At 39.6% G+C, this 72089-nt stretch overlaps 1 pseudogene; it reads right to left on the bottom strand.

Moving 5' to 3' along the window:
- Positions 1 to 19194: 19194 nt before the first annotated feature.
- Positions 19195 to 25302, bottom strand: LOC148045923 (uncharacterized; annotated as a pseudogene).
- Positions 25303 to 72089: the final 46787 nt, after the last annotated feature.

Below are 72089 nucleotides of genomic sequence, written 5' to 3'. Positions count from 1 at the left end.
GTTTCTCACACATGAACATATGTACACATACAGTACATATCATATATGAATTTATGTAACATTCATTTTAGCTTTCAGTTCACCTCTCTCTTTCTCACACACATGAACATATGTATCCATACAGTACATGTCATATATGAATTTATGTAACATTCATTTTTGCTAACACACAGTCCATTCAGAAAGTATTCACTTTTGACAATTTTCTTATGTTGCAGCTTGATTCTACAGTTGTTGAAATCTGTTCTTTTCTCATTAATTTACACTCAGTACTCCATAATGGTAAAGTGAAAACAGAAGTTTAGAAATATCTGTAAATGTATTAAAAAGAAGAAAATCCCTGAAATATCACATTGGTATAAGAATTCAGATTCTTCATTCAGAACTTCGTTGAAGCACCTTTTGCAACAACTTACAGTCTCAAATCTTTTGGGGTATAGTGCAACAAGATTTGCACATCTGAAATGGCGAACTTTCTGCCATTCTTCCTTGCTAATCCTCTCAAGCTCAGTCAGGTTGGATGGCGATTGTTGGTGGAAAGCCATTTTGAGGTCTCTCGAGAGATATTTAATATGATTGAAATCAGGGTTCTGACTGAGCCATTCTAGGACATTCACAGTGTTGTCCCTAACCCACTTCTGTGTGTCTTGGCTGCGTGCTTAGTATTGTTGTCATGCTGGAAAGTGAACCTTCATCCCAGTCTGAGATCCTGAGCATTGTGGAGCATATTTTCATTGAGGATATCCCTGTACTTGCTCCATTCAACTTTCTCTCAACCCATATGAGTCTCCCAGTCCCTTCTTTTCAAAAATACCCCCACAGCATGATGTTTCACTATTGGGATGATATTGAGCAGGTGATGACTGTGCCTTCAGATAAAATGTTTAGAATTTTCATCAGACCAGAGAATCTTGTTCCTCACAGTCTGAGAATTCTTAGGGTGCTTTTTTGTAAACTTCAACTGGGCTTTCATATGTTTTGCAAAAAAGAGCTTCTGTCTAGCCACTCTGCCATAAAACCCAGATCAGTGGAGGGCTGCAGTGATTTTTGTCTTTCTGGAACTCTGTCCCATATCCACACAGGGTTTCTGGAGCTCAGTCAGAGTGATTATCAGGTTCTTGGTCACTTATCCTACTAAAGCCCTTCTCCCCTGATTGCTCAGTTTGACCATGTGACCAGCTTTTAGAAGAGTCCTGTTTTTGCCAAACCTCTTACACTTGAGAGTTCTGGAGGCCACTGTGCTCTTAAGAACCTTCGGTGCAACAGAAATTTTATTGCAGCCTTCCCAGAATAATCCTGTCTCTGAATTCTGCGGGCAGTTCCTTTGACCTCATGACTTTTGCTCTGCTACAGTACCTATTGTCAATTGTGAGGCCTTCTATAGAGAGGTGTGTGCTTTTTAAATATATACAATTGATTTAATTTACAATAGATTGATTCCAATCAAGGTGTAGAAACATGTCAGCAACAATCAAGAGAAACAGAAGGCACATGAAGCTAAATTCCAAATATTGTTGCAAGGAGTCTGAATACTTATGCCAATGTGATATTTCAGGGTTTTTTCTTTGTAATAAATGTACAGTCATTTCTAAAATTCTGTTTTTACTTTGTCATTATGAGATACTGAGTGTAGATTAATGAGGAAAAAAAAGAATTTCAACAACTGTAGAAATCAGACTGCAGCATAACAAAATTGACAAAAGTGAGGTTTGAATACTTTCTGAATGCACTGTAGGCAGTCATTTGAGTTTATAAAAATTCAAGATTTAAACTGTCATAAGTTGACAAATATATACCTATGGACTTATCTCCCTCAAATTATATTATCTGAACATAGGATCAATTACAGGATCAATAATTACATTCTTCCAATTATCAGGCACAGGGCAATTTGGCTTTCAAGTTCTCCATATAACAGATATTCCTAGGCATTACATACATTTTGACATAATTGTGTAAGTGATGCATATAATGTCATTTGTGAAATGAAAATGTGATACATATGATGTCATTATGGCTTCAACCAGATACCTATGCTCTATACTATACTATACTGAAATCCAATCAGAAAAATGTACATTTTTATGGTTTTCCAATCAGTAAATTTATTTTTTTAAACTCTAGAGGAAAAATTTTGTTCATTTATGCTGACACGCACAAAAGCAATAATGGGGAACTAAAACATAAAGACCATGATCCTTCATTAATAAAAGATCTGCTGAGTCATCATGAGTTTTGGCCTTATATTTGTAGTAGTCATTAGTAAGGTCTCAAAAGGGCAAGAATACCTTAATGCACCATTAGCACAAGAAGTGTGGTGCATGACATAGTATCTGAAGTACAGTCCTTTATTTATATAACAGTACAGTGACCTTGCTCATTCCATTACCCGCTGTGTAAAGTCACAAATTTGTAGAATACTAATATTTGTTTGTATAAAATCTTCCTTTATTGAACAATATATACAAATAATGAAAAATTATTGAATACATAACATATATAATTGTTGTCTTTCACTTTTCAACATATTAAAATCTGAGACAAAACAACATATTGTTTTTTATTCATAAGAATTATATTCAGTTATGTTTTATCTTTACTTCCTGTTCACATATCCATTTTATTAGATTGTTTCCAATAAGGTATATGATTTTTATTGGTTACAATACAGAACAATATAACCATGTTCATTATGATGATACCAATGATAATTACAAATAAATTTGTAGATATCATCATTAATATTTGTTTGGAAGCACTCTGAAAACACTTAAAACAAAGACATGGGAGGAAGAAGGCGGGGCTTAGCAGTGAGAAGACGGATTTTCAGGCTATTCCTGAAATTCCTCTATTCCGAAAGAAATTGGACGGTCCTTTTTGGACCCAAGCTGTCCCGGAGAGACAGTGAAAGGTTGGAGGAGATCCAGCGACCCCAGAGACGTTCGCAAAGTCCCTGGGGGGTTGGAATTTAACCTCCTTTGCCAGTGACTTCTGGATTAGCTGTAAGCTAACCGAAACTGCAGGTTGCCCCTAAGAATGGCGTGAGTGTTTCCAGCTGGTAAGATGATTTTATTACTCAGAGAGACACGGTCCACATAAAAAACTAAGCTAATTGAAACCAAAGAACAGAAGAATCTAGCAGCGAATTGGATCTCTTTATGGGTTTATGGACGGTGGATACCCTATTTCTTAAATGTTTTAAATGCTACTTACATGGACAAAGGAAAGATTACCTCAACATCTCCTCTGACTCTCTGTAAGTGGGCTGTAAACCAATTTACTATAATTTGGCTTCCTACAACTTGACACTTTTATTGCTTGGCTGGGTTGGTCTAAGATCAGATAAGATTGTACACCTCCCAGCTTGTTTTTACTTGCAAATACCTTAAAGCCTCTAAAGGAAAAATATTAACTGCGTCACAAATATGGCGTCTATGCAAGTTTCAAATGACTCATTTCAAATGATTTTTTTCCGCATTGCAAAAGCTATCTGATACGTATGACAGATTTGAAAAAAAACTGGACTATTTGCTGTTTTTAACATCAAAATATGAAGAAAAAAGTGAGAATGTTGAATGTTTGAATGTTCCTGAAATACAAATGAAAGATGTCAGAAATGAAGATTCTCAATTTGCTGACATTCCGGGCATCTGGTTTAAAGATTCTCAATTTGCTGACACTCCGGGCATCTGGTTTACTTTGGAGGGAGAAAGAGATGCAACGTTTGAAGGGGGGGCAGCCATACAGAAGATTTATTTCAAAAGACAGAGCGCAGGAGGAAAGAGAAGCATTAAAGAATTTATACTTTATGAAACATCATTTGCAAATCTTTTGATACCACCACTGAGAATTAAAGACAAGCTGAAAAGTGCAACAAGCATAGGACAACGTGTAGGACATTATATGAGAGGCATCTTAAGCAAAAAGGTGCGAAGATATTCCTGTTTGGACTTGCTTATAAAGACGTTTGTAGAACTTGATCCACGAAGGGTAATAGGATTAAGGAGGTTTTGTTATTGGAGAGACACAGGCTGATAGATGGAAGAATACAATTCAAAATTAGCTAAACCTAATTATTTTTATTTGTAATAGACATAGTTGAATAATAATTGATAATGATAGTAATGTATATAATGTGGAGTTGATATGATAAATAATAATTGGATATGAGAAGGGAAGGTTAGAAATACTTTTGGACCATATACAAAGGTAATTAATCACAATAATTATCACTATTAAAAAATAAAACAAAACTATATACAGTTAAATGTTAACTAATATGGGGAAAATGTTACGATATACGATATAATTACATAAAGAAAGGAGAATGATAATAAACTATATACATGGAAGATGGAATTTTTGGTATTAAATATTATGGATGTTTAGCTAAAACAGGATATGAGGATTTGATGTTAATAGAGGATTTTACAAACAAGTAAATGAAATGTTAGCATGAGGTTATGGATTAAATCTTTGGCATAGTTAAGGATGAAAGATGTTTAAATAACTGTAATCAACTAAAAGTGGAGGTATAATGATGTCAATATGGTAAACATTTGAGTCAAGATATTTGAACTAATATGAATTAATGGAAGAGATGCACCAAAACATGTTGTAACCAACTGATATACTTTTTTATAATATATACTTGTGTTTTTTTATTTTGTTCCTTCTTCTTTTTTCCCTGCCTTGTTTTTTGTTTTTTGTCTTTTTTGTGTTTTGATTTTTTCTTTTCCCACTGGTGTGGGATGTGTTGTTTATGTAACAAAATAAAAAAATGTATATTAAAAAAAAACAAAGACATGGAAGGTAGCTGGGAAATAAAATGGCAGCTTTACCTCCTCTCCACAAAAGAAATAGTACAGCAAAATGAAAAGAAGCAGATAGATAGTTAATGTTTCATGTTCATAAATGTATTATTGCTGGGTCCTTGACAAGTTATTAAAAATGCCAAAGACAGTCTAAACATCTGACTGACTATGTGATCAGCCACTTTCTCCTTTGCCTCAGAAAGAACAGAGCTTTCTACCTAAAGAGGTAAAAGAATTGAAACAAAAATAACTGAGTGTCTAAAAACAACAGAATAAGGTTACCTGTTAAAGCCTGTTCCAAAGAAACAGCTAGCATAAGCATTAAAATATGCCAGTGCTGCAATATCAAAGATAAAGACCAGCTCACTGAAATAAACCAATGTACAGCACAGCAGCAGTTATAACTGAATGCCAGGAATGCAAAATGCAAAAACAAAACAAAACAAATAGTGCACCACCAAAATGGATGCTCAGGCTGGAAAATAAGATGACCAAACTGAAATCAGATGCAAGTAAGCTAGAAAAAAAGAAGCTGAAGAACAATAAGACAAACAATTATACCTAACCAAGACATACTACTTAGAAACAAGGATGATCAAAAAGCACTGGAAATAATGAAGCCATAAATAATAGCTATAACCAAGAAGATTAGAATATACAAAATTGCAAATTATAGGCAAAATCTTCAATTTCAATCCAATCAGAAAATTTCTACCAAACCATCAATGAAAAGACTTCAGTGAATCAATCAGCACCTGATAAGGACAAAAGAATGCAATTCTGGGTACAGATATTGGTAATTCCAACACTATAACAAGAACACAGTTTGGTTAAAAAGGTGGATATGTATAAAAAAGGTGAAACAACTTGTAATAATAGCAGAAATCATGGAGAAAAGGGCAAGGAAGATCAAGAATTGGACAGCACTAGGGAAGATGAACTGCATGGATTTGCATTGAACATCTAACTGGTCTGCTTGTTGCCAAGAAGTTTAAAAACATACTGCAAGGAAGTGAATTTGCTAACACCTGACAAGACCTATGTGATAATGAAAGATCCAACAAAGGGGACAGGCTAATTACCTGCTTAGCAAAACTTTCAAATTGCTAATTGGTGTGGTAGTCCAAAAGCATCTAGGTTGATAATAATCTCTTTCCACCTGAGCAGAAAGGAACACCTCCCCAAATAGCAGAAGAATAAAGATGAACTCCTAATTGATAGGTTGACTCTGGAAAGCTGCAAAAGAAGTGAATGTAGCATGGATTGTTTACAAGAAGGCATTTGTCTCACTACTACATGATTATATAATCAAGTGCCTAGAAATAACAGAAGTCAACAGAAATATCAGATACCTTGTGGAAGATCAGTGGCACAATGGAAACTATTGTTACTAATCAATGGTGACAAATTGGGAGAGGTTAATATTAACAAGAGAGAAATCTCACTTTTACCACTACTGTTTTGATTTTTCTGTCAACAATACTGAATAACTCAGATTATGATTATCAAATATTTTTAAAAAATCTGCCAGTCTATCCCACTTCCTTTGCATGGACAATTTGAAGCTGTATAGAAAAATATCATCTGAAATAGAATCAATGCCCCACATGTATATACAGCCAAGATGTTGTAATGTAGCTTGGACTGGACAAATGTGCCATGATTAGCATCAAATGGGAAATGATAGTGAAAACTGACAAAATCAAGATGCTCTAAAGAAATAATATCAAGAGTCTGAATGAAGATTAACACCTGAGCAATTCTAGTCATCAGAGGTACAACTGGAATAGTGGACTGGACTCAAACAGAACTAAAAGTTCTGGATAGGAAGACTTGAATAATAGTAACAATGAATCATGCTCTTGATTCTCAGAGTGATCTTGACAGACTCTATCAAGGAAAATGGGTGAGCGTAGAATGTTGGAAGTAATCAAATGGTTGATGAAGAAAAAAGGACATTCAAAGAATATCTGAAGAACGGTGAAGATGCATTGAAGCTACTATATCAGAAACACATGCTGAGTACCAAATCAAACTGGCCTACAAGAAAGAACAAAGGAAGTACAGAAAATAGGCATGGGAAGACAAAACATTACATGGTCAGTACATTAGAAAAAATAGCAGGGAAAACAGATAATAAAAGATTTGATGATGGCTAAGAGAAGGAAAATTGAAGAAAGAGGCAGGGGGACTAATTCTGGTCACACAAGACCAAGCCTTAAGAATAAATGCATACAAAGCGAAATTGAGAAGACAGTAAGAGACAGCAAGTGCCACAACTGCAAAGAAGCTGAAGAAACAGGGGGCCACTTCGTTAGATGCTACAAGAGTATTGTACACATTGATCAAAAACAATGGCATGACAAAGTAGCAATAATTGTGCTTTTGAAGATCTGCAAGAAATATTATTTATCTGTGAGCAAAAACTAGTGGGATCATAAAATAGAAAAAAAATCATACAAAATGGACAAGCGAAATTACTCTGGGACATTAGAATTCACAGAGACAGGCATCTGTTGCATGACATACTAGACTTAACAAATGTCAATAAAGACTTAAAAAGTCTGAATAGTGAACTTGGCAGTACCTGGAGATAGCAGAACAGAAGAGAAAGAACTGGAGAAGATAACTAAATATAAAGAAATAGAACTGTGGCAAAAGAAAACAGAGGTACTACCAATAGTAATAGGCACCTTGGATGCAATCCTAAAACAACTGAAGCACCGCTTGAACACTATTGGCATTGACAAATTCATCAACAGTCAATTGGAAAAGGCAGCTTTACTTGGAGCAGCTTACATCTTGCGATAATATCTGTAACATCATCAAACATCCAAATTTATCCCAGATCCTTGGAAAGGACTTGATATTCAAAAATGCCAAATTCAGCCTGAACATCTGGCTGACTCTGTGATGTAATAATAATTTTGAATCAGCACTAAATACTATGCATAACAATCATAGTTTTTTTCTTAAAACTAAATTTTTGTTGTTAGTATTTATTATTACTCTACTTCAAAACAGTTCTTTATTAATCCTTACTGCTAATGTTGAAAAATTTCTTTGTTTCATACATCTTCCCTTCTTATCGTTTGTTTTGACACTTGCATCAGCTGTTTTTCTACTATATTTGTTGTCTAAGTGATTAAGAAATGATAGGGTGCTTTGGCTCATACACTACTTTTGTGAAAATTTACATCACCTCAAGTTGCTGCCAGTGTTGCATTTATTCATTTTTGTATGTATTGCCTTTCATCCAGCCATGACTGCCAATTTTGAGCTTCATTTTCCTACTTTACTCAGTGCTTTCTTCTTTTCAAAATGAATTTTACATTATTTACATGCCTATATATGAGAGGCAGATAGATAGATAGATAGATAGATAGATAGATAGATAGATAGATAGATAGATGGATGGATGGATGGATGGATGGATGGATGGATGATGGATGGATGGATGGATGGATGGATGGATGGACGGATAGATCGATAGAAAGATAGAAAGATACCTCTCATTACTGTGTATACAGAGGAGTGGGAGAAACATCATATTTGTCATCTTTAAGATTTTAACATCTTTCCTTCATGGAGATGACTGTATCTACTTCACACTTATACATTGGTTTAGCTACAATTCTTTCTATTTATCCCCAAAAAGATACCCATAGAATTATTTCTCAGCATTTATCAGATTGACCATTGGCTTATCTGAAGGGTTCTTTTTTGTTCACTGCGCGAGAGTCTGAGCATGGTTAAATTAGTCTGGTTGCCCTAGGACTGAGGAATCTTTTCCTTGGCCATGCCTCCTGGTGCTCCTCAACGCCAGATTTTTGACCAGTTCTGGAACTAGTGAAGGTTGAAAGTATGGTGAAGCACTGACAGGAAGTGTGATTCAACATGATAGTCCCGAATCCCTGGACCTGAAGACCTAGGGCAGGTTTGGACTGTCCCGCAGTGCACAAAAAAGGACCCTTCAGGTAAGCCATTGGTCATTCTCCTGTGCACTGCTTGGAGAACCCAAGCGTGGGACATACTCAAGTTATATGTCACTAGGGCAGGAAGAAGGTCTGTCCTGGGATTCAGTCATAGAAACAACCCTTTGTAGAACCCACCTGCCGAATGATGCTGAGGCTGAGGCAAACATGTCCATTTTATAGTGTCTGGCAAAGGGCAATGGGGATGACCATGTAGCCATCCTGCAGATTTTGTCTATGGTAGCCTGGGTTGCCCAGGCAGCTGTGGCAGTGGCACTCCTGGTAGAATGAGCGGTGATATGTCGAGGTGCTGTCCTGGACTGGTGTTCATACGCAGCGGCAATGCACGTCCTTAGCCATTTGCCAATAGTGGAGGAAGTTACCTTTCATCCCATTGACCCTGGCTGAAATGACATGAAAAAGGCCTTAGACCTGTGGAAATCTGCTGTCCATTTGATGTATCTCCGCAGGGCCTGTCTGACATCAAGTATGCCAGACGCATTCCCTTGGGTGGCAGGGGCGTGGGCAAAAGTTTGGTGGAATTACCTCTTGCGCCCTATGGAACCAAGTATTAATTTTTGAAATAAAGGCAGGGTCCAGGCAAAGTACAACTCTGTCTGGATGTATGATACAGAGGTCCTCATGGACAGAGAGAGCCACCAGTTCTGATATTCTCCTGCAGACCTTATAGCAACGTGAAAGACTGCTTTAGAGTGAGATGTCAGATGAAAGTTATGCAAATAGGCTTGAAGGGAGCTGATTGAGAGCCTGTAGGACCACTGATAACTGCCAGGTTGGATACCGGTGGACCACTGGAGGGCACAGATTGGAGGCACCCTTGAGGAACCACCCAACCTTTGGTATTTTATTGAGTGGCTGAGCTGAAACCCAGACCAAACTGTGGACAACACAGCGACCTGATGTTGAAGGGTGTTTGGGGCAACATCCTATTGTGGCCCTCCTGTAGAAAGGGGGGGACAGGTGCTGTGACTGGATCAAGCTAGAGGTTGTCACACCACTTGGCGAAGGTGTTCTACATGGAGTCATAAATTCTGATCATAGAAGTTCTCCTGGATGCCTGGATGGTACGTATCACCACTTCCGACAGACCGTCCCTCCTCAGGAAGTCCCCCACAAGTGCCAGATGGCCAACTGGAGTCACTGGGGATCTGGATGGACTATGGCCCCCTGGCTGAGGGAAACCTGGCCCTGAGGGATTCGCCACGGGCTGGACACCCGTCAGCATTCCAGGATCTCTGGGGCCAGTGAGGTGCTACCAGAAATACCTCTGCCCTTTCCACGATGATTTTGCAGATCACTTGTGGCAGAAATGGAAGTGGAGGAAACGAGTATAGAAGTTCTTGAGGCCACCTGCAGCGAATGGCATCCATCCCCTCTGCCCCGGCGAGTGGAAGCGGGAGAAGAATCGTGTTAGCTGTGTGTTCTCGTGGGTGGCAAAGAGGTCGATCACTGGAGCACAAAATCTGCAGGACAAGTGGTAGAACAAGACCGGGTGTAATTGCCACTCTGCATTGTCTATAGTGGTCCTGCTCAACCAGTCCACCTGGGTGTTGTCCACCCCCAAGATGTGTTCAGATCGGATGGATTTGATGTGATGCTCCGCCCATCTACCCAGGGCCTCTGCCTCTGCCATGAGCTTCCTGGACCTCGTGCCATCTGGTGATTTATGTGTGCCTTGGTGGCCACATTGTCTGTCATTAATAGAACATGTTGATGTAGAATGTCCTGTTGAAAATGATGCAGAGAGAGTCTCGCTGCACACAGCTCTAGCTAATTGCTGTTACAAGCCACCTTGGCTGGAGACCACTTGCCCTGAGTTATGCAATGTCCCATGTGAGGATCCCAGCCCGCGAGGCTGGCATCTGTTGTGATGACTATTCTCACAGGATTTTTGAAGAGATGACCTTTTAGTAGTGCTGTTGATTGCCACTACCTGAGGGACCTTTTCAAGGTCAGTGGAAGATGAAATTTCATGCAAGAGTTGCTTCTATTGGATCTCTGATAAGGCAGGAGGAACTACTGCGACTCCCAGTAATGGAGTCATGCCCAGGAACTACCGAGATACACAAAATCATCTTCCCCAACAGTTGCAAGAGGAGCAGCACAGGGACCTGCTTTAACCCCTGAACCTTGTGGACTAGGGAGATTAAGCTGGCTATCCTGTCCTGGAAGAGGAATACCTTGCAGATGGATAAGCCTGGTGGTTGATGAGAGATGACTTTTCTCCAGGTTCACAGAGAGTCCCTGGGACTGGAGGGATCTCATGGTGACCTGAAGGTGCCGCAAGGCCTGTTTCCTGGACAATGACTGGATGACTATGTCATCCAGGTAACACTGGATTCTTACGGGTCTGCACTTGAGGTGCACTGCGACTATTATTAATTATTAAATTAAAAGTTGGAGCTCATAAAAACAGTCTCTAAATGGGCCAGACTGAGGAAAAATCTGGCGTTGAGGAGCACCAGGAGGCGTGGCCAAGGAAAAAGATTCCTCAGTCCTAGGGCAACCAGACTAATTTAACCATGCTTGGACTCTCCAAGCAGTGCACAGGAAAATATGTTATACACATTCTTCTGAAAAGAACTACAATAACTGTGCATTCATTAAAAATGTATACTGCCACATTCTGAACAGGGTTATTCTCTTCTTTTTTCTCTATTGTCATTGACCATACTTTCAATTTCACCTTTAAAAATGGGAAGAGATCAATATTGTTTCAGAAACAATTGACCATAATAATGCAGCATGCATGAGCAACTCTCTTTTGAATACAGCATTTTAATCTGGATTCTTGGCAGACTAAACATTTTAGACTCCAGACTCCTGTGTGGGAAACTTCCCAAAATTATTAGAATAAATCAGTCTTATTCATATAGAAGTTAATATTAAGAGTTTTTCCTTCTATGACATACAGGTTTTTTTTTATTTTGAAGAAACTGCCTTGTGGTAATAAAGAGTATTGTTTATCGAATACAGACAACATGGGCTGAAGATTAACAAATGAAGAATGTGATAATGTGCCAAAATTAAAATTGTAGGGGGGAAAAATCCTCTTTGGGTTGAAAAATAGCTGCTGCTGAGAAAGTTGTTATATTCACAAGAAAGAAAGCTTTTTGTTTTAGCACATACATCTGCAAGACATGTTGAGTTAACTACTAATGTGAGATGAGCATGATAAATGTGTTTGCCAAAACTTAAGACTACTAACAATAAATTTAGCCTAGAAATATTTTTTTTCTTGTAAAGGCCTTTATTTCTTGTACAGCAACAAATGACCAGACTGAATGCAAATGGATAAATTAATTCTTTACTGGCAATGTTTAAGGTTATCCTCAAATTTTTAAGGAGAACTTGGCAGAATGCATAAACATTATACATATAAATTATGGCATTTTAGAGCCCACTTTGAAATCCTGTCTCATATAAAATGGGAGCAATTTATTTAAGAAGCAATGATTAAATTAAAGAGATTTATTTGTTGTCACTGAACTCTGCTATTATAATCTTCAAACAACTGAAGATATTTCTGAAACAGTAGCATGCTCATAATCTAAAATGATCATGATAAACATTGTGATAGATGAGCTGGATTACTGAAGGTGGTAGATTTTGCCATGTCCCTCCAGCATAGCAAATTCTCACTTACGTAGTTTAATAGTATATTTTTAAACTTAAGGGAAATACCACCTGGGTTTTCTGCCTCAGGCTATCTATGAAAAATCAGGTGATGATAGACAGGCAGATAATTTAAAAAGAAACCCAGTTGGGGTATAGGTGCATATTTTCAAGGGGAAAGAGCTAACAAATAACAGAAGTCTGGCCAGGACCAGGTCATTGGCTGCAAATGAAGACTCTTGTTTCATTATTATCTATCAAGTGTGAAAGAAATAATTAAATGTATGAACTCCTTCATTCCACCTATAAACAAGTACCATAAGCAATATCCCTTCTTATATATCCCTTCTTGCCCTGTTAGTGTTGATGGAAATGGTGTTGGTGTTTACTTGGTTAGGTTGTTGTTTACTGTTAGCTTGTTTGTCTGAGTTTCCAGTTCCTTTAATGGAGTATTGTTAACTTTCTTGATTGTTAATCTAGCATTAATCTCTGCTCATATGAGTGTTTATTGCTACTAAGGAGGTGTTTCATTTCAGTTTGGGGCACAAGAATGAGAAGAATCCTTGGTACTAGAAGCATGGGATTCAAATTAGTGTAATAATGTCCAGAATCTTTTCCTCAGTAACCAAATGTTTTGTTATTAAAAGAAAATGGTTGCCAGCTCAAGGATAATTTGTGTGGATCATTATGTTCCATTGGTAACATGAAGAGCAAAGCCAGTGGACTGTGAGAAGTATATAGATAAGCATTGATCAAAGCCTACTATTACAACGCTCCCATTTTGAAACACTTTCATTAATATTGTAGTGTGAAAATGTCAAGTAGCTATCTGCCAGGTGTAAGCTATTATATCTGGGTGATTTAGTGCACTTAGGTGCATCCCTTTGATGCAAGGTGAAATGTAACTAATGTTGATTATAATGTGCTTTAGTAGAAAGAAGGCAGATTTATTTTTAGGTCATCATATCTCTCAAAACATGAACATCACATGCTATAAGTCAGTTTGAAGCTATCATTGACCTTGATAGGATTTTATGCATGTACATAGTTCGGAAGAACAGTTATTTGGCCAAAGATGTTGAAAATGCTGATTAGCTAGCTTTTATTACCTATATATGAGAAATATATAGGTAATATATGCTTATCTATATACTTCTCACAGTCCAGTGGCTTTGCTCTTCATGTTACCTGATTATCTGAAGGAAATGGCAACCTACTTTATAAAAGTTGAACCACATCAGTTTACTGAACAGACCACCTTGTATTTTAGAAAAGAGAAGTCCATGTCTTACAGTTTGTAGATCTACAGAAATATCTACGGAAGCATCATATTATGTAGAAAGAATTCAGATTAAAGAACTGTTGTGTGCTTCTTTCACCTGCAGCAAATCTCATGAAGACCTGAGATCTATTCTGAGATCTATTCTATTCTATTCTATTCAAGAGAAGGAAAATTTAGAGACATTGCAGTCTTAAAATTTAAAGTAGTTCAGTCATGTTAGGATTCATTTGAAATATGCTCTTCCCTATTCAAAATCCCTATTCAAAATAGTCTCCAGACACCAAGAAAAAAATCTCCATGCCATTGGATGACCATGCCCATTGGCTTCATGTAGATATTAACTTGAAATGTATATAAACCACAAAGCAGGGATCATGAGTAGATAGAGATGGAGCAAAGAAAATAACCAATATAATGCAGACTGTCCATCCCCAGCTCTTCAAAGATGTATAAGGTGCTTCTAGAGATCTAGAGGATTGCCATGATCACGAATATTGAAATTGTCTAAAGGATCAGGGAAGGCAAAGAAAGATCTACTATCTCTAGGCCAAGTGTGATCAATGCCATTTTGTTCATATCCAGATCTGAAATCATAGAATCTCCAAATACTTCAGTTTGTTTGTTTGTCATATTTAAGAACCACCATGTCTCTCAAAGAATAATTCTGGGAGATGTAAAGTAAAATATTAAAATCGTAAAAAGGAGTACACACCATTTAAGAGGCAAGGGATGTGAACAATGATTAAAAGATGAGGAGAAGGCTTTCAAGGCACTAACCAATCCCATGGCTATGTGCTCCTCTCCGTGCACCAAGCAATGACACAGAGTCATCTTTACAGAAAGCCAGAAGAGTGGTATATGGCCTAACCTGCAAGGAAAGTGTTTTTCTTCAGTATAGCTCAGTGACGTGCAGTCAGGGGAGGCAGGGGAGGCAGGGCCTCACCATTGTCATGATGAAAAGAAAAAAAATTAAAAGGAAAAAGGCTGAGGTAGTTGCTGCCAGAGTCACAGTGGATGACTCTGCTTAGTGCTTAACTGTTTAAAAAAGCCTCTAAAAAAGTGCCCTCTACAGGAGGAGGCAAGAAAATCACATGCCTCATTTAGTCTATCTTTATGATCACTCGAGCAGAGTTAAGCAAGGGTTAAAAGATGAAAAATTCCTTATGGAGATGAGGCACGTGGTTCTCTCGCCTCCTCCTGTAGAGGGCACTTTTTTAAGAGGCTTTTTTTAAACAGTTAAGCAGTCATCCATTGGCGGCTCTGGCAGCAGCTAACCAGCCTGACCTCAGCAGTTCTTGCCTTTTTCTTTTTACATTTTTACATTTTCATTATGGCAGACAAGAGCAAAGTTGAAATCCTCTGTGACACAGCTGGAAAAGGTCGGAGGGAGGGGGGAGAAATTTAAAATTAATGTAATTTGTAAGTAATTGTATTATTATTATTATTATTATTGATTCAAAAGTTTTATTTTCTTTTAAAACAAACATTTCATCATTCCTCAATCAGTAAGACATCGGAGTACAATTTTTTTGTGTGTCAAAATAGTTCTAGTTTACCACCAAATTCTTGTCTAGCCTAATGTATACCCCTCCCTCCCTCCCTCCCCCCTCCCCCCAACCCACCTCCTCCTTCCCCCCCGACTTCCCAGAACCCGTACACGGTATGGATTTTTAACAAACACAGTCTAAAATCTATTGAGATAAAAGAAATAAAGTGATTAATGACATCTCTACATTGATCTTAGCTTCTTCTTGCTGAGCTAACTTTAAACAATTTAAATAATTTCTGATCTTAAGCATAGGCTAACTGGAATTTCTTGGTCCTGTATTTATTTTGTATATAGTCAATCCATTTTTTTCCAGTCTCGTTTATATCTCTCATTTGAGTGATCTTTAAGATATGCCGATATTTTAGCCATCTCGGCTAAGTTTGTAACTTTCAATGTCCATTCTTGAATTGTAGGCAAGTCTTCCTTCTTCCAGTATTGTGCCACCAACAGTCTTGCTGCCGTTATTAGGTGCAGAATCAAGTTAGTCTCTACCACTGTAAAGTCAGTACATATACTTAGTGAGAATAACTGAGGAGTAAACTTTATCCTTCTTTTAAAGATATTTTGCATAATCCACCATATTTTTATCCAAAATGTCTTAACCTTTTGGCAGGTCCACCATATATGAAAATATGTAGCATCGAGAGAACCACACCTCAAACATTTAGGCTGTACATTTGGATACATAGAAGCCAGCTTTTTAGGATCTAAATGCCATCTATAGAACATCTTATAAAAATTTTCTCTCAGGTTTTGAGCTTGTGTAAATTTCACATTTCTTACCCATATTCTTTTCCATTTATCCAACATTATTGCTTCTTCAATATTTTGAGCCCACTTTATCATACAATCTTTAACTAATTCTGTTTCCGAATCCATCTGTATTAATACATTATATATCCTCTTTATATGCATTAAGCTTTGATCTCTTATTTGTTTAAACAAATTATCTTCAACTTGGATAAAACCAATTTTTTGATCTATTTTCCACCTGGCCTGTAATTGCCCATACTGGAACCTTGTTTGAACTACCTTCTCCTCTTTTAATACCTCTAAAGATTTTAGTTGTAGTACCCCCCTTTCCAAAATGAGAAGCTGTCTGTAGGTAATTCTATCCTGTTTTTGTGCTATGTTCATATTTTCAATTGCATGTCTAGGAATTGCCCACATGGTATCTTGTCATTTAATTTATATTGGTATTTTTTCCAGACCCGCAGTAAAGCATTTCTTAAAATATGACTTTTAAACTTCTTATCCAATTTTTTGTTGAATAACAGATAAGCATGCCAACCATATACCAGATCCTCTGTTGAAGATATTGTAAGTAATTTTATTATTGTAAGTAATTTGTGTGTGTGTGTGTGAGTGTATGTGTGTCTGTGTGTGTGCATTTTACCCGCCTCTGCTGGCGCGCGGGCTGGCACTTTATTTTTTATGTCAGGCATAGCGGCCGCCAGGGCTTTTGGACATAGCGGCAGGGTGGCTTTTGCCTCTAGCGCCGGGGTGGCAGGGCGGCTTTGGTTCCATCCAGCACTGATTCTTTGAAGCTTTCCATAGGTCCTCTCTGCTTTTAAAGTCTTCCGTTGGTCTAAGGAAGTTTTTCCTCTATGGCGGACACAGCGCCTTTAAAGCCCTGCTGCTGTGTCCGCCATAGAGCGGGATGCGTCCCACCTGTATGGCGGACACAGCGGCGGGGCTTCAGCGGGGCTTTTGGAAAGCCCAGGTGCTGGCAGACAACCGCATGTCACTGGTATATCTAAAGTACAACTTCTCAGCAATGGCTGAGAAGGTTTCTTTCTGGACCTTGCCATTTGGGATTCTTTGCTAACAGGGCCACAGCACACCTTCCTGCCTCACTAGATAGATGGGCTAATGTAACAGAATGAGGATGGTTCCACAGGCAACCTGGCCCTGTGACATGTAGGGCTTTAAAGGTCATAGCCAGCATCTTGAATTTGATCCAGAAGCAAACTTGCACTAATGCAGGTTGCACAGCAAGGGTACTCTGTTCAGCATTCCTTAGTTGCCTAATATTGGCTAAATTTTGTACCAGCACATACTTTTAAATGGTGTCTCCATCTGGACTGAATTGCAATTGTTCAAATGGGAGATGATCAGGACATGAATTACCAAGCAGAGAGACTCCTGATCCGTGAAAGGTCATAATTGGCATGCCACACAAAGTTGAGCATCAGCTCTCCTAACCATGACTGCTACCTGCTCTTCTTCTTGGAGAAAACTCTTAATCAGAATTCTCTTGAACTGCCACAAAATTACCACTCAACAACTTTCCCTAAAAAAAAGGAGTGTTATAAAAAAGTTAATCAGAACAATCAGATCTAACAAGGAGAGGCAGCACTATTTCTTTCTTAAGAGATGCTAGAACCACTTCCTCAGTCAAGAAAGAATTATTGCAATCCAATCAAGTTTGCTAACCAGGAGAGTTATGGGTTTAATATACACTTAGCAGCCCCAAAACCCCTATCAACTTCGTCTCAAATAAGAGGTTCAAATTCTACCTCTTCTAAACTCAAACCACAGTAAGTCTCAGAACCTCCTTAGAATCTACTCTCCCAAATTGGAACAAATCTAACCAACATTATCTGATAGCTATCAAACATAATAAAAGTAAAATAGTTTTCCATTTCTATCACTTCCTATTACAGTGCTCTCTGATTTAATGTAAGATTTGAAATGGATCTGGCTAAAGAACCTTCAAGAAGCAGGATTGATTGCAATTTGGTGAAACAGAACACCTTTCTAAGCTCATTTTAAAGTGCTCTTCAGAATTAGGGGAAACTGAAATGGATATATGAGGGCCAAAGAAGATAGTAAATTACATACAATGATTTTGATCTTTGCTATTTTAAATAACATTGCACATAATTTAGCCAGAACCAGAAATGTGGTTGAAAAGAAAGGAGGTTAAATCTTTCATTTCAGTGAAAAATGTATCTCTGAATTTGGCCTAAGAGAGAAGCTGCTATTAGTATCACCTCTTCTAAAAATTCATTATAAATATTTCAATTGCTGACATCTTTTCCCGGTAACTAAGTTTCCATAGAATTTGGGCAAGACACCAATACATACATACATACATACATACATACATACATACATACATACACACACACACACACACACACACACACACACACACATGTGTGCGTATGTACACACACACTATATATATACATACTTACATACATGTTAAAGCCACTTTCCTGGATGAGCGTCCAGGAGTACATCAATAAGATGGGACTCAAAGAGAAATTGCTGAGAGAATTCCTGAGGCAGCAGCAAACATGGAGAGAATACCAAGCACAGCAAATGCCATAGCAACACAATATCTTATACGGGGTGTACCATCAACATCCTGTATAAGATAGCTGAGGTGACAGATTTTAGGAAATCTTACCAGTGTCTGAAAAGGGTTCGATTAAAAGACAGCACTGAGACATTGATTTTAGCAGCATGAGAATAGTCACAAAGTACTGGATTCATAGAAAAGTATATTATACTAGACAGGACTCAAGCTGCAGACTATCCATAGAGACCATCTAACGGATTATAGTAGGATGTAAGATATAAGTAGAAAATCATGCAAGTAGGTGAAAAATTGAAAAATATTTGCTCACTATAAGGGCTAGGCTCATTCACGGCCAGATGGGCCTTCCACAACACACAAGGTTGTGGAAAATAACACAGCTAATACCCTGTGGGACTTCCACCTCCAGAAGGATAGATAGATATTGACAAATCAGCAGATATGACGATAGTGGACAAAGAGCAGAAGACACCAGTGGTGATAGATGTAGCAATGTCAAATTATAGCCATATCAGGAAGAAGAGTATGGGAATATGGAGAAGTACCAGGATCTGAAGGATGAACTAGAGAGGATGTAGTAAGTAAAGCCAAATTATCCCAGTAGGCACACCTTAGGGTGGTGAGCTGAGAGAATGGCTTAAACAGATCTCAGGAATAATATAAGAGTTGTCTTTCCAGAAGAGTGCAGCTCTAGGAACAGCCAATAAACTGCCAATAAACACATCAAATTGCCAGACCTGTGGTAGAGGACCTGAGATGCAAAGGGATGTATCCATTTTTATACATATACACATACATACATCACCATAGGATTTTAACCCCGAAGCATAATTTCTGTAGTAAATTGTTTGCCATATTTACATTATTTATCTGCAGTTACATTTCTTTCAAGATCCAGTTAGGTCTGGTAGTTAAGGCATCACTGGAACTTTACAAACATATAAGCACAACTAGAGTTCTCTCTCTCTCTCTCTCCCTCGCTCTCTCTCTCTCTCCCTCCCCCTCTCCCTCTCCTTGCACAATGTATCTTTATGCTCATAGTCCTGAAAATTCATGTTATATCTGAAGCAATTTAATATATATATTAACAACAGGAAATTTGGATTGGTAAGGAAAATCTATTTTCAAAAGTGTATTTCCTTAATTTAGCAAACATTTCCTTAGTCAATATAGTTTTGGGTAAAAATCAGAAATAGGGTCATGCTATAATCATTTTATTAAAAGTTTTCTTGAAAATGCAGGTGAAGTTGGGGACTTTCATTTTGTATCAGCGTTACTGAAAATGAATTAGGACTCATTACTGCAAAACCTTTCAGAAGTTATAAATATAAGCATTCCACTTTTGTTCTAAAAAGAAAATGCCTGTTTATTAGTCTTGCCCTATTTCAAAGGCTATGTTGAACATTTCAACATAGCTATGTTGAAAGTGCACTCACTTTCAATTCTGTCACACCCCTTCCCCCATCATGATATTCCCATATATGTTTCATAAGAGATAGAGTCCAGTAAAGGTGAGAAAGAGAAATGCTACCAAACCTATATTTTCCTCTTACTCCTGTATACTGAGGCTGCAAAAAAGTAGTGACTGTCAAACACAGGGCACAGTTCAATAAACAACAGTTGGGCACCTTGTCATCAACTATACAGATGGAACTCGTGCTCCATAAACCTTTCTGTGGCTGTTTTTTTTATCTGCTTTTTCTCCTGCCTAATTAACAAATCCAACCTGTCCTTATGTGAAGCTCAGACCAGTTGGCAGTGAAATGGACTATAAATAAATGCAGTCATTAGGGATGCAGTCTGCTATTACTGATTTCCATTATTTATGAATTCCTGTTAAGTCATTCTCCTTTGAAGCTGTGCCACCTGTCATTTCCCTCATAACAAGAGAATTGTGTGTGTGTGTGTGTGTGTGTGTGTTTGTTTGTGTGTGTGTGTGTGTGTGTGTGTGTGTGTGTGTGTGTGTGTAAGGTGAAAGAAGAAATAGCTATTTGAACTGAATAGTGGAATAGGTTCAATGGACATTTGCTCAAAGGATAAGCTAAGAGGATAATTATTATCACAGTTATCATCCTTCCATATATCATTAACTGGATCTTGCGCTGAGCAATTGACATGCTATTTCAAAATTTGATTTGGCAAATTTTGCCAAATTATGAAGGCAGCCTCTGTTTTCCATTTAAATTTTGATTCCCTTTTTGTTTTGCCTAACAATTTCACTCAAGTCATGAGAAAGTTAAATTTCATATGTTCAAGCAAAAAGTCCGTCTGCCAAGAAAACAGAATCTTCTAATTACTGATATATCATTCTTTCTTCAGTGGCAGCTTACTTCTGTTGTTATAATTTTTAATAGATATAAATTACTTTATTTGTTTCATATATATTTATGAATATATCTTATATATGTATTTTAATGCACAACTAGTATGTAGTATAATACATAAATTGCATATATAATATAATGCAACTCCAAAAATCAAGTCGCAATTTGTCTGAAGACACAGACAGGAGAAAGAGGATTTCAGATATTTTCTCCATGGCAGACATTTCTCTCCTCCCCCACATAAAAATATTTTTCTCCCCTCCTCTCAGTTTCTCTATTGTACCTGTCTTACTCATATAAATTGATGCATAAAGAGCACTGCTATAGAAAATATGATATCCTGTACCAGTTGAGTTTATTCAATAATATGTAGAAATTATGTGCATCTACATTTTCCATATAAATCTGAAGGAAGAATGCAGGTGAATGTCCCAAAAATCCAAGATTTACTGTTCCCATTTCCATGTAAGCTTTGAAAAGATGCTTCTTTACAATCTTAGGAATCTTCAACAGTCAGTATAGACTAGGGTATGCAAATCTTAGAGCCATATATTGCTCCTTTACTGCCTTTGTTCCCATCCTCAATACTGACAATAGCATGGTTTTCAATACTTTTAAATAGAAAAATACAGGAAACTATAGTGTATATAAAAAGTAGGCTTAATAGCTTTTAAAAGAGGGCTAACAAATAATAATTGGTCTCTGAGCCACCCAGAATTTTTCACACAACTTCATCCATCAAAAGTTGCCAATTCAGTTAGAAAAGAGATACAAATACCATGTTTTCCCCAAAATAAGACCTCACTGGATAATAAGCCCAATTAAGCTTTTGAGCACATGCGCTAAAATAAGCCCTCCCTGAAAATATTGCAACACAGAAGCAGCCATGAGGTGATTACGGTTGCCATCTCCTGCACCTCAGAAATAATAAGACCTCCCCAAAAATAAGGCCAAGCCTTATTTTGAAGGTCAAAAGAAAATAAGACCCTGTCTTATTTTCAGGAAACATGGTAGAAATAAAAAGGAACAAAGCATAAAATAAGAAACCCAGATGACACGTTATTAAATCGGGGGGGGGGGGGAGGAAAGTATTACCTTGTAAGTATACAAATTAAAAAAAAACAGTACAAGTGGATTTAATAATGGGAAACAAAATGTTATAGAGAAAATTATTTTTATGTAAATATAAAGTTGGGATTGCTGAAATGCTACCCTGAGACCCCCTCAGAGAAAGCAATAAGCAAGGGCAACAATGGAAAGGAGGGAGGATGAGAAAGGAATAGAAGAAAGGGAAAAGCAGAGGAAGGAAGGGAGGAGAAGTAAGAGTAGGAGAGAGGAGAAGAAGGAGGAGGAGGAGAGGAGGAGTGGGGGACAGAGAGGGGAAGAAGAAAAGAGGAGGGAGAGGAGGAAAGAAGAATGCAGAAAAGGGAGGTTGAGAAGATGCAAGGAGAAAAGTTGTTGCACAATAAGCTGGAGACATGGGATGGCAAGAAAGTGACCCAAACTGTATTTTATATATTTGTAAGAAGATAGTGATAAACATTAATGGTTAATAGATAAATGTTAATAGCACTTATAAGAATGTATAATTGTGTAGCAATTTGAATGGGAAAAATAAAAAACTTTTTCAAAAAACAAAGTTGCTAATTCATGGAGGAGGGAGAGCCTAGTTCTATTCCAACTGGTGGCTTAGTGTTAACCTCTCTTTCTCGAGCCTAGATCTGAAAGTCAAACACCATCTGTAGTATGTTCCAATCCACACTTTTTCAATGCCATTGTAACTTTGGTCACTATACCACCTTTCTTGCCACAGTTCTTAAGTGAATAACTGCAGCTGGTATTTTGTATTTTGGATAGAATCTTTTTTTAAATAGTCTAAGACAATTTTAAAAAAGAATCCGCACAGAATAAAAAACCCTATGGACAATAAATAAAGTATTATTTTAAAATACATTAAAAAAATAAAAGGAAAAAAACCCAGCTAACTTACCAGCAGGCACAAGTCAAGTGAGTACTCCAAGTCAATCCAGAATGATGTAGATGTTAATAAAAAAAACTGAGCAAATTAAAATGGTGAAATTAGTCAGGGAAATATTCTTCAAAGAAACTTTGCCACCATTTTTGCCACACGAGCCGACCTCCAACCTCCGTGCCCCTCCCCTCCGGAAAATCCAGGAAGGAACACTTGCTACCTCTCTAGCCAAGTATTTCCTGGAGCTCTATGGTACTGGGTCATCTTTTATTATAAAAGTGAGTAAAAGGGGCGGGGGGGTCCGTTTTCTTGCTTTAAAGTTTTAATATCTTCAATGAAAGTACTGAGACAGAGAGAGAGAGGGATTAGACAGGGTGTCTTTTGTCTTGCCCCGGTTAGGATTTCTTAAGCAAATCCACTGGGCTTTCAACATGAAGCCAGAAAATCGGGACTTTTTAAAAACGCCCCGGGACACGGGACAAATTGTTATAAATCGTGACTGTCCTGCTGAAATCGGGACGTCTGGTCACCTTATGTATGTCAGATTCTTGTGAAGGACTCACTACATTTAATAAAAATACCAAATCTAGTCTAATACAAATCCAGTCTAAACATCTGGCTGACTCTGCACTAAACTATAATAATACCAACAATATTCACAGCAATATTTCCATTCCTATTTAGTAATAATGGAGTAACACATTTTAAGGGGGGAAAAAGAAGAATTTTGTTTAGTTCACATTTAAATAAATTTAACTGAATTATGATATTGCTCTTAGATTTGCATAAATTCTATAATATTAAATATCTTAATGAATATGGCAAATTATTGAAAATATGTGACTATTAAGGGAAGTTATCAAAATGTGTATATTTTAATTTCTGATTCGAAAAATCAATATCAAAGTTGATAAGGGTAGGAGAGAACTATATTAATAGTGTAGTTCAATGCAAGGGTACCTGACTTTGGTCCACATGTGCACATTAATTCAGAAAACAAACAAAAACACCTTTCATCATCATCATCATCATCATCATCATCATCATCATCATCATCATTATTATTATACAATTGTATCACAGCGGCCAGTCGTTTCGCCGGATTTGGCATTGGTTACTAGTCGGGCCCCACCCTGGGGTCTAGGATGTCGTAATGTATTTTCGTAATATGCGTGCAGATCCAAGCAGTGCGGCTTTTTGCATTTGACTGATGGTGATTTGGTCAATTTTTAACTGTTTTAAATGTAATTCCAGTGCTTTTGGTATAGCACCCAGTGTGCCAATTACCACTGGAATTATCACTGCTGGTTTGTGCCATAGTCGTTGAATTTCGATTTTTAAGTCCTGGTATCTTGTGATTTTTTCATGTTCTTTCTCGGCGACCCTACTATCACCTGGTATTGCGATGTCTATGATTGTGACCTTATTTTTCTCAACCAGTGTGATGTCTGGTGTATTATGCGCCAGTATTTTGTCGGTTTGTATACGGAAATCCCACAAGATCTTGACCATCTGATTTTCGGTGACTTTTTCAGGCTGATGTTCCCACCAGTTTGTTGCTGTTTTAATATTATAATTTTTGCACAAATTCCAATGGATCATTTGTGCTACTGAATTGTGCCGCAATTTATAATCAGTCTGCGCGATTTTTTTACAGCAGCTGAGTATGTGATCAACAGTTTCATCAGCTTCTTTGCAAAGTCTGCATTTGGCATCATCAGAGGATTTTTCGATTTTGGCCTTAATGGCATTTGTGCGGATAGCTTGTTCTTGCGCAGCCAGGATTAGCGACTCTGTTTCTTTCTTTAATGTACCTGCTGTTAACCATAACCAAGTTTTTCACTGTCCACATTATCTTTTATTTTTTCCAGAAATTGGCCATGCAATGATTTGTTCTGCCAACTCTCCATTCTTGATTTTATCACATCTTTTCTGTATTCTTGTTTCATCTGTTGGGCCTTCAGTAGATTTTTGTTCTTTACTTCGATTAATAGGTGTTCTTGACTTTCTTTTAAATAATCAGCCAGTGCATGTTTTTCTTCTTCAACTATTTGCTTCACTTGTAGTAATCATCTGGCACCTGATTTTTGGGGTAGGTATAGGCTATCAGTGTTACTGCGTGGATGTAAACTGTAGTGCATTGTCATTAGTTTCCTGGTTTTTCGGTCCAAAATGTCCAAATCAGCTTGTGTCCAGTTAACTATACCAGCTGTGTATCTTATAACTGGTATTGCCCAGGTATTTATGGTCTTGATTGTATTTCCACCATTCAATTTAGATTTCAAAATTTTCCTAACTCTGTTGGTGTACTCTCGCCTGACAATAGTTTTTACTTCTCCATGCTTGATGTTATCAAACTGCAGAATGCCTAAATATTTGTTGGCTTCATTTTCGTTGCATTTAATTAGTTGGCCATTGGGCATTTCCATTCCCTCACATGTAGTGATTTTGCCCCTTTTTATGGATACAGTGGCACATTTTTCCATGCCAAAATGCATTGAAATATTGGTGCTGAATACTCGGACTGTGTTTGTTAGTGATTGGATTTCTATTTCTGACTTTCCATAGAGTTTCAAATCATCCATATATAATAAATGAGAAATTTTTTCAGCTTCTTTGGCTGTTTGGTAGCCTAATTTCATTTTTTTTTAAGATTACTGATAGTGGGATCATCGCAATGATGAAGAGAAGAGGTGAAAGTGAATCACCCTGGAAAATTCCTCGCTTGATATTAACCATTCCGTAGTTGTCATTCCCTACTGCCAACTCAGTTCTCCACTGTTTCCTTGCCTTTTCAGTAAAGGATGTAATACTTTTGCTAATGCCAGTTGTTTCTAAGCATTTTATGATCCAACTATGTGGCAATGAATCGAATGCCTTTTTGTAATCAATCCAGACCATTTTCAAGTTCGTTTTTCTGTTCTTACAATTTTCTAATATCATTTTATCAATTAGCAGCTGATCTTTTGTGCCCCTGCTCCTTCTTTTGTTGCCTTTTTGCTCTACTGGCAAGATGTTATTGATTCCCAATAATCCATAATATTATCTGCAATAATGCCTGTGAGTAATTTGAAGGTTGTTGGCAGCATGTTATTGGTCTGTAGTTTTCAGGTATTGTTCCTTTAGTTGCATCGTTCTGAATCAAGTATGTTTTTCCAGTTGCCAACCATTCATCAATTTGACCATTTTGTAAAATTTCATTCAGTTGCCTGGCCAATATTGCATGTAAACCGGTCAGATATTTGAGCCAGAAACCATGCAATTGGTCATTTCCAGGTGATGTCCAATGCTTTACTTTTTTTTACTCGATTTTTGACCATCTCAGTTGTTATTTCTAACACTTGCATTTGTTTGTTGCCAATGCTTTTCTCAAAGTCATGTATCCACTTTGCTTCCTTATTGTAGTCCTTTGCATTTTCCCACAGTTCTTTCCAGAATTCAACTGTGGCCTGCTTTTCTGGTTTTTCACTTTTGGTGTCACCATTCACATTAAGACTTTGATAAAAACGTTGGAGATGTGGTTCTCTCGATGCTACATATTTCCATATATAGTGGACTTGCCAAAAGGTTAAGGCATTTTGGATAAAAATATTGTGGATTATGCAAAATATTCTTAAAAGAAGGATAAAGTTTACTCCACAGTTATTTTTGTTAGGTATAATTACTGACTGTACAGTGGTAGAGATTAATTTGATTTTGCACTTAATAACTGCAGCAAGACTGTTGGTGGCGCAATACTGGAAGAAGGAAGACTTGCCTACAATTCAAGAATGGACATTGAAAGTTACAAATTTAGCCGAGATGGCTAAAATATCTGCATATCTTAAAGACCACTCAAATGAGAGATATAAACGAGACTGGAAAAAATGGATTGATTATATACAAAATAAATACGGGACTAAGAAATTCCAGATAGCCTATGCTTAAGATTAGGAATGATTTAAATTGTTTAAAGTTAGCTTAGCAAGGAGGAGCTAAGTTCAATGTAAAGATGTTATCAATTTCTTATTCTTTTTTTTTCTCAACATATTTTAGACTGTGTTTGTTAAAAATCTATACCGTGTACTGGTTCTGGGAAGTCGGGGGGGTTAGGTTGTGGGGGGTCGGGGGTCAGGTAGGGGGGGAGGGATATATGTATACAGTATACATGTATACTGTTTCTTTTTACTTTTTCTTTAAAAATAGGATAGGCCAAGTATATTGACATGCAGCGGAAATACACTAAGGAGAGGAGGAGTGGGAAAGAAGAAAGATGGGCAGAGAGGGATGGGAGAGAGGGTTGGGGGGAAGATGAGAAGGATGTGGGGGAGTGGATTGTGGAGAGAGGAGTGGTAGAGGGGGAGGGGAAGTAGAGTAGAGGGGGATGGTGGAGGGAAGATAGAAAGTTGGAGACTGGTGGAAGAAAGAGGTGTATGGAGAGCGGAAGAGCTATATTGGGTTTCTATTTTCTGGGGCATTGTTGACAAGAGGAACTGATGTAATTATTGTTTAATGCTGTAAGGTGTTGGCTATGTATAGTATACATGTGAGTGTGTGTTATGAAAATGAAAATGGAAATAAAATATGAAAATTGAAAAAAAAAGACTGAAAAAATGCTGTTGGTCTGATCGAAATTGCTGATTTTGTTTATATTGGATGATTCGTGCCTCATATCTTTCAATTTTTCTAGCTGTTGCTGTTATCTGCTGTTTTACAATCTCTACAGCTTCATTGATGTTTCTTTTATCCAATCTATATCTTCTGATTAGCTGATCTATGATTTTGCTGTTTTTAAGCCATTGCTCATGCATGTTCTTTAAGTTACTAGCATCTGCCCTTAATTTTTTTGACTTTTTGTTCTAATCGGATTTTCCACTTTGGCTTTGATGCTTTTTCCATTGTGTGACTAGGTGCTTTGATTTTAATGCCTAGTTCTTTAGTGACTATTACATTATTACTACTACTACTACTACTACTACTACTACTACTACTACTACTGTTATTGTTATTGTTATTGTTATTGTTATTGTTATTGATACGGGTTGCTGCCAGCCTAGTTATTAATCAAGTACCAGTTTTTTGCAGTTCTGCTGGTGTTATTGTAGGAAGCTGCAATTTCTTGATGTGTTTTGTAAAATTCTTGGACATGATATCAAGTACTCCTATGACAATGGGTACCACTGTTACATGTTTCATGATCATGATGATTATCATCATTATCATCATCATCAGTGCTTATAACATATTCTAGCACAGTATTTTTTTAAAAAATTTGCAAAAAACCCACCTTTAAATATTTAGACAAGGAAAAAAACAAGCTAGAGAGTGGGGGGGGTTATAGGGGCAAAGATGATCAAGAATTTAAAATCAGTGAATAAATATAAAATATTCAAAAATATAAAAATGTAGGAGAATAAAAAGGTAGGTCCATTCTAAAAGTTTTTGCCACTCAATCTGGTACATGGAAGAGATATTTTTTTAAAGAATTAATTAATTATATTGTTTAAGAGATTTGAATAATTGCCTATCTAAAGCAGAACTCTCAGGAGCTCACAACAGTAAAGCCACATAACCTCAGAAATCATAAAGGCATCAAAGCAAAGCCAAAAATCCAGTCATCCCCCTGGGCTGCCAACAACTAGTTGTAGGCATCCTACTGTAAAAAGTTGAAAAGTTTGATCTTATAGCCAAGGCATTCTTTTCTGTATCACTACTCATATAACTATTGATGATAAGAGGCATGCCATATGATGCCTATGATGACTTCAATAACTGGGAAGGTACTTCTCAGAAATGTTGACCTTTACATTACCAAGGTTTGGAAAATTGATTTCAACTTGCTTTAGAATTAAACATAAATACATGAACTGATTCTGGAAGTCGTGATCTTTATAGGTAACATTTGAATTTCTATGAGATTTTCAGTCATTCAGGTCATGGTTGTCCCAAAGGAAGAAGTGAAAAGAGTTAAGGAAAAACAAAGAAAGTCTAGTTGCCTTTTGAAAAAGCACCTTTGGGTATCATTTGAATCTTCACATTTGTAATTGAACATTAAAATAGCAAAAATATAGCATTGTTTCATTGGCATAAAGAAATTTCTATGAGAATACAATGAAATACTATATTTGCAAAAGACTTGGATGTTTATGTGCTTGTAGAGCATTGCTTCTTATACTTCATGTCATAGATGCCTGAATTATTAGTATTTCATTGATAATTTTTATCCTGTTAATCTCAGCAGAAAAATAAACTAGCAAACAACATTATGCAAATTATCCCTAGTCAGTCATTAGCAGTAAAACATTTGAGTCAAGCCATATTTTCATAGTACACACTCCCACTGTTTCAAACTCACATAATTTTGCTTCAATATGCTATGGGATTGATATTTGGTGGTTTATTATTTTTAAGAGGAAATTAAGACCAACTTCATGAAGAAAGCTTTCACTCTTTGAAAAAATAAACTATTCACCATAAACATATAAATTCCCTGAAATGGAAAATAATGTAATTCTAACATCTGTCAAGTCCATTTTACCTCTTTTGTTGAACATGCTTGCAATCTCACTGGTTTTTATTATTATAGTTTTAAAGAGTGATATTTTAATAAGCACTCTTTTAAAATGTTCATGCAATAAAACTACAGGATGGGAAATTCAGGCCTAACTATAAGAAATACTGCTCCAAAAGGTCTTAGCACGCTGCCATAGATCATGGTGGTAGCTATATATTTATAATTGTTAAAAAGGAAATTTTATAACTCAGATTTCATTGACAGTTGTGATGGTTGTAATATCACTTCTGGACCAGAGATAGAATTATATATAACCCTAGTTATATTGGCTATATTTCCCTGTCCTCCTTTGCTTCTTGGTGTTATCTGGTTGATTTTTGATTGGATAATCTAATGCAGTTATTTTTAATGCCTGAGGTTGGTCAATTTATAAGAGATGAAAGTAAAAGAAATAATAAGAGAAAGAAAATGTTACCTAAATCCATTTTTGAGATGGCAATAGAATATAAACTACATGATATTTGGAGAGAAATGCATAAAACAAGAAAGCAATATACCTTTTATTCAAACCCCCACCAATCCTTATCGAGAATTGACATGGCCTGGATATCATCTGGACTATGTAATCAATTAGAGAAAATTAAAATTGAAATTGAAATAAATGAGTGGGAAGATCATAACCCAATAAAATTAAAATAGAAAGGCCAAAAAAAGAAGAAAAAGATGGATGATGAACCCAAATATCGTAAACAAAATACAATACATTCATATGCTAGAGAAATAATTAAAACTATTTTTAGAATAAATAAAAAAGAAGACACCTCAATTCAAAATCTCTGGGATACAATGAAAGCATACATAAGAGGCCTCACCATCACCTACATTGCGAGAAAAATCAGAGAACAAAAAGAACAAGAATGTATGCAAAAAGAACTGAATTACAGAAAGACCCAAAGAATAAAATTAAAAAAGAAAAAAGAGAGATGATAAAACATAAGCTTCCGGGTGCTCTTCAAGGGCAGCCCCATGTAGAGAGTGTTACAGTAGTCCAGGCAAGAAAGATGAGGGCATGAGTGACTGTGCACAGAGCATCCCGATCCAGAAAGGGGCACAACTGACGTACCAGGTGAACCTGGTAAAAGGCCCCCCTGGTCACGGCCATCAGGTGTTCTCCGCATATCCAGGAGGATGCCCAGATTGCGGGCCCTCTCTGAGGGGGCTAAAATTTCTCCCCCTATCGTCAAAGATGGAACAAGATGTACAAATCAGGATGATGGAAACCACAGCCACTGGGATTGAGCTTGAGCCTGTTCCTCCCCATCCAGATTCACACAGGCTCCAGGCATCGGAACATCACATCGAGGGCATCGTTTGGGTGGTTTGGGGTAGAGATGAAAAGTTGGGTATCATCAGCATATTGATGATACCATACCCCAAAACCATGGATGATCTCACCCAGTGGTTTCATATATATGTTGAACAGGAGGGGTGAGAGAACCAACCCCTGGGCACCCCACAAGTGACGCACCTCGGGGTCAATCCCTGCCCTCCAGTCAACACAAACTGTGACCGATCCGACAAGTAGGAGGAGAACCACCGTAAAATGGTGCCCCCTACTCCCAACCCCTCGAGTTGTTGCAGTAGGATACCATGGTCGATGGTATTGAAAGCCGCTGAGAGGTCTAATAGGACCAGAACAAAGGAACAGCCCCTGTCCCAGGCCCGCCAGAGATCATCGACCAATGTGACCAATGCCGTCTCCGTGCTGTATCTGGGCTTGAAACCCAACTGAAACGGATCCAGGTAGACAGCTTCATCCAGGGACTGGGGAAGCTGACGTGCTACCGCATTCTCAACAACCTTCGCTACAAAGCAAAGGTTGGAGACCGGACAATAGTTGGCTAAAGAAGCTGGGTCCAGGGAAGTCTTCTTAAGGAGGAGCCTCACCACTGCCTCCTTCAAGGCAGTTGGAAAGAACCCCTCTCTCAACGAAGCTTTGGTAATCACCTGGAGCCAGCCTCAAGTCACCTCCCAGGAAGCCGAGACTAACCAAAGAGGGACATGGGTCCAGCAAACAAGTGGTAGCACTGAGTCTCCCCATAATCCTGTCCATGCCCTCGGGGGTCATAGGATCAAACTCATCCCAGATGGTCTCCACAGGATTCATCCCCGTCAACTTGCCCGAATCTACCCAGTCAGAGTCCAAGCCTGTCCGGATCTGAGCGATTTTATCCTGCAGATACTGAACAAATTCTTCAGCCCTACCCTGCAAGGGGTCTTCCCCAGCTCCCTGAACAGGGCAGCTGGACAGTTATCTGCGGACGCGATAAGAGCAGAAAAATATTGCTGTTTTGCCGCTTTCACCGCCACTAAGTAGGATTTAATATGAATTCTTACTAGTCAGATTCGGACCGGCTGGTCCTCCAACCACTCTCTAGGCATCTTTTCTGGCGTTTCATCTCCCGGAGCTCCTTGGTAAACCAGGGAGCTACCCGGGATCGACACCGGGTCAGAAGCCGCAAAGGCACAACACGATCCATAGCCCCAGTGGCCGCCCTTTCCCAGGCTTCCACTAAGGCTTCGGTCGAGTTTGAGCAAGGGATTCAGGAAAAGTCCCAAGCTTCATCAGGAACCTTTCAGGGTCCATCAGGCGCCTGGGGCGGAACCATCTAGTCAGTTCCGCCCCCCTGCGGTGAGGGGTAGCAGTATGGAAGTCAAGCCTGATGAGGAAATGATCCAACCATGACAAGGGTTGTATAGAAATATCCCCTAAATCTAGATCATTCATCCACTGCCCAGAGACAAAAATCAGGTCATGCGTGTGTCCCCCATTATGAGTGGGGTCTTGAATTAACTGAGTTAGGTCCATAGCCCTCATGGAAGCCATGAACTCCCGAGCTGACTCGGATGTCTCACCAATGGAAGGCAGATTGAAATCCCCCAGGATCATAAGCCTGGGAAAATCAACCGCCAATCCAGCTAACACATCCAGCAGCTCCAGCAGGGCCGATGAAATGTAGCAGGGAGACAGGTACGTAACAAAAAAGCCCACCTGAACACCAAGGCCCAATTTCACAAAAAGGGACTCACACCCGCCTATCTGAGGCACAGTGACCTCCTGAGGTCTAAGACTTTCCCTAATAACCACCGCCACCCTCCCACCCCTGCCCTGGGCTCTTGGCTGGTGAAACGCCCAGAAGCCTGGTGGGCATAATTCACTAAGGGGAACATCCCCCTCTTTGCCCAACCAGGTCTCCATAATGCATGCCAGTTCTGCTCTACCCTCTTGTATGAGGTCGTAAATGAGGGGAGCCTTATGTACCATGGACCTGGCGTTAACCAACACCAGCCGGAGACCAGTGTCCTTTAATCCCGAGCACCCAGAGGTGTGAGAAGGGTGATGAGGGTCAGAAAGCGCGATTGCTCTTAAACAGCAGACCTGCATCCCCCGAACATAATTTGGCCCTCGGCCCCCACCATATCTGCCTCTCCCACAAACAGTAGAGATGGTGGACCCCCCCCCCCAATGGAATGGCTTAATGTCTCCTCCGGAATCCCAACCCTTCCCAGCACTCCCGACCCGCACCTATTAGTTAGCTCTGGCCTGTGCTCTGACAGACTCCCCCCCAAGCCTGTCTGAGCAATCCGTATCAACCCACCCCGCCTTCCACTTAAAATTCTTGATTAGTTTCCACCCATTGTTTCTGTTCTACACTCAGGTGCCCTGGATAATAGTTTGACCCCCTCTTCTTTGTGGCAACCCGTGAGATATTGGAACACTGCTATCATGTCTCCCCTAGTTCTTCTTTTCATTAAACTAGATATACCCAGTTCCTGCAACCATTCCTCATATGTTTTAGCCTCCAGTCCCCTAATCATCTTTGTTGCTCTTCTCTGCACTCTTTCTAGAGTCTCCACATCTTTTCTACATCGTGGCGACCAAAATTGAATGCAGTATTCCAAGTGTGGCCTACCAAGGCATTATAAAGTGGTATTAACACTTCACGTGATCTTGATTCTATCCCTCTGTTTATGTAGCCTAGAACTGTGTTGGCTTTTTTTGGCAGCTGCTGCACACTGCTGGCTCATATTTAAATGGATCTCCACTAGGATTCCAAGATCCCTCTCTCAGTTACTACTATTGAGCAAGGTACCTATAAGTCTTAGGAAAAACCAAGATGCCTGAATCATGGATGGAAGCAATAATATCGCTAATCCTGAAAAAAGAAGCCAACTTACAAGAAATTCAAAACTACAGACCAATTTCACTATTGAATTCCGATTATAAAATATTTGCACCGATTATGGCAGGAAGAATTAAACAAGTTTTAAATGAACAAATACATCCAGACCAAAATGGACATATTAAAAATAATACAAGACTCATCCTAGATATAATAGAATATTATGAGGCACATCCAGAAAAGCAATTGGTACTGGTTTTCCTTGATGCACAAAAAACATTTGACAACGTAATTTGGACATTTATAACAATGCAATTAGATAGGATGAAATTTGGAGAAAAAAATTACAAAAATGATATAACATCCAGACAGCCAAAGTTCTGATGAAGGGACAACTAACAGAGAAGATCAAAATAAAAAAGGGAGTTAGACAGGGATGCCTCCTCTCTCCTTTGCTGTTTATACTAACTCTGGAAATATTGTTAAATGAAATTAGGAAGGACCAGGGAATAAAAGGTTTAAGACTTAAAAATGAAGAATATAAGACCCAAGCCTAAGCCGATGACTTAGTATTTGTTTTAGAAGATCCACTAGAATCCAGTCCGAAATTAATTCAAAAATTAGAAGAATATGGTGGGCAGGATTAAAAATTAATAAAAGCAAAATAAAAATGATAACTAAGAATATGATAAAAAAGTAAGAAGAGGAATTGGAATTAGTGACTAAAAAGAACATTGGTCCTTACCTGAATGTCTCTTCTCTGTAGTGTAGGTGGGAGAGGCTACAGCAGGGTTTGTTGCAGCCTGATTGGTCCAGAGACTGAGGGATTTTTCTTTAATATATCCTCCTTTCCCTTCTGGCTCCCAGTTTAACGAATGGAACAGCTGATAGCATTATGTAAGGAAACAACTTTCCAAAACGAATGACAACAAGAACAGAAACAACGACCAGTTAAACCCAACCACCCTGACCCCCTCTAGTTACCTAGGGTGGGAACATAGCCCCTCCCACCTACACTACAGAGAAGAGATGTTCAGGTAAGGACTAACGTTCTTTCTCCTGTAGTTCCGGTGGGAAGGGCTACAGCAGGGACATACCCAAGCTAAGTCCCAGGGCAGGTAGATGACCCCGGGGCAGGGGGGGTCACTTGTTGGAGCACCCTACGACCAAAGGCCGCGTCCACCAAAGCGAAGCAATTGAGGCGATAGTGTCGAATAAAAGGAGAGGGGAAGCCCAGGTGGCCACCTGACAAATATCCTCCAGTGGGGCCCTAGTAGCCCAGGCAGCTGTGCTGGCTGCACTCCTGGTGGAATGAGTAGTGATGCCCTGTGGAGGAACCTGGTGGATGGCTTGGTAAGCCTCCATGATGGCCTGCCTCACCCACCTGCCAATGGTGGCCGAGGACACCCTGGCCCCTAATGACCTATCTTGAAAGGACAGGAACAAGGCCTCCGACTGCCGAAAGGGGGATGTACGTTTGAGATAGATGCATAGGGCGCGGCGTACATCCAAGTGGTGCCAAAGAACCTGCCTCTCACGGGAAGAAGAGGGACAGAAGTTGGGTAGGATAACTTCCTGTGATCTATGGAAAAGGGAATTCACCTTTGGGAGAAAGGTAGGGTCAAGCCTCAGGACAACCCTGTCCTGATGGAGCTGACACAAATCTTCCTTAGACGACGGGGCACCCAACTCAGAAATGCGTCTAGCTGAAGTGACAGCCACTAGAAAATTGACTTTCAGAGTTAGGAATCTGAGGTGGACCATCCTCAGAGGCTTGAAGGGAGCCCCTGTAAGAGCCCTAAGCACCAGAGGAAAGTCCCACATGGGGAACCTGCACACCGGAGGGGGACATAGGTTCGCCGCTCCCTTCAGGAAAGGTTTAACCAAGGGCGAATGTCCTAACAACCCAGTACCCTCCCCTGTTAGGACTGAGGAAAGGGCAGCCGCCTGCCTTTGCAAGGTGTTATGGGAGAGCCCACGGTCCAGACCATGCTGTAAAAACTTGATAACCTGGGCAACAGAGGCGGAGGCCATTGGGATTTGGAACCTTCCACACCAGGACGTGAACGCCAACCACATCGAATTGTAAATTCGAGTGGTAGAGGGATGCAGCCTCAATGGTGGAGATAACCTTGGCTGAGAGACTGGTGTCCCTCAGCAGGTGCCGCTCAAGTGCCAGGCGGTCAGTTGGAGCCACTGGGACTCTGGGTGGAGCAGGACCCCCTGGCACAGGGCGACTTCCTCCTGGGGAATTCTCCAGCAGGGAGATATGGACAGCTGGACCAGGTCCACAAACCAAGGCCGCCTCGGCCAAAAAGGGGCTACCAGGAGGACGTGGGCCCCCTCCAACACTATTTTCCTCAGGGTTCCCTGGATGAGAGGGATGGGGGAAAGGCATATAAAAGACGGGGGGACATGGGCGTTGCGTGCAGGAAAGCAGAAATAAAAATGGGGAAGCTGGGCATTGCTTGAGCTTTCAAACAAGTCCGCCCATGGATTGCCAAATCAGAGGCAGATCCTATGGAAGATCTCTGAGTCCAAATGCCATTCGCCGTGATCCACCATCATCCGGTTCAACCAGTCGGTCTGGTGATTGGCTACGCTCGAGATATGTTCCGAGAGGATGAATGCCAAGTTCCTCTCTGCCCACAGACCGAGTCCTGCCACAGGCTCCTGGAAGGGTCCCTCCCTGGCAATTTATGTGGGTCTTGGCTGCCACATTGTCCGTCAAGAGGAGGACATATCGTTGATGATCAATTCCCGAAAATGCAGTAAGGCCAGGCGGGTCGGCTTCAATTCCAGCCAATTGATATTGTGGCGCAGGTCGGATTTTTACCAATGACCCTGCGCCAGGCTGGTCCCCATCACCGCTCCCCAGCCAAAGAGGCTGGCATCCATCGTGATGGAGATGCAGTCCGGTTCCCAGAACTCAGTCCCGCAGTTCAAGGACGGGGACAACCACCACTTCAGGGATCAGCGTAGTTCTAGCGAGAGACAGATGAAGTGTGGGGAACCCACCGCCGTTGCAACAGGATGAGAGTCCACTGTAGTGTTCTGGAGTGCAAGCAGGCCCACGGGACAATCCCTATGCACAACACCATCTTGCCCACTGGCTGTGCCAAGGTCAGGATGGAAGCTGACCGAATTGCGCGGATGTGTCGTGCCAATGCTGTAGACTTGATAGACGTTCTGGTGAGAGATGGACCAGTCCCGTTATCGAACCTATCACCATACCCAAGTGTAGGATTCTCAATGAAGGGAAGAGGTGACTCTTCGGAAAGTTGATGGAAAACCCCAGGGACTATAACAACTGATGGTGCCTTGTAGTGCCCGGGTCGCCTGTGTGTGGGACTGGGTGAGGACGAGCACGTCATCTAGGTAACAATGGAGCCTCACCAGCCAAGAGCACAGGAGAGCCACCATCGCCCCCAGGACCTTCATGAATGTTTGGGGGGTGGAAGCTAGACCAAATGGGAGTGCCCTGTACTGAAAGTGATGGCTCCCATGTGAGAAACAGAGAAATTTGCGGTGTGACTGCCAGATCGGGATGTGCAAGTATGCCTCTGTCAGATCTATGGATGCCATGAAGTCCCCCCACCTGATCCCCAGGATGGACTTGAGAGATGAAATCTTGAATCGCCAGTAAACCAGGTAGGAATTCAGGTGTTTCAAGTCCAAGATTGCCCACCACCCCCCATAAAGTGAGCTCTGTGCGCTTGTCTCTGGCTTCAGTTTGTCTGCCACATCTCCAGGGCATTGGCAAAGAGAGCCACTGGGGCATCCACCGTGGGAAGCTGAAAGGCCTGGGCAAAAGCTTGTTCCATATTATAGTACCCTTTATCATTACCCCCCGAATTAAGTAAGGACAAAGGCCTAGCCCACTGATTTTGCAGTACCTCCAGGAAGAGTGGAGGAGCTGAGACCTCCTCCTTATCCGTATTGGGATTTATGAACATGGTTAAATTCGGAATCCTGCACTGGGAAACCGGTGGAGCCCCTGTGCCTATCGGGGTAGTCTCTTTGGCCTTGTGTAACATTGGCTTAAAGGCAGGGGGAGGAAAGAGCCTCGTCCTCTGAGAAACCCAGGTCTGTGTGTGCGGCCTCCCTCAAGATGGAACCCTTGCTGACCACTGAGGGGAAATGTGGTCTAGCCATCTCGTGTCTCCGGATGGAAGAGGAAGATCTCTGCCTGATGTCTGTCAAAGGCCCAGATGCCCCATGGGTGTTATCTCTCTGAGTAAGGCCTGAGGAAATGCCCCTCGATATTGCAGCAGAAATGAGTCTCCTGCTACTGTCTGGTAACTGATCCAAATCCTCTAGCTCCTCATCAGATGGGCCACGTGAGGGCCACCCCCCGAGGGACAAGTTGTGCTGCTGGTAAGAAGTCTCGGGATCCCCCCTCCCCCGGATCCTTCAACCTTCCCCTACAAGCTTTGGGAGAGATGGGAGGAGAAGGAGAAGTCACCGCCCTTTGGTTCCTGGTTGGGGAGATGGAGGGAGAAGAGGGACTGAACCCCCTGATAGGGGAACTAGAAATTTGGAATCTGGTCTTGATGGGAGATCTGGACCTGCTGGGGCATCAGGCCTAGAAGCCTGAGCCAGTCTCTTTCCTCTGGCTACCTGCTTTTCCAGAGATTTCTGCCTTCTGGATTCATCCCTGGCTGCCGCTCTGGAAGGGCATTGGTCGTCTAGAGGCTGCAGCCATGGGCCTAAGCCCGCCCTGGGCCTCCTCCGCCAGATCCCCTTGGGCCCTTTCAGGATTAGTTGAGGCGATGCCTCACTCACATGTCTTCAGGCCTCTATTCCTCTTATTCTGTGTGTAGGCCTCACTTGCTGAGGTGCTGCAGGAAGCGCGGGTAGAATTCTCTGCCCCACAAGGTCACACCAAAATGGCCACCACACCTTGTGGGTAGGATTAGGCCTCCGGATCAAGTGACTCTGAGGGGTTAGCCTCATGATGAGCCTGGTCCTCCGACCCTCACACTGTCTTGCCTGGCGTTCTGAGGCCACCTTCCTCCTGAATCTTCTTCTCCTGGCCTCCCCCAGTCTTCTCAGGCTACCATTGCTGAATTTAAATGTGGTGCATGTTCCTCGCACCGCCCGGGCTCCTCCGAGCCGCTGGGGCTGTTGGTGGTGACAAATGGCACTCGCAAGAGCGAAACAGCTGCTGAGTGCTGAGTGCTGCACTCAAACAGCTGATCTCCTAGAAGCCAGGGAACGGCCTCCACTAGCACAGAGGGAAATAACCTCCCTCCGGAGGCTGCGGAGCCACGAGGCAAGCCTTGGTCTCTTGGGAGACCCACCACTCTCTTTAGCCAACCACCAAGCCAAGAAGACAAATTTAGTAATTTACAGTGTCCAATTCAAATAATCAAATTCAATCAATTTCAATTCAAACTAATATCAATCTAATTACTAAACCCCACTGGAGCCAAGCTAGTGATTGGACCAAAAGACTGAGGGAAACTGGGATCCAGGAGGGAAAGGAGGATATATTAAAGAAAAATCCCTCAGTCTCTGGACCAATCAGGCTGTAACAAACCCTGCTGTTGCAAAAAAAAACCCTCCCCACCGGAACTACAGAAGAATGCAAATAACTAAGTAAAATACTTGGGGATCTGGGTGTCAGCAAAATGTTCTACAATTAAAGACGATAATTATAATAAATTAGTGACACAAATAAAGAAAGATTTAGAAAGTTGGAAAAATATTCAGCTATCACTAATGGGACGTAGAGCCACAGTTAAAATGAATATTATATCAAGAATTTTATTTTTGTTGCAAGCTGCACCAATTAATCTAGGTAAAACTTTCTTTCAGGAATTAAACAAACTGACTGCTAGATTCATTCTGGCAAGGACGAAAAATGAGAATTAAACTAAAGTCAATGCAAGATAGCAAGGAGAGAGAAGGCTTAGCATTACCAGACTGGGAGTTATAGGCACAAGCAGTAACACTAACATGGTTGAAGGACTGGATAGAGTTAAAAAATAAAAGAATATTGACCTTAGAAGGCCATGATCTGCAAGCAGGTTGGCATATGTTCCTATGAAATGATAAAAATAAAACGTACAAATATTTTCAAAAACATCTAATTAGAAGTGTGTTATTGCAACATTGGCTCAAATTTTTTTAAAAACCACTATGTGAAAACCCAAAATGGCTATCCCTGACAGAAAGGATGACGCACCCAAATTTTACAGATATGAATAAAGCGTTAAGATACAGAGACTTATTTAATGGACAGGGATATTTTAAAACAATCGAAGAATTGGCAGAACAAAACATGAAAGTTGACTGTTAACCTACTTGCAAATCAAAACTAAACACAATGATACTAAATTATATGGCATCCAAATGGAACCACATGAATTAGATAAAATAATCCAAAGCTCAGAAAGAAAGATGATAGGGAGAATATATAAATTTCTTCTGAAGTATAAAATGGAAGAAGAAATTGTGAAAGAACAAATGGTAAAATGGGCACAGAACTTTAGCTACTATATTGAATTAGATAAGTGGGAAAAATTTGGGAGGACAAATTTAAAAATGACACTATTAGTTGCATACAAGGAAAACCAGTACAAAATGTTTTACAGATGGCACCCAGCACCAGTAAGGTTAGCAAAAATCTCAGCAAATATCTTACCAAAATGTTGGAAAAGGGAATTAACACACGGAACATATTATCACATATGATGGAGGTGTATTGGAAAAGGATTAAAAATTGCCTAGAGTCAATAACAGGAGTCAAAATGGATTAGAAACCAGAAGTTTTTTTCTACTAGGAATAATGACTGCAAAATATAAAAAAGAAATCCAGTATTTAATTTTACACATAATTACGGTGGTGAGGATTACCTTCACTCAAAAATGGAAAAATAAATTGATACCAAGCGAAGATGAAATAATAAGAAAGATTACGGACTGTGCCAAAATGGACAAATTAACAAAAGAAATCCAAGGAAAAGAAGAAACAGAATATTACCAGATATGGAAAAAATGGTATAGGTGGATGGAGGAAAGAAACAAGGATCAATGAAAGAAGTCAGTAAAACCCCAAAATAGAAGTTAAGGAGAATTAACATACATACATACATACATACATACATACATACATACATACATACATACACACACACACACACACACACACACACACACACACTCAAGAGAGAAGAGAGTTTACATTTATTAGAGGTAATAACCCAATATAGTAGATAGATGAGTAAAATAAGAGGGTTAAAAATGGTGAAAAACAAATGAAATATATTAGAAGGGGAAATAACATAAGGAGAATTGTATCAATTTGAAATTGCAATTAGAAAGAACATGAAGTTCCTGTTTGTGATGTATTGTGTAAATGTAGTGTAGGTCTAAGTTTTGTGTGTGTATATTTTGTATGTTTGTAAATAAAAGAGATGCTAGAGGAAGGTCCGAGAGTGTTTTCTTCCACCCCATCAACCATAAACAAAGGTATTGTATAAAGTTAAGACAAGGTTTTATTTCAGACTGGTTGTGATTGCTTTCTGACTTTACACAATATATGATAATTGTCATAAACATTAGATGGAATTTGTTTGTTGTTGTATTTGTTGTATGTGCCTATAATAATGAAGTGGATGTATAGGGATAGGCATTCTCAGTATTCTTCAACATGCATTTTTGAAGTTTAATCATATCTGAATCCATTCCATCAATGGATGAAATGGATTCAATCATTACATTATCCCTCCTAAAACCTTACTAGTCCATACAATAAAATTATTAAATATAATTGAGCAAACTATCTTATTTCAAGCACCATTTTAATATTAGGAAATTTGTCATAGGGCTCCTACATTTTCTCCTGTGAGCAACCCACACAATTTGTTTTGGAGAAAATGCAGGGCCTTTCTTGGTTAACCTATAAGATTATTTTATTAAGTAACTAAACTAGGTTAACTAGCCATCTTCTCAACTTCTTCTTCTTGTGCCATATCCATCATCAGATGTTGGTGATCATGTTGGTGATCCTTTTGTATCAACAGGTACACAAAGAAGTGCTATTGAGTTTTGTCCAAACCAGTCTCTTAGATTTTGAAACCATGATGTTCTCAACTAGCCAGAATAAATGCCTAAAAGGTTATACTGCCGTTATATGTGCATTACATCATGGCTATCGATTCATTTTAACAAAATAATAACTTAGAGTAGATAAAAAATAAACCATCTTACTTTGTTCAGCCTTTGGGTCATTCCATGTCAAGTGGTCTGAATGTCCCTGCTCGACCATCATGGATTTTGATAAAATTTTGTGTGAACATGCACACATGTCCCCAATGAACATTGGTAACATGTTACATTTGCCAGTGCAATACTTGCGGAGATATAGTCATTTATTTGACCCCATACCACAGCCTTTTACAGTATGACTCTGAGGTTCCAGCAACTTTGAGACATAATATCTCCAGCAATATTTTGTTAAGACAAAAAAACCTTGGCCATCTTTTACGAATTTTTGTGCTCTATTAAACAAAATAATAAAAACATTCTCATACACCATCTCCATCTAGATAATTTGGAGCAAAGATTTATCTTTTCACTTTTATGATATCAGACCAGTTGACATGGAATGACCCCTTTCAGAGGTCATGATTTTGACATTTTCCCTTTGAATAAATGAGCACTGCTTTAGATTTGACCCTTTCTTATCAAAGATTATATTGTTGGCCTCTCATGCACTGGACCATGACATCAAAATTATGAAATACTTTAATCAAAAGTATTTCAACCAGCATGAGCTTTTAATACTTCGATAAACTATATATATTCCACCTAACCTAAAAAATGACTCAAAGACATAAAGATAATAACCATATTTATTTGAATAAAATATTCAGTCTTTTGCTTTATTGCCTAGAGATTCCATTTTGTTTTTTTTACATTCTTTATTTAGCATTCCAAATAGGTTTATCCATTAAACCAAAAATGAATCATGAGTCATCAACTTTTCAGATATTTAACTCCAAGCCAGATTTTCCAATCTCTGAAGTTCAGAGCAGACAGCAAGGATTGGAAATGTATAAAGATCATGAAATGCCAGTGTATGTAGTTAATTCATCCTTCCCTCCCTCCCTTCTTTCCCTCCATTTCTCTTTCTCTCCTATATTACCATTTTGACAATATCTTCAACCTCATCATGCACATATCATTAGCAACATTAAAATTATTGCTATTATCTTTGCTAAAAAGGCATTTACTCTGTGTTTAGCTTAATAAGGTGATATTCCCTATTTCATAAGGACACATTTGTAGAACATTGAAAAGTTCTCACACAATGCCCTCCAATTGTCAGATGATAGTTTGTACCTCTTTCAGTGTTTCTATGTGGGACAGACTTTTTAGAATAAGTTTCTTCCAATCTTCTTTTTAGATTCAGTTGTCAGTTTTTTAGATATCTTTTCTTAAGTAATTTCTAAATACTTTCACAATAAGCCTGTAATTTTTGGTATAAGAGACAGTTCCTTCACCCAATTATTATAATATTGCTTGATACATAGTTGATATTGATATTTAGTTGTCTCATTTGGGATATATTGGACTGGAGTGATATGATAGGCTGGAGAATCATGGACTGATCATGGCTCTACGATTATGAACCACCAAGATGGCATTCCTAATTGCCTGAAGTAGTCTGTCCCTGGAAAGTTCCTATGTGGAGCCATGTTTACTGAACAAAGGAAGTAAAAGAATATAGCAAACAAGAGGGTAAGAACCCCATAGTGCAGTGATGGTGAACCTATGCCATGCATGGCAGAAGTGGCAAGCAGAGCCCTCTGTGGGAACGTGCGCCATCACCAGTTGCTCTTCTGGGTTCTATTGTGCGCACGGGCATCAGCCAGATGCTTTCTTCCAGGTTCCGTCACGCGCATACGATATGATGGAACCTGGAAGAGAGCAGCTGTCTAGCATACATGCGCACAACGGAACTCAGAAGAGAGCAGCTGGCCAGTGTGCATGCATGCTGGACCAGCTGTCTGGTGTGCATGCACATGATGGAACCCAGAAGAGCAGCTGGTCGCTGCATGCATGCACACAGTGCGCTCCAGTTTTGGCACTCATTGCTGAAAAGGTTAACCTTTTGACATAAAATATCTGCATGAACACAAGAGTCATTACAGAACATTTGCTTATAGCAATTTTGGGAAGAGAATAAAAAACAATTAGGCATCTATATTGACATTTCAAAATAACAACACAAATATGTACCCTGTTTTGTTCTGTTCAGGATGATAGTTTCCAGAAATAGCTATTTCTAGAGACATGTGAAAAAGGAATTCATGCAGAAGAGAGCATCCATATATTTTCACCCAGAGCAAATAGACAAAGGATCATTTCAGGTGTCTGGCAGCAGGGGACTGTGGTCAAAAAGCTAAAAATATTCTTTCGATATAGTGACGGCTGGAGGAGACCGGACAGAAATCTTAGCAGGAGTTACAAAAGACTTGTGAAACTATTGTTACTAAGGAATAGAAATCTCAATAAAACTGATGTGACTTCACAGGATTCTCTCATGTATTCTTTCATCTCAAACTTTCTTGTATCAACTAACAAATTATGCTGTTGTGAAATGAAGCAGCATAATGTGAAAATTAATTGCCTTCATTTTTTACTACATCTCAACTTGTGTAAAAATTATGTGCCTCTAACTCTCCATTTCTCTTTCCATGTTTATCAGCATCTACAAGACTTCATAAACCGCGATATCTGTTCCCATGTGGAATAAATAACCAAGTGTTAGATAATTAAAGATGAGTTAAGCAAGTGTCTGTATTCCCTTATCACCAATGTTACAAATATTAGCTAACTGAAATGAGATTCTAGATTAATTTTGAAATTCAGCCACATTCTTCACTGATCATAATATAAAAGATTACAGTACAGATTAATCACTACAAAGAAAACTGTCATCACACTATTATCAGATCAAGAGCAATTTTTGCTACAAGCAATAGGTGAAGTAAATCTTATCACAGTGTCATCTGTTAATATATAAATCATTCTAATTTCCTGCAAGGTAAAGATACAAGGTGCTGGGAAGAGAACTTAATTTTATTTGGAAGAAATAACTGTCTCAAAATTTTATAAAAATAGCAACAAATGTTACAATAAATAATTTCCTTTACACATTGAAGTTTGCCAAGTTTAGACAGCGTATAGTAGACATAAAAACATAAAAGCTATATATAAATATTGCAATAAAAGCAGTTAAAACCAGTTAAAATAATTAAAATTAAAAAGGTAGAAAAAGAGCTAGCCAACCAATCATTGTAAGGTCTTCTGAGCTCCACAAACAAATTGACAAAGCTAGGTCTTCAAATATTTACAAAAGGAGAGGGGAGTGGTGGTCCCACCTCATCTCTGAGGAGAGAATATTCCAAAGGCCGAGATAGTTGAATCAGTAGAGGACATTCTTTCAAAGATGCTCCCACCTGCAGGAGCTTGGGTGTCTGATACATAGGAAATAATGTTCTTCTAGATAGTAATGGCTAACCTTTTTGTCGTTATGTGCTGAAAGTGTGTATGTGTGTGCACCCGCACCCATAATGCAATGCACATGGGAGCCCATGCATGTGTGTTTGACCGTCCCACACTTCATTTTGGGCTGGAAGGCCTCCTGCATAATTTGTATGTGCATTTTCATCTTTAGGTTTTAGCCTTGGTCACGTCTATATCTATGGAAAAAATATATCTATAAGTAAAATGCAATAATGTTACAACTCCTGAAATTTGCTGTTTTAGAATTTAGTTTAGAAGATTAATTTTGCATCACAGTATCAGTGCAACAAGAATTTTAAAACATAAAATTCATGTTATAATTAACTTTTGAAATACTGAAGATTAGCAAATTAGAATTTTTGAAAAGAAAATTCTAATATTATAATTTTAACTTTTAGTTAAGAAAATTGTCCTCCTTGGATTTCATTTTCCTAGAAAGAAAGGAAAATCCAACTGCCAAAATGGATTTTTTTTCATTCAAAAAGGAATATAGGAATCATTGATTACAACCAGTCACTTAGCAACCATCCAAGTTACAAGAGACCGCAAAAAAGAATCTTATGATCAGGTTTCAAAGTTCTGGTGACAAGCTCACCCATTCAGTCACATAATCACATTTTGAGTGGTCAGCCACTGCACTGCATTAATGGCTGTTTGGAGCATCCCACAGTCATGTGATCACAATTTTCATTTTTTGCCAAAAATCAAAAAATTACTTCCAGTTTCCAGCTAAAAGCTCCCATTGCAAATACTGGATTTGTTTAATGACCATCAATTCAGTTAACACCTGCAGAATTGCTTAACAACCACCACAAAAAGTTGTAAAATTGTATTGCCATGTGATAATCCACTTAAATAACTAGCATAACTTACAATAATAACTCTGATCTCAATTATAGGCTTAAATTGAGGAATACGTATACTTAATTTTGAAGAGCTTAATGTGATAGTGAGAGGTTTATGGCATTCTTTTTTTTTGTAACCTTTTGTAGTACCGTATATACTCGAGTATAAGCCGAGTTTTTCAGCCCACTTTTTGGGCTGAAAAAAGCCGGCTCGGCTTATACTCGAGTCTACAACTGGATCCGGCAGTGCTGTTGCCTGTTGGAGGAGGAGGGGATTCCTTCCTGCGAGACCCCGTCCAGAAAAATGCGGGGAGCGGCATTTGTGGGAACTCCGGCCGCTGCCCACCCGTGGAGAGAGAGGGAAGAGCCCCGAGCGAGCCGCCTCGGTTTGGCAACCAAACCCATCCAGCCTTTTACCTCCCGTCCCCCCGCCCGCCCGCTCGCAGCCCCCTCCCCGGGCTGGCGCCAACTCCTCCCCGTGCCCGGCCTCCAGCCGAGGCAAGTCGGTGTCTCTTTAAGCTAGAGAGAGGAGGGGAGGGAAGGCAGGGACCAGCCGGCTGACAATGGGCCGGAGCGGCTGAGTTGGAGCAAATTCCGCGGCGGAGGCGTCGTCCCAGCTCCAGCGGCTCCGAGGCGAGCGGCTTGGCCCTTCTGCTGGGCGCTCGGAGATGAAGGCGTGCTGGCGCTGAGTTGAGCAGCGAGCTTGCCGAGCGCGCGGCTCCGGGAAGCCCCCCTTCTCCTCCTTGCTGGAAGCCGAGCGAGCCCCGCCGCCCACGGACTCCCGCGGCCGCCCCAGGGCTCCGGGAGGCAGGACCCGGAGGCAGCCCAGCCCTGCCGCCGCCCCGCGCCCTCCACCCGCTGCGCGAGAGGGGACCCCGCTTTCCCCTTGCCAGATGCGTCCCTGGCGGAGCTGAGCCATGCGGCGGAGGCTCCCGCTCTGGTTCCGGAGCTTGCTGTGCCTCTGGCCGGTCCTGGTGGGACCCGCGGCAGGTAAGAGGCGCCGTCGAGCGCCTCGTACAATGATTTATGTATGAGGTTTAAGTGACTGAGACACACTCCTGGCTACGCAGCAATGTTATTTCTGACTTAGTATACTATGAAATCCCCCAAATCCTCCCCACTCCAGGGGAAGGATACTATGAAATCCCCCAAATCCTCCCCACTCCAGGGGTAGGATACTATGAAATCCCCCAAATCCTCCCCACTCCAGGGGTAGGATACTATGAAATCCCCCAAATCCTCCCCACTCCAGGGGAAGGATACTATGAAATCCCCCAAATCCTCCCCACTCCAGGGGTAGGATACTATGAAATCCCCCAAATCCTCCCCACTCCAGGGGTAGGATACTATGAAATCCCCCAAATCCTCCCCACTCCAGGGGTAGGATACTATGAAATCCCCCAAATCCTCCCCACTCCAGGGGAAGGATACTATGAAATCCCCCAAATCCTCCCCACTCCAGGGGTAGGATACTATGAAATCCCCCAAATCCTCCCCACTCCAGGGGTAGGATACTATGAAATCCCCCAAATCCTCCCCACTCCAGGGGTAGGATACTATGAAATCCCCCAAATCCTCCCCACTCCAGGGGTAGGATACTATGAAATCCCCCAAATCCTCCCCACTCCAGGGGTAGGATACTATGAAATCCCCCAAATCCTCCCCACTCCAGGGGAAGGATACTATGAAATCCCCCAAATCCTCCCCACTCCAGGGGTAGGATACTATGAAATCCACATTCCCTCCCCACTACAGGGGTAGGATACTATGAAATCCCCCAAATCCTCCCCACTCCAGGGGAAGGATACTATGAAATCCACATTCCCTCCCCACTCCAGGGGTAGGATACTATGAAATCCCCCAAATCCTCCCCACTCCAGGGGAAGGATACTATGAAATCCCCCAAATCCTCCCCACTCCAGGGGAAGGATACTATGAAATCCCCCAAATCCTCCCCACTCCAGGGGTAGGATACTATGAAATCCCCCAAATCCTCCCCACTCCAGGGGTAGGATACTATGAAATCCCCCAAATCCTCCCCACTCCAGGGGTAGGATACTATGAAATCCCCCAAATCCTCCCCACTCCAGGGGTAGGATACTATGAAATCCCCCAAATCCTCCCCACTCCAGGGGTAGGATACTATGAAATCCACATTCCCTCCCCACTACAGGGGTAGGATACTATGAAATCCCCCAAATCCTCCCCACTCCAGGGGAAGGATACTATGAAATCCACATTCCCTCCCCACTCCAGGGGTAGGATACTATGAAATCCCCCAAATCCTCCCCACTCCAGGGGAAGGATACTATGAAATCCCCCAAATCCTCCCCACTCCAGGGGTAGGATACTATGAAATCCACATTCCCTCCCCACTACAGGGGTAGGATACTATGAAATCCCCCAAATCCTCCCCACTCCAGGGGAAGGATACTATGAAATCCACATTCCCTCCCCACTCCAGGGGTAGGATACTATGAAATCCCCCAAATCCTCCCCACTCCAGGGGTAGGATACTATGAAATCCCCCAAATCCTCCCCACTCCAGGGGAAGGATACTATGAAAGCCACATTCCCTCCCCACTCCAGGGGTAGGATACTGCAAAATCCCCAATTCCTCCCCACTCCAGGGGAAGGATACTATGAAATCCCCAATTCCTCCCCACTCCAGGGGAGGAAATAAATATTCAAAAACATTATTGGTATCTATTTTTATTTTTGAAATTTACCGGTAGCTGCTGCATTTCCCACCCTAGGCTTATACTCGAGTCAATAACTTTTCCAGCTTTTTGGGGTAAAATTAGGTGCCTCGGCTTATATTCGGGTCGGCTTATACTCGAGTATATACGGTATGTGTTTCTTTTAATGTTGTTTAGAAATAATCACACTCTTTTAACAATGGAACTGGTAGCATTTTAAAGCTAACACCCCTCCCCCAAATATATGTTTAGATAGTATTAATGTGTGGTTCACATAAGAATGGCTGCTATTAAGGAGTTTTTTTCAATATTTGTATCTTCTGTCACCATTTCATTTATTAACCATGGATTTATGCATTAACATTAGAAATTACCATCAACATCATCTATAGAATACATACATCCTGGTTATATCTTTTCTTTCTTCAGAAATATATCCTTCTTTCTATAATAAGTTGCATATTCTTCAAATATATAGAGAAAATGCATAATAAGTAATGGAAAGAACTACTTAAAAGTTCTGGATATGAGATTAGTTTGCTTCTTTTTCCCCAGTTAAGATTGATCAAACTTTAGTGCTTATGATTGCTTGATTATAATGATTAGTATTTAATCAAAAAGGACCAAAGCTTCTAGATGTCCATGATTGTCCCAAAGAAAAAGATAATATATACAATGCAATGCAATGCAATGCAATGCAATGCAATGCAATGCAATGCAATGCAATGCAATGCAATGCAATGCAATGCAATGCAATGCAATGCAATGCAATGCAATGCAATGCAATGCAATACAATACAATACAATACAATACAATACAATACAATACAATACAATAGCAGAGTTGGAAGGGACCTTGGAGGTCTTCTAGTCCAACCCCCTGCCTAGGCAGGATACCCTATATCGTTTCAGACAAAGGGCTATCCAACATCTTCTTAAAGACTTCCAGCGCATCCACAACTTCTGGAGGCAAGCTGTTCCACTGATTAATTGTTCTAACTGTCAGGAAATTTATCCTCAGTTCTAAGTTGCTTCTCTCCTTGATTAGTTTCCACCCATTGCTTCTAGTTCTACCCTCAGGTGCTTGGAGAATAGTTTGACTCCCTCTTCTTTGTGGCAACCCGTGAGATATTGGAACACTGCTATCATGTCTCCCCAGTCCTTCTTTCCATTAAACCAGACATACCCAGTTCCTGCAACTGTTCTTCAAATGTTTTAGTCTTCAGTCTCCTAATCATCTTTGTTGCTCTTCTCTGCACTCTTTCCAGAGTCTCCACACATTTTCTACATCCTGGCAACCAAAACTGAATGCAGTATTCCAAGTGTGGCCTTACCAAGGCATTATAAAGTGGTATTAACACTTCATGTGATCTTGATTCTATCCCTCTGTTATGTACGCTAGAACTGTGTTGGCTTTTTTGGCAGCTGCTGCACACTGCTGACTCATATTTAAATGATTGTCCCCTAAGACTCCCTCTCATGGTTACTACTACTGAGCAAGGTACCACCTACACTGTATCTGTGCATTTCGTTTTTCTTGCCTAAATGTAGAACCTTACTCTTCTCACCATTGAATTTCATTTTATTAGATAGTGCCCAATGTTCAAGTTTGTCAAGATCCTTCTGTATCTTAAGTCTGTCTTCTGGAGTGTTGGCTATTCCTGCCAGCTTGGTATCATCTGCAAATTTGATGAGTTCCCCATTTATTCCCTCATCCAAATCATTGATGAAGATGTTGAAGAGTACTGGGCCTAAAACAGAGCCTTGGGGTACTCCACTGCATACTTCCCTCCATGTAGATCAGTGACGTGCTGTGAGGTTTATGGCCGGTGAGGCAAACGGGCAAAAGCCGCCCTATGTCTGCCAGCGCCAGCCGCCCCAGAAGCCCCAATGTGTCCTGCTCTATGGCCATGCCACTGCACCGGCCATAGAGCGGGACATGTCCCGCTCTATGGCGGGAAGCCACACCGGCATGGCTTTAAAAAATAAAATAAAATAAAAAATTAAGTGCCAGTCCGCGCACCAGCAGAGGCGGGTAAAACACACACACACACAAACACACACACATTAATTACAATAATACAAATTACAATTACTTACAAATTACAATACTTTTGAATTCCTCCCCCCTCCCTCCGACCCACATACCTTTTCCAGCTGTGTCACAGAGGATTTCAACTCTCCTCTTGTCTGCCATGATGAAAATGTAAAAAATGTAAAAAGAAAAAGGCAAGAGCTGCTAGTCAGGCTGGGTTAGTTGCAGCCAGAGTCCCCAATGGATGACTTTGCTTAACTGTTTAAAAAAAGCTTCTAAAAAAAGTGCCCTCTGCAGGAGGAGGCGAGAGAACCACGTGCCTCCTCTGCATAAGGAATTTTTCACCTTTTAACCCTTGCTTAACTCTGCTCAAGTGATCATAAAGATAGACTAAAGGAGGCACGTGGTTCTCTCGCCTCCTCCTGCAGTTAAGCACTAAGCAAAGTCATCCATTGTGACTCTGGCAGCAACTACCTCTGCCTTTTTCCTTTTAAATTTTTTTCTTTTCATGATGACAGTGGTGAGGCCCTGCCTCCCCTGCCTCCCCTGACTGCACGTCCCTGATGTAGATGCAGTTCCATTGAGGACTACACATTGAGTGTGGTTGGTCAGCCAGTTACGAATCCATCTGTTGGTGATGCTGTCCAACCCACATTCTTCTACTTTATCTAGTAGTAGGTTATGGTCTACTTTATCAAATGCCTTACTGAAGCCCAAGTAAACTATATCAACGGCTTTCCTTTGGTCCACTAATTTTGTCACTTTGTCAAAGAATGCAATAAAATTAGTCTGGCATGATCTATTTTATGATGCCACAGAATGCTGTGGTTTGTTCTTATGGATATATAAACCAAAACATCTGCATTTCTACACATATTAAATCTCTTCCATATAATATTGACAACCATTTTTTGTATGGAGAGAATCATAATGCAGTAAGAACATAGTTCAAATGTCAAAGCAAGCATATATGAACCTACGTTGAGTTGATGCATTGTGTATCTATTTTAAATTAATATTATTTGGAAGACTTTATCAAGGCACGTTGGAAATATATAGGCTAAAACAAATTATTATATTTATTTTAATATATCATGTATTTCCTAACATATTTTATTCCTATCATCTTTAATCTGTATTTTTAATATAAACCACCAATTAGGCAGCTGTATTAATTTAACTATCATCTTATTAATAATTTAAAAGTTGAGAAGACTAATAGAATTTAGATGAATATTTTTTTAAATATATTTTTTAAAAGAAAAAAATCTTCTTGCATGCCAATTAAAGTGGTTGCAATGTAAGCACATTCTCAGTGGTGTTGCTGGATTTAACTATGTCTCATTTTAACATAGCAATATTGAATTATACACATATATACACATGTATCAAGTAGAGTATGTATAGTTGAGCTAAGGTGACAGATACATCTTAAACTTCTTAACTTTTCTTTGAATAGACAGAGATATATAAATTATTTTGAGTGAATCTAGAAAATAAACTTGCAGTTTTAGGAAGGTTTAAAACAAAATTTACTATCTTGCAAGTAAAATTTAAGATATACCCAATGTTCATTTCTTTTTTAGAAGCATGATGGGAGAAATAGAGAAATAGTTAATAGAGATAAATAAATAGATAGATAAATTTTAATTTCACTTACATTTCAATCCATTTTTCTCTCAATTCAGAACAAATTTTGGCTTGGCTACGTTATTAGAATGGTAGTTTAGAGTAAAAAATTATCATTTTTATCAAAAGCTTGCATAGGTAATTTGTTGTTGCCCAGCAGGAGCCGTTGGATCTGCCACCAGACTCCGACAGCGAGTTGGCTCTGGAGGATGTGGAGGACCCTGGACAGGGTTCCGACTCCGAGCAGGGCGCAGAGAGACTGGTTGGCCAATCAGGAGGCGCCTGAGCCTTGGACCAGTGGGGAGGAGACAAGGGAGAGTGATCCAGAAGCCAGTAGTGAGTTGTTCCTGGATGCCTGGCACCGAAGAGCTAATAGGCATCAGGAACAGTTGTGCAAGTTCAGGAGGTAATTGCACTCAGGTGGTGGTCATTAGGCTCCTCTCCAGACTATAAAAAGACTGCTTGTGCACACGCCCCTCTTGCAGAAGTCAACGCAGGAACTAATGTGAGCTTGGAATTGTGAGCTTGGCAGGCTGGATTGCTGCCACGATTTATCTGTGTTGGATTGCTGCCACAGTTTATCTGCCAAGGACCTGTCTGTCTGTTAATTAAATGCTATAACTTATCTTTGGCTCGGGGTGTGTGTTGGTGTGGGACGAGGTGGGTCAGAACAGTAATCTATGTAAATTTAGCATCTTTGAAAAATTGCAATGATGTATGTAGAAAAAGTTTGACAAAATTAATAAAGAATCTGAGTTAGAAGCAATTATGTGAGTTCTGATTAGAACCGTATATTTATAATCTCCATTTAGTGTCTCATTTTCCTTTCGTCTTTTTCTGCAGCCGATAAATTGTTGGTATATTTAATATAAATGAACTTGGTGTTGAAAGATTTTTCTAATTTATTAGATGCAATTGGGATACCTCTCAGGAAGAAAAAAAAGATTGATTCAGCTTCCAGAGAAGCAAGTCATACCGTCTGCTACTGATTAAGGGCAAGACAGGTTAAAAACCTCTTTCTCTTGTCATCTTCAGAGACACAAAAGGTTGCAAGATCTGAATTTTCTACCAAGAAGCCTCATGTATTTGAATATTTGTTCATTAGCAGTAACAGATATAAAATTAGTTTCTTTCAATAATTTGGAAACTTCCAGTGTAGCATTTTAAAAATGTAATTCCAATATTTTCTGCCCCATGGGTTCCTTTTACTTTTCCCTTACAAAATGAAAGTAACAATATCTTAGAGCAAATGAAAGGTAAAACAAATATCAGTTGCATAAAAAATGAATCATCTGCATCTTTTATACCAAGGAAGAAACCCCCCTCCCAATTATCTCTTAGTGAAAACCTGACAATATGAAGAAACACATCAAGAGATGCTTCTCCTGAAGCCAATCAAAAAAGTCTAATTCTATATCTAGTTTAAGGTGACCAGATTTTCAGATTGGTAAAGAGGGACACCTTTGACTTGGGGGGGGGGCTTGATTAAAATTTTTACATGGAGCAACAAAAATTTTCATACAACGCAAAAATAGTATTGTAATATGTTTTTTTATTTCAGCATAACTACAATTTACAAATATAAATTGTAACTGTTGCCAAACATCAAAATTTTGATCACATGACCATGAGGATACTGCAACAGTCGCTAAGTGTGAAAATGGTCGCTAAGTGTGAAAAATGGTCATCATTCACTTTTTTCAATGCCATTGTAACTTTGGTGACCATACTACCTTGAATATATTATTATATTATTATTTTACTATATTATTATTTTAGTGGATTGTTGTCACCCCTGAGAGTCACTTCTATTGAGATGTACACATTTGAACAATAAATGTATTTATTTTCATATTTAAGGAAAGGCATCATCTATAAACTAAGCAAAGGTGTAGCTTCCAAGATGTGCCCTTGAGATCTTGAAGTTGGTGGGAATCTACTCAGAGATTATGGGGGTGGGTGGAGGGACTATGGACACGGGAGTGGGCCGGAGCATTACGGTCTTAACTGGGAGGGGCAGATATGGTGGGGACTTTAGGGCTGGCCATTACCGGGGAAGGAGGGCTCGCTACGTTACAGAGATCCCTCCTTCCGGCCCTATGAGTCCCACTCCAAGACCAGACGGCGTGAGTAATCAGGACCCTGGTCTCAGGCTGCTGTCGCTAAATGCCAGGTCTGTAGTTCACAAGGCTCCTCTCATCCGGGACCTAATTTTAGACGAGAGGGCAGACCTGGCATGTATTACTGAAACCTGGCTGGGCCCGGAGGGAGGAGTCCCCCTCACAGAGATGTGCCCAGAGGGCTTTCAGGTGCTTCATCAGCCGTGACCCCAATGAAGGGATGGGGGTGTGGCTATTGTTATCCGAGAGTTCCTAGTACCTCGTAGGATCCCTGCTCCGGAGCTTGTCGGGTGTGAGTCCTTGCTGGTGAAGTTGGACCTCAAGGGTCAAGTGGGTTTGCTGTTAACGTACCTGCCTCCCAACAGCGTTGCGGCAGCCCTCCCCTCGCTCCTCGAGTCGGTAGCCGAGCTGGCAATTGAGTTTCCCAGGCTTATGGTTCTGGGGGATTTCAACTTGCCTTCGCTCAGTGAACACTCTGATGGAGCGCAGGAGTTCATGTCTTCCATGACAGCCATGGGCTTGACCCAAGTAATTCGGGGCCCGACTCACTTGGCGGGTCACATGCTCGACCTCGTATTCCTCTCGGAGCAGTGGAGTTGTGATCTTGGTTTGAGGGGTAGCGAGATCTTACCCCTGTCATGGTCGGACCACTACCTACTGAGGCTTGACTTTCGGAGACCAAACCCCCACTGTAGGGAGGAGGAACCGATTAGGTGGTTCCACCCCTGGCGACTTATGGACCCTTTGGGCTTTCAGACGGAGCTTGGAGTTAATCCTGATACCCTCGTCCACAGTCCGGCAGAGACTCTGGTTGCTGCCTGGAAGTCAGCAGTGACAGAGGCTCTTAACCGGATTGCGCCTTTACAGCCGATCCGAGGCAGTGGATCCAGGAGGGCCCCTTGGTTTACTGAGGAACTCCGGGAGATGAAGCGCCGAAAGAGACGCCTAGAGCAACGATGGAGATCCAGTAAGTCCAAGTCAGACCGAGCACTTTTAACATCCAGCATCATAGCTTACCTCCGGGCAATTAGGACGACTAAAAGAACACACATTGCCTCTCTGATTGCTTCCGCTGAGTCGCGCCCAGCCGCCTTGTTCAGGATAACCCGTTCCCTCCTAAATAGGAGGGATACGAGTGATCCTTTGCAAGGCAGAGCTGAGGATTACGTCCAATTCCTCGCGGATAAAGTTGCTCGGCTTCGGGTGGACCTGGACTCCAATTGCGCAGAACCAGCTGAGGCACCAGGGGAGAATCTGGCAGGACATCACTGGATTGATTTTCAAGCTGTTACCCCTGAGGACGTGGACAAGGCCATGGGAGCTGTAAGTACCTCCACATGTGTACTGGACCCGTGCCCCTCCTGGCTGGTTGTTAACAGCAGGGAGGTGACACGGGGCTGGATCCAGGCGGTTGTTACCGCCTCCCTTCGGGAGGGGTTCTTTCCCCCCGCTCTAAAGGCGGCGGTGGTGAGACCCCTTCTGAAGAAACCATCTTTGGATCCAGCCGTCTTAAACAACTATCATCCAGTCTCCAACCTCCCCTTCGTGGGGAAAGTTGTTGAGAAGGTGGTAGCCTTTCAGCTCCGGCGGTCCTTGGAGGAAACCGATTATCTAGATCCCTTCCAGTCGGGATTTAGGCCTGGCTACAGCATGGAAACCGCTTTGGTCGCATTGTAAGAGCCGAGGTGGCGCAGTGGTTAAATGCAGCACTGCAGGCTACTTCAGCTGACTGCAGTTCTGCAGTTTGGCTGTTCAAATCTCACCGGCTCAAGGTTGACTCAGCCTTCCATCCTTCCGAGGTGGGTAAAATGAGGACCCAGATTGTTGGGGGCAATATGCTGACTCTGTAAACCGCTTAGAGAGGGCTGAAAGCCCTATGAAGCGGTATATAAGTCTAACTGCTATTGCTATTGCTATTGATCGATGATGTCTGGAGAGCCAGGGATGGAGGCTATGCCTCCGTCCTAATGCTCCTTGACCTCTCAGCGGCTTTCGATACCATCAACCATGGTATCCTTCTGCGACGACTGCGGGAGGTGGGGGTGGGAGGCACTGTTCTATGGTGGTTCTCCTCTTACCTCTCGGACAGGTCGCAGTCAGTGTTGGTCGGAGGGCAGAGATCGACCCCTAGGCCCCTGACGTATGGGGTACCGCAGGGTTCGGTCCTGTCCCCCCTCCTGTTTAATATCTACATGAAACCGCTGGGTGAGATCATTCGACGGCATGGGATAAAATACCACCAGTATGTGGATGATACGCAGCTATATCTGTCCGCCCCGTGCCAACTCAATGAAGCGGTGGACATGATGTGCCAGGGCCTCGAGGCTGTTAGGGACTGGATGGGGGCTAACAAGCTTGTACTCAATCCAGATAAGATCGAGTGGCTGGTGTGTTTCCCTCCTACTAATTGGCCAAGTGTTCCATCTCTCAGGCTGGGGGGTCAAACAGTACGCCCCTCAGATAGGGTCCGAAATTTGGGAGTCCTCCTGGACCCAGAGCTGACTTTTGAACACCACTTGTCAGCTGTGACCAGGGGGCATTTGCCCAGGTTCGCCTGGTGCACCAGTTGCGTCCCTACCTGAACCGGGAGGCCCTCACTACAGTCACTCGCGCCCTTGTGACCTCTAGACTGGACTACTGCAACATGCTCTACATGGGGCAGCCCTTGAAGAGCATTCGGCGACTTCAGCTTGTCCAGAATGCAGCCACGCGAGCGATCGTGGGTGCACCTTGGTACACCCACGTAACACCTATCCTCCGCGAGCTGCACTGGCTGCCTATTGGTCTCCGGATATGCTTCAAGGCGCTAGTCGTCACTTATAAAGCCCTTCATGGTATTGGACCTGGGTACTTGAGAGACCGCCTGCTGCCAATTACCTCCACCAGACCGATTAGATCCCACATTCTAGGCCTCCTCCGAATTCCATCCGCTGGCCAGTGTCGACTGGCGACTACCCAGAGGAGAGCCTTCTCTGTGGCTGCTCTGACCCTCTGGAACGAACTCCCCGTGGAGATTCGCACCCTCACCATCCTCCAGGCCTTCCGCAAAGCCCTTAAAACCTGGCTGTTCCGACAGGCCTGGGGCTAAAGAACCGTGCCCCTATCTTGAATGGTATGATTGTTGCGCTTTTAAATTATGTATTGTTTTGTGTTGTTGTCAAATTGTTTGTATCCCCCCTTCCCTTGTTTTGAGTTGTGAACCGCCCTGAGTCCCCCTCGGGGAAAAAGGGCAGCATACAAATGAAATAAACAAACATTAATTGAGGAAAGCTTAATAACAGAGAGTTCTTAACTTAAATCCACACAGAATAAAACTATTTTAATAAATCCTATGCACAATAAATAAAATATTATTTGAAAATACATTAAAAAAGAAAAGAAAAAAACCCACTTACAAGTAGGCAGACACTCCAAGTCAATCCAGAATGATGTAGATGTTAATACAAAGAACTGAGCAAATTAAAATGGTTAAATAGTCCTAAGAGCCAAAGTGGCGCAGTGGTTAAATGCAGCACTGCAGGCTACTGCTAGATCAGCAGTTCAGCGGTTCAAATCTCACCAGCTCAGGGTTGACTCAGCCTTCAATCCTTCCGAGGTGGGTAAAATGAGGACCCAGATTGTTGGGGGCAATATGCTGACTCTCTGTAAACCGCTTAGAGAGGGCTGAAAGCCCTATGAAGCGGTATATAAGTCTACTGCTATTGCTAGGGAAATATTTTTCAAAGAAAAAAGAACAGCCACTATTTTCCCCCACACGAGCAGACCTCCAAACTCCTGCCCCTCCCCTCCGGAAAATCCAGGAAGTAACAGTTGCTTCCCTCTCTAGCCAGCTATCTCCTGCAGCTCTATGGTAATGGGTCATTTTTTTCTTATAAAAGTGAGTAAAAAGGGTCGGAGGGGTCCGTTTTCTTGCTTTAAAGTTTTAATATCTTCAATGAAAGTACTGAGACAGAGAGAGAGGTTAGTTAGACAGGGTGTCTTTTGTCTTGCCCTGGTTAGGATTTCTTTAGCAAATCCACTGGGCTTTCAACATGAAGCCAGAAAATTGGGACTTTTTAAAAACACGGTGGGAAACGGGACAAATTGTTATAAAGCATGATTGTCATGCTGAAATCAGGACGTCTGGTCACCTTAATCTAGTTAGATAATAAGCTCATAGTAAATATTAAAATAGCATGTTTCTGTTCCATGTGAGAATCATCATCATAATTCTGTTATTTGATTTCAGACAGGCCCTTATTGCATATTTATAAAAAGATACTTTAATAGCAACTGATTCACCCCTGTAGTCATCCAAAGGCACATCACAACCCACACAATTTTAACATGTATTTTCATGAATATAAATATTGTGAGGAACTTAAAATCTCATCCTCCAAGGGATTGCAACCTTTTCACACCTCAGAAATATTATTAATGTGATTCCATGAACTTTATTTACCCTACAAACTTTTATGATTTTTTCGACCAGTGTAATTGTATTAACTTTCCCCATCCTTGTCATTTAACAGAGGTAGTGAATTTTCTGTTAAAGCTTGCCAAAAATGTTATATCAAGTCAGTGAATCTAAATAGTACTATTTTATAAACATTTTATTTTATGCCTCTTTCAAACTTTTATGAAATGGAAAGAGATTAATTCTGCATCTTTCTGTTTGTCTGTATTGAAGGGGATAGTATCTAGGTATCCAGGCAAAATTAGGGGATTCTAGAAGAAGGAATTGTTTTATAAATAAGAATATAATTGTAAAGCTTCTCAGAGTATTGTAGAAAGTTCACTGTGTGTAACATCTTCTATACAATTGCTTCAACATTCCTTTGAAGTCAGTAGACCTGATTCTCCAAAAATGAATGTAAAATTGTTCTTCAGCATTGAAATGTATGGTGACTCTTTTTTGAAGAATTCGCAAAACCATTCTGGCATAACAATATAACTGCAAAGTTGGACCACTAGAGCTGACAAATAGGTTAATTTTGATTAATTTTCTAAATAAATACATACATATTTATGCCACTAAAACAGTGATTGTACCTAACAATATAATGTAAGAAAAAGAATTACAAGGAAAGAATTTTCATTTTATTTCTTAATGTGAAGCTAGTAGAAATTGGAGCATGTTAGAAATGCCCAGGACCTGATATAATTAAACTCTATTCTTTCTAGGTTTCAAGAATTTCATCCAATGAGATTATTATTTGATTCACTTAGCATTGACAATAGTACTCTAGAATACTAAAGGACCTGGCAGAGATGGCAAAACTAATTGTTTTAATTAAAGAAAATAATGTATACACTTTAATTTCTACTTTGAAGCCACTTCTGGATTTTTTGCTCAAAACAGAAAAAAGGAATAAAAGTATGGTTTTAGTTTCTGATTATTAGACTGTCATTATAAAAATGGTGAAGATTTATTAAATATGCAAAGTAAAAAGTTAAGGTTGTAATATATTTTGTATTTTACTGCACTGAAAAAGTTGTAAATCACTGCTTTTGTTTCTTTCCCTCTTACTTGCACCTCCTCCTCCTTTTGCGTGTCTTCCTTATGACCCTATATTTTTGTTTTTATTTGCATTTTATAATATAATAAACTTTAACAAAGTCTTGAAATCAAAAGAATGGAAAATTTATCAAGAGTGAGGGTAACTACCATGCAGATTTTGACTCATAATAAAAAGTTTGCCAAAAGGAAAACTTATCTAGGCATAATTGTGAATTTCAACCTCAATCTATTATTTGTACTGTGTATTTATTCCTGGCTTACACAACATGGAATACTTAACACTCTATTACGGACAGAGCTGAATTTAATTTGCAGCTTAATTGACACCTAGAACAGCTTTGTTTCAGAAAACATGATAAAATGACATCAACTTCCATTCTAAAGCTGAACACATGGTGCTTGCTGCAAATATACTCTACAGTGCCAAGGAAACATAACATAGTGCTAGCTAACCATTGTCAAACCATCTGCCCAAGTATTTTAAAAACACCATAATTTCAGCTATTATTTCAAATAATAGTGCTTAAATCTATTTATCCTTTATCATCTTTCCACTTCTACAGTATTGTTTATTAAATTCCTCATATGAAGTGACTTATTCTAAAAATAATATTGATCATGTCTAAGGGTGGTGAATACTCATTTCCTAAACTATTTTATAAGTTCTGGGAAGAAATGAAAGAATGCATAGATGATATATTTAATATGAACTGGTAATATATGGCAATCCATATAATTTGGAAATATGCACAGTTTTAGAAGAAGAAATCATTCCGGCAAAAAAGAGAGATATTTGTCTACGTTGAAAAATATAACAGGAAGCAAAGTCATGTACATCTTCTTTTACAAATAAAGTGTCCAGAGTATTGCCAGAATGTAACAATTATTCTGCTATACTTTGAAATTATAATTATAACAATCATTCCCCCTCCCCTCCCCCTCCCCCTCCCCGTCCCCCTCCTCCTCCTCCATGCCTGGACCCAAAAGTGAAGACAATAAAAAAATAGCCTGTAGTTCCTCCTTGGCTAAAAAGCAGAGTACTGTCCAGCTGACACTGGGAGCACCCATTTGCTAGCATATGCTTTGATCTGATTTGGAATGTTAAAGTTGCTGAGGATATTCTTTATACTAATCTCAACAGTTATATCAAATTCTAATAAATATTTTAAAATGCTTCTAGTGTAGCTTTGTTGCTCTCCTTTCACATATTCAGGTAACAGTCTTAGGTCAGAGAAAAGGCTAAAACAAACTGCCAACTCTATAATATTATTATAGAAGTTCATTCATGAGGTTTCAAAAACCAAAATTAATCTTTGACCAAAGCATAAAATTTAATGTGAATACAAGGAATATCTAAGACACTTAGATTTCACAATAATTTATTGAAATATTCTGCCTGACAAAGAATATATTTAAAATAAAAATGTTATCAAGGAATTGGAAGTGAATTTGGAATTTACAGTTCATTGAGAATATGTTGGATTTTTCTGCCTATAAAACTGGGATCTAGTTGAAATTTGTAGCTGCAAAAAAATTTAGGAGTTCATATAGATTTCTGCAAAAGAAATGTGGATATATAAATTGGGATAGTATATAAAAGCCTGGTAGAATAGTTTTTTTGGTGTCATATACCAAAAGGATCAGTGGATTTTTAATTGATAAATGTATTGAGAACTGATGGATAACAAGACTTGATAAGTCTCAGCAATTGTAAAAATACAAGACCCTGACTTCATCTGAAACTTATAAACTGTTAACAAAGGCCCATAGCACTGGCTACTAGGCTAAGAAGTTACACTAGAGAAGAATAAGCCAAGGAAAGAACACAGTTCATAATGGCTACAAGACCTGAAAGCAGCACCCAGAAATCTCTCAGATCAGAAACCAGTCACCATCACAGTAGCAGACATTCAATAGCAGGTTAAGTACATTAATAGTTAAACAGGCCCAGAGATTATATATACTTACTGGCAAAATAAATTAACAGCAGTGTTAACAGCAAGAAATTAACAAATGTTAATCACCCATACTGGTTAACACAAAGAAAAACTACAATGACTGTGTGAGAACTCCACAAGGGAACACCATCTGAACTACTGCCCAATAATGTGTCTCCCCACAACATAAAATGTCCTGCAACCCTCATAAATATGAGGCAGTTGCCAAAGATCCAAATTTTGATCATGTGGCCATGGGGATGCTGCAATGATCATAAGTGTGAAGAATAGCTGTAATTCACTTTTTTCAGTGCTGATGTAGCTTTAGTCATTAAGTGAACTGTTGTAAGTTGAGGACTATACTTTCCCCCTTACTATCCAATAGTCTGCAGTGATATTAGCAAGTTATGAATAAATTACCAACTGATGTAAATTAGCAATTGGGGCCCTTAAAGAAACAAACAAAGAGGGGAGAGGAAGGGAGGGAGGGAGGAAGGAAGGAAGGAAGGAAGGGAGAGGGAGAGAGAGAGACAGAGGCAGAGGCAGAGAGAGACAAAAAAGGAAAGAGGAGAAAGAGAAAAAGAAAGGGGAGAGGAGGGTGGGAGGATAAGAAAAAGAGGCAGAAAAAAGAAAGAGAGAGAAAGAGAAAAGGAAGAAAGAAGGAAGGAAGGAAAGAAAAAGGAAAGAAAAAAGGAAGAAAGAAAAGAGGAGAGAAGAGAAGGAATAGAGGCCAAAAAAGCAAACAAGGAAAAGTAGGGAAAAAACTTTCACTGGAAAACACTATTTTTCCATCAGCGCAAAACTTTCCTAAACAAGGTTAATTTTCCGGATTTTGACTTTCCGGTCCAGGCGGACCAAGAAGCCTTTATTTTCTTTTTCTTTTCGAGAAATAAAATCAAATAAAATCTGCGGAGCACCAGCTCGACTCCCCCTTCCTGCAAAAAAAACCTCGAGCCCCAATGCTCCAAACGCAGAAGCTGGATTCAGACAATATGTGCATACCCGGCGTGGGTTTCCATTTGCTTGCGTGGTGACCTGCATATCGGAAGCGGAGCCAACTGTGGGGAGCCCAGCCAGCCATGGGAACTTAGCTGACAAACCGTGACGGAAGCCTGCTCTGCATGTCCCATGGAGAGTTGGCTGCTGCCGTTGCTGCTGCCGCCGCTTCCCTCCTCAGTAACTTTGATCCAGGAGTGAATGGCCTCCCTGTCAATCAGCCACATGCCGGCGGAGGGAGCAGTATCGTAACCCTAGGCAGTGACATTTCTGTTGGCCAAATGCCCGCCCTCCTCTGGGTGTGTCCAGACACTATAATATCCCAGCCCAGGTGACAGAAGCCTCCTAGCACCTTCAGACAAAGTCCATCATGCTAAAGATCACTGCGCGGCAGTTGGAAACTGCTGCGCTGTGTTTTGTTGCCCCCTGCATGGCCGCGCACCCGCGCACCTTAGAGGGAACAGTGGTTGTAAGTATCTCGGCATCCCATGGAATCATAATGAGGGGGGCAAGAAAACAGTCATTTCCACCTACAAAAGATCATACAAGTCCTGAAGAGCCAGTTTAATGGGAACAAGATCCATCAACATGTACTGTATGATTTGCCAGTCATAAGCTTATTCTCCAGGTATAGTGACCAGAAGCCAAAAACAGACATGAAATTTAAATTAAATTTGAAATGAAATCACAACTTTTTATACTAGATATAATCACAGAATATATCAAGAAGCAATATAATAATTTATTAAAAGATTTTCTCCAAGAGTTAATTTTGCCCAATGTTTCGAAGGAAGATTAAATTCCAAGAACATCTCATTAGGACCTTAAACTTGGAAAATGTGCAGTAATGTCAAAATTAGCATCATAAATTCACATCAGGAATTCAAACAACTTCAAGCTAGGGTGGTTTCCATAGATATAAAATATGTAGGTAAAAGGGTTAAGGGGCCTAAATGCTTAAAAACACCAAACATTTGTAAAGGCACAAATAGCCTGTTTTTAAATTATATTTTTCTTTTTTTGTTGTTTATTTGTTTTGTTTTTGTTTCTCCCCTTTTGAAATAATGCAATAAAACAATAAAAATAATAATACAGTAGAAATTGATAATAAGTATTAAGCTTAAAATATAAACCTTTATTATATAACAGACAATTTAATGTATATGTTTAGCTATATATAAAATTTAAACAACCTGTTTATCAGCATCACCATTTTATTATTGTTGATGTAAACTACTTTCTATTTACCTTTAAATGTCTAAATTATCTAAATATCACAATTAATAATCTCTAGTCAATAACATATAAGTATGTCTACACTCCAAAAACATAATGTACTACTTGGGTTTTACAACATACAGTCCTAATTTAGCTATCGCAGTCATGACTGTCAATTTGATTAAGAAGTCGATCACTAAATGAAACCATTATTCTGCTTTTGTTCTTACTTCATTTTTCCTTTCTTTTTCAGGCCCGTGTAAATTGTAAATGCAAGAATTAGTTACTTTTTCATCAGTGTTGTAACTATGAACAATCACCAAAGATGTAAATGAGGACTTAGCTATATAATAAAATAATATAAAGAAAATAACAAACGAAAAAATATCATAAATGTTCAGAAACAGGACCAAAACAATGTATACTTAAGGTCATTAATTCCAAAGTTTATATTAACTGTCCAGTATTCATTAATTGTTAATGAAAGTAGTATCTGCTCTCATCCTTAGTAGTAATTCTGTTTGTCATTTTAGAACTATTTATCGTATAGTTATATTACTTTAAACCACCCAGAGTTGCTTTTAAATAAAATAGGCAGCAAATAAATTTGATATATAAAAATAAATGAAAAATAACTTGCTATATTACGCTATCCTTCAAGAAACATTTAAATTGGTTTGGTAAAAAATAAAAATTATAGGTTAGCAATGTGTTTTCAAAAAAATCAAAAACCCTGTCTTCAATGAATGACCATAAATATTCTATTATTCACTTATTATTGTGGAAAGGAGAGAAAATACTCTGCCTGTTCATATTTTCCATGCTATCTTGGTTTTATATACCGCAGTTTAGATTCTGCAATTTGGAAAAATGCCACCTTTTAGCATGGAGAATGCATATTAATTGTCATATTAAACAATATGTGATGCAGGACAGATTCATTTAAAATTGTTTGACATGTTAGGATTAGTAGCAAACTTTTACCATTATTTCCTCTTTGTATTTATTTGATATTTCACCAACAAATTAATAAAAAATAAAGATTAAATACATATTTAGAACATAATAATATGTTCTAAATCTCCAACCCCATGGCCTAATTGTTACTGGACTGTGTGAGTGATAGGATGGCATATATACACACAGTTCAACTTGAGCAAGTGGTAGGCCAGGTGCATGCACATACACACCCAGCTTGACCTGCACAAGTCAATCTGTGCGAACATGTTTGTGTGTGTGTTTTCCCGCCATTCGTGGAAGTTTAGCTGTACATATCCATGTATACCGGCCTGAGACTCAACCAACCCAGTTCTCCTCTCCCCCGTCCACCTGTTCTCCAAGCTGCAACAGTTGGAGACCTCTGCTTTAAAGTACTATTTAACCAGAAAACAAACACTTTTCTACCCAGCATTTAGCCCAATTTTCCTGCCACTTCAAGCCAAAGGCCTGGAAAATAAAATAAAAATGTATTTTATCTGCTAGGAATAATTTAAAATGTAGAAGAGTATTCCAAAATAAAGCAATTCTCATTTTTAAGAATATGAATGCAATGGTTCTGCTATCATTGTTATCCATTCCTAATTCGTTAGGACAAAGGTAGAGAGGAATAGATCTACCACCCACAGGAACAAAACTAAAAAAAAAAAAAAAGGAATCACATAGATAACAAAGAACAAGCATTTCTCCTATTCTGAAAAAATAAAGTTAGCATCCTTGGAGAATAGCAATATAGCAATAGCAATAGCAGTAGACTTATATACCGCTTCATAGGCCTTTCAGGCCTCTCTAAGCGGTTTACAGAGAGTCAGCATATTGCCCCCAACAATCTGGGTCCTCATTTTACCCACCTCGGAAGGATGGAAGGCTGAGTCAACCCTGAGCCGGTGAGATTTGAACCGCTGACCTGCTGATCTAGCAGTAGCCTGCAGTGCTGCATTTAACCACTGCGCCACATTTTGTTCCTCCTGTTTTAAAATTTTACAATTTATTTTTCAGAATAACAGCTGGGTGGCAATATATTTTATATATCTTTTAAAATCAAAATGTTAGGGAAGTATTTCATCGTTAGTTTTTCCCGATGTTTCCATTTTTTTTAAACAAAAGTTAACAGAACAAAAGTTTAGGGAGAAACATTTTTCCTCCCTCCCCCTTCATAAATACTGTATTTCTGGAATGTAGAATAGAATGGAGCTGGGAGAAACCTTGGAGGTCTTCTAGTCCAGCCCACTGCTCAAGCAGAAGATCCTATACCATTTCATTCATTCATACCTATACCATTCCTAGAGTGCTCTTATAATTTCTTTCTTTTTTGCCCTTTTTTTGGTAGTTTTGAATACATAAAAATGAACACAAACTAATAAAGAGTTAAAGTAAAAGAAACAAAAGGATAAGAAAGCAGAAAAGGAAAAGTATGGAAAGAAAGGATAAAAAGAAATGGAAAAAGAAGCTTCCAATTTCCTTTGCAAAAAATATGAGTATAAATTTATCTTTTACTTTTTGATTACAAAGTAACTCATTTTTTCCTATTATCCTAGAGTGCTCTCATAATTTTCTATCTCTTTTTTAAAAGTGCTTTTTAAGCAGAAAGCTTCATGTGCGTTAATCCTCAAATAGATGAGCTGACATAAAATTACATTCTCATTAAAATTGACGGTAGTACAGTGTCAGTTTGATGTTTTTATGTATCCAGATTATTAAATGCATCCAATTGTTTATATTACCAAACTGCCATGAAATATTTCATTACTCTCAATCTAACCAGAACTTTTAAAGGAAGGAAAAAGAAAATCCTTGAAAATTCATGTTCACCTGCATAAATAATAGCTACACTTGCAAATAACATTGTTCTTTGACAATTATTCCAAGGTGCTTTTTTAAAGAGGCAACTGGACTTGTTTTTCTTTGAAGACATTTCGCTTCTTATCCAAGGAGCTTCTTCAGTTCTGACTGGATGGTGGGGAATGGAAGGATTTATATTCTTTGCAGCCAGCTGGTCATTTGTATTCTTTTTAGATAGCATTGAGTCCGCTTGGAAGTTTGTCTGTGTCCTCAGAGTCACCTGAGTTGTGCAAATGGGTAAAGAGCCTTCTAGCAACTGCTGAAAGGACCGTGTTGTGGAGCTGTGATTTCTGTGAGATATTTTCTTCCCTGTATCCTTTCACTGTTTTTTTTTATTATTTTTTTATTTTTTTTGTTACATAAACAACACATACCCACAACAGTGGGGGGGGAAAAAAGTCAAAACAAAAAAGAACAAAAAATAAAACAGAGAAAAAAAACACAAGTATATGTTAAAGTATATCAGCTGGTTACAACAAGTTTTTGTACATCTCTTCCATTAATTCATATTAATTCAAATATCTTAACTCAAATGTTTACCATATTAACATCATCATACCTCCACTTTTAGTTGACTACAGTTGTTTAAACATCCTTCATCCTTAACTATACCAAAAATTTAATCCATAACCACATGCTGGTATTTCATTTACTTGTTTATAAAATTCTCCATTAACATCAAATCCTCATATCCTGTTTTAGCTAAACATCTATAATATTTAATACCAAAAATTTCATCCTCTATGTATATAATTTATTATCATTCTCCTTTATTTAATTATATCATATATCATAGCATTTCCCCCCTATTAGTTAAAGTTTAACTGTATATAGTTTTATTTTATTTTTTATAATAATTATTATTGTGATTAATAACCTTTATATATAGTCCAAAAATATTTCTAACCTTCCCTTCTCATATCCAATTATTATTTATCATAACAACTCAACATTATATACATTACTATCATTATCAATTATTATTCAACTATATCTATTACAAATGAATTTAACTAGGTATAGCTAGTTTTAAATTATACTCTTCCATCTATCAGCCTGTGTCTCTACAGTAACAGAACCACCTTAAATCTGTTGCCATTCGTGGGTCCAGTTCTCCAAACATCTTTATGAGCAAGTCCATATGAAGAAATCTTTGCACCTTTTTGCTTATGGTGCCTCTCATATAATGCTGCCGCCCTCCTTTTATTTCCTTTATCAGCTTGTCTCTAATTCTCAGTGGTGGTATCAAAAGTTTTGCAGATGGTATTTCATAAAGTATAAATTCTTTAATGCTTCTCACTCCTCCTGCGCCCTGTCTTTCGAAGTAAATCTTCTGTGTGGCTGCTCCCCCTTCAGACATTCCATCTTTTTCTCCCTCAGAGGTAAACCAGTTGCCCCGAATATCAGCAAACTGAGAATCTTTATCTCTGACATCCTTAGTTTGTATTTGAAGAACATTCTCAATTTTCCCTCATATTTTGTTGCTAAAAACACCAAATAATCCAATTTTCTCTCAATTCTAGCCTGTGTGGCAGATAATTTCTGTAGCGCTGAAAAAATCATTTGAATAGACACTTGAATAGACGCCATGTTTATACGCAGTTAGTATTTTTTCTTGAGAGCTCTGAGGTATTTGCAGGCTCGGACCTGTGCAATTTATCAGATCTTAGACCAATACAGCCAAGCAATAAAAGTGTCAAGATGTAAACAACCAAGTTATAGTGAATATAGCCCGCTTGCAGAGGATCAGAGGAGATGTTGGAGTAATCTGTCCTTTGTCCATGTGAATAACATTTAAAACATTTAAAAAGTAGAATAACCACCACCCAAAAACCAATAAAAAGATCAAAATCGCCGCTAGATTCTTCTGTTCTTTAATTTAAATTAGCTTGAATTTTTAGGCGGACTGTTTATCTCTGACTAATAAAATAATCTTACCAGTTGAAAACACTTTCGTCATTCTTTGGGGCTGCCTGCAGTTTCAATTAGCCTTATGGCTAATCCGGAAGTCACTGGCAAAGGAGGTTATTTTCCAGTTCCCCAGAGACTTTGCGAACGTCTCTGGGACCACTGGATCTCCTCCTACCTTTCACTGTCTCTCCAGGACAGTTTGGGTCCAAAAAGGGACTGTCCAAATGCTTCGGAATAGAGGATTTTCAGGAGTAGCCTGAAAATCTGTCTTCTCACTGCTAAGCCTCGCCTTCTCTCCTTTCACTGTTGAATACAGGCTGTTGGGGATAAACCTGTGTTGTCTGCATCACAAACTGAAGTGCAAATGATTCTTGTAATTTGCATTTTTTCTGAAAATCATTCATATTCCAGCACCATTTGAAGGGTGTTCATCCCAAAGTGCATAACTAAATGTCTGTAGAGATGCTCAGACATCCATGTCGTGGTGGCCTCAAGGTACTTTTTTCAAGAAACAATCTTCTCCCTCCCTCCTTCTCTCTATGATGTAGGTTAGTAATAGAAATAAAAAATTACCATTCTTGTGGATTAGAATAAGTACTATAAGGCTGCACATTGAACTCAGATTCAATTCAAAAGTTCTTAACTGGACAGGAGGAAGGAAAAGAAGAAGGAGATGGTAGCAGAATATAGTAGCAGAAGGAGAAAAAAGATATTGTGGCTGAAAACTCTCAAAATATGAATCTACATTAAAAATTATTCAACTGTATGGTTAGATTTAAACTTACAACCACAATTGAGACAGAATTTCCACTGCTATACAAAGCAACTATTAATTGAGTTGCATGCAATATGGTAATATTTTTGTCATGGTTGTTAACTGCCTTTTGTTAAATGATTCATATACTTTGTCAGGAACATACTTTTAGAGCTGATGCTACAATGGTATAAGGGAATGAATCAGCAAGGTTTTGGGGCTGATGCAACTTTAAAAGGCTGTATATATAACAGAGGCCCTGTGAGGGCATCTCTCTTTCTGTGTGTGTTTCCGTGCTATAGTTGATGATTGATTGCCTGATTTGCCTAGTACGTGTATCTATATATTCCTTGTAGATAAATCACTATTTGAAAGACAAACCTCTGTTTACTGTATTTTGCTCTTGGGTTGTCTCAAAATAGTCACACTGTGCACACTTTGATATAGTTGTTTAACGAATCTCATTTCCCTCATTGACTTCATTTATTGGAAGCTAGCTGAGATCACGAATGGTTCTCACATAACCGTGACAATCCTGCAACAATCATAAATGTAAGGTATAGTCATAAGTTACCCTTTTAGTGCTGTTGAGCTTCAAATGATCATTAAATGAATGGTAGTAAGGTATGGACTTTTTGTAATGATGGTGTCTTGTGGTAGCTGAACCAAAAATAATGAACATTTTTTGCAGTTGAAGACTACATGATTGTTGTGAGTCACAGGAAAGTACAACAAAAACACTTAAATTTTTAGGAAATAGGATACAAATTTATAAAATTTATTGGCAGAAGATTTCAAAAATACTTTAGAAATGCATTGAGAAAATAATAATAATAGAACATTTTATACTTATAAAATGCTAGCTTTTAATTTTTTAAAAAAAATATTTGGTAATAGCACAATGCATAAATCCATATGAATAATAAAAATTCTTGGCACTGATAATATTCTGTCAACCTGCTAATTTGTAATTCAGCCTAGAGCCAATCTTTCTGCACTTATTAAAGATCATAGTGTCATATTTTTTCCAGAATATACTCACCAGTTAAGAAGAAATGAATGCTAATGGCTGAGAAGAAAAACAAACAATATCTGAATATGCAGCACCATACAATGTCAAGAGATAGACTGATTTACTGTTTGAGGTTTAACAGAAAAGTTTTTTAAAAATCCTGGCCAGAACAGTAAGAACCAATTAAAAGCCATATCTGAACATAATGAAGATTACTGGTTATATTTTCTGTTCAACAATATGTTTGAAATCTGTGATGAGCTCCCCATGGAGATTCGGACCCTCACCACCCTCCAGGCCTTCCCTAAAGCCCTTAAAACCTGGCTGTTCCGGCAGGCCTGGGGCTAGCGAGTCTTTTACCCCCCCTCGAATGGTATGGTTGTTGAGTGTTTTAAATTGTGGTATTGTTTTGTTCATGTTCTTTTTTCTTATTTGTACCCCGCCCCCCGACTTGGTTGTGAGCCGCCCTGAGTCCCCTCTGGGGAATAGGGCAGCATAGAAATATAATAAACTCAACTCAACTCATATTGCTATTGTGGAAAGTCAGCACCCACTCACTCTCCTAGAGAATGAAATATTTTGGGTAATATTAAAAAGGCAGGCTAGAATATTTCCTCTAAAGGAGAAATGGAAAAAAATCTTAAGAGAAACTAAGGAAGGCTTTTAGAAATGCAGATTTGGTAATTAATTCCGAAAGACTGGGTCAGACAGACATAAGCAATTAGGCAAGATAAGATTAGTGCAGATAAACACCTAAGATTTACATTTCCCTTTTTGCCTATAGAACCAGCCATGATCCCTACATAATCCAATAGAAATAAAAAAGGTATAAAAACCCACCCTATTCTCAACTCTATTGTCAATTGTCCCAAAACTGTGCACTATGTGTCTTGGTTCTGTTCAATGGGGCATCTATCCTCTAGATCAGTGTTGGCAAACCTTTTTGGGTGCCAAAACAGGAGCGCATGTACATATGTGTGCTGGAAATCGGAAGACCAACTGCTTGGTGCACATGTGCATGCCGGGAAGATTATCTTATGGTTTCTGGTCTGCATGTGCACTGGCCAGCTGGTCTTCATGTGCACATACACGCCAGAAACCAGAGGACCAGATAGCTGGTGCATGTGTGGGTGAAGACCAGGTGACCAGCATGCTGGAGCTTGAAAGAGCAACTGGTGATGGCTCACATACACGGAGAGAAAGGACTCTTGGTTTGTTTTGTTTTGTTTTGTTTAAACAGTTTGCAAATCAGTGAAAAGTAAAATAAATAAACAGCTTTTTAAACCAGAAGATAAAGTAATAATAAACTAAAATAAAGTAATAATGGATTATTACTGATTGGCCCATGTATTAATGTTAAACATATATAAGCTGGCCTTTCATCAAGTAGACTTCCAGAATTATCAATTGGAGTACAGTCAGATGTTTTTGAACCACAGCTCTGCATTAAAAAATATAATTATATGTTTCTGTTTCAATTAAGCAATCAGTTTAGCCA

Source organism: Thamnophis sirtalis, unplaced genomic scaffold, assembly GCF_051295495.1.
Source record: "Thamnophis sirtalis isolate CommonGarterSnake01/CBP01778 unplaced genomic scaffold, rThaSir2_p1.2 scaffold_4, whole genome shotgun sequence".
Lineage (NCBI taxonomy): Eukaryota > Metazoa > Chordata > Lepidosauria > Squamata > Natricidae > Thamnophis > Thamnophis sirtalis.
The sequence above is the reverse complement of the archived record's forward strand: the minus strand, read 5'-3'. Positions and strand labels throughout refer to the sequence as shown.